The sequence below is a fragment of the Rhinopithecus roxellana genome, chromosome 13 (assembly GCF_007565055.1).
Source record: "Rhinopithecus roxellana isolate Shanxi Qingling chromosome 13, ASM756505v1, whole genome shotgun sequence".
Classification (NCBI taxonomy): Eukaryota; Metazoa; Chordata; class Mammalia; order Primates; family Cercopithecidae; genus Rhinopithecus; species Rhinopithecus roxellana.
The window spans coordinates 1,850,696-1,920,455 of NC_044561.1; the positions used below are offsets into that span (position 1 = coordinate 1,850,696).

At 54.0% G+C, this 69,760-nt stretch overlaps 1 protein-coding gene and 1 long non-coding RNA gene across 3 annotated transcripts; one reads left to right on the forward strand and one right to left on the reverse strand.

Annotated features, from left to right (window-relative positions):
• Nucleotides 1-30,497: 30,497 nt before the first annotated feature.
• On the reverse strand, nt 30,498-31,648 carry LOC115892921. The gene is made up of 3 exons (XR_004052851.1): nt 31,611-31,648; nt 31,032-31,217; nt 30,498-30,649 (listed from the first exon to the last, which is right to left on the reverse strand). It is a non-coding gene; the product is annotated as an uncharacterized LOC115892921 (long non-coding RNA).
• Nucleotides 31,649-33,345: 1,697 nt separating this feature from the next.
• Nucleotides 33,346-54,472, forward strand: PDGFB (platelet derived growth factor subunit B). Of its 2 annotated transcripts, XM_010389276.2 has the most exons (7): nt 33,346-34,484; nt 42,392-42,488; nt 44,726-44,815; nt 46,419-46,624; nt 48,010-48,154; nt 52,294-52,444; nt 52,824-54,472. In XM_010389276.2, the coding sequence occupies exons 1-6, from the start codon at nt 34,422-34,424 to the stop codon at nt 52,416-52,418; spliced, it is 726 nt and encodes a 241-aa protein (XP_010387578.1). In that variant the 5' UTR covers nt 33,346-34,421; the 3' UTR covers nt 52,419-52,444; nt 52,824-54,472. The 2 variants fall into 2 exon arrangements, with proteins under 2 accessions (XP_010387578.1, XP_030771539.1); XM_030915679.1 differs by lacking the exon at nt 44,726-44,815 and having other exon boundaries at nt 34,353-34,484.
• The last annotated feature ends 15,288 nt before the right edge of the window (nt 54,473-69,760 follow it).

Sequence of the window (69,760 nt, forward strand, 5' to 3'; positions counted from 1 at the left end):
GGACATCCTCTCTTCAGGATGGTTGCAATCTCTTCTTGGCCCCAGGGTGCCTTGGAGCACAGTTTGAAAACCACTGATGGAGCCCTTTTGCTAGATGGGAAAACAAAGGCAGGAAAACAGAGGCCTGGAGTGGGGAGGGGTAGGAGGGTCAGAGGCCTGGGGACCTTAGAGTCCCCCCTCCCCAAGTCTATGACAGAACCCCGGCATGTGAAATTGAAGCTCACTGAGCCCCCAGCCAGCCTCCCTGGAAGGCTGCCCCTCACCCTGCTCTTGTCTGTCCGGAAGGCCAGGGAAGCATTGGGGCTCCTCCTCCTCTAAAAGTCGAATTGCCTCCTCTGCCAAGTGCCCACCTTACAGGGTGGTTGTGTGGAGTCAAAGAGATGAGAGAGGGCAGATAGCAAGATTAAGAACAACAGTAGCTCCTGCCTCCTGGGCTTGAACCGCAGGCTGTCCAGCCTGGACTTGGACAAGACCATTTTTACAGCGCTTTCTTGGGAGATAATTTACATACCCTAAAATTTACCCACCTAAAGTATATGAGTCAATGGTTTTGAGTATATTTACAGAGTTGTACAACCATGACCACAATCTAATTTTAGAACATTTACATCATCCCCCAAAGAAACCCAACACCCATCAGCAGCCACTCCCTGTTCCCCTCCTCCAGCCCCTGCAACACTCCTCTGTTTTCTCTCTCAAGTCCTCTGCTCTGAACATTTCATATAAATGGAATCATACAATGTGTAGCCTTTTGTGACTGGCTTCTTTCAGTGAGCATCGTGTTGTGGCATGTGTCACTCTTCCATTTCTTATTGTTCGTTGTTATTTCTTCCACTAGAGCAGCCGGAAGGAACATTCCTTTTCATGGCCAAGTAATATTCCATTGTAAGGACATACCACAGTTTGTTTGTCCACTTATCTGTTGATGTACATTTGGGCTGTTTTCACCTTTTGACTATTAAAAATAATATTTCTGTGAGCATTCTCGTACGTATCTTTGTGTGGACATATGTTTTCATTTCTCCTTTGTAAAATATCTCAGAGGAAAATTGCTGGGTCATGTGGCAGCTCCATGTTTAACATTTTGAGGAACTGCCAAACTGATTTCCAGAGCAGCTGAATCGTTTTGCATTCCCACCAGCAACCTGGGAGGACTCCAGTTTCTCCACATCCTCACCAACGCTGGCTCCTGTCTTTTCGATCGTAGCCATGCTAGTGGGTGTGACGTGGTCCCACCACTGAAGGCACGGGTTTCCATTTTCATTTATGTAATCAGCAGTCATGTTGGGTATCTTTTCATGGGCTTATTAGCCATTCATAGATCTCTTTTGGAGAAATGTCTATGCAAATGACAGCTTGCTATTAAAACCTCACAGCCACGCAGTTGGAGGAAACTGGAACTATGGTCAGCCACACTGACAATGAGGAAACTGGGGTTCTGAGGAACTCTTGAGAGATAGTGGGGACAGGAGCCCCGTGGTGGGACACCGCGCCCAGGGGGAGGGGGTGTGGGTGATGGGGGAAACAAGGAGGTATGAGAACCCCCTCAGCACTGCAGGCTGGAAGAACTGAACCCTGATTCCTATTACTCTCTGCCTCCGTCTCACTCTGGGACCTTGGGCAAGACACTTCCTACCCTAAGCCTCAGTTTCCTCACCTAAAAATGCCTTCATTCTGCCGTGGGAATCAGATTTGGTGCTACACATGAATGTACTGAAGGCCAGAGCAGGGTCCTGGTGGTTCCAGACCTGGGAATCACTCACCCTCCAGTCGCTGGCTCTCCAGAGCTGGCTGTGGGCGAGGTCTCTGCTCTGGGTCTCAGGCCAGCCTGCACTCTTGGCCACCAAGCACTAAGAGTTCTGGGCCTGCAAGGAAGGCTTGTTCAGGCTGGGGCTGGGCAGAGAGCACGCAGGCAGTGTCTCGGCTGCTAGTCTGTGGGAAACAGCACATTTGTCCCTGAGCGAGAGCCTCCTCTGCACTGGCCACCTGCAGCCCTGGCCACCTGTTGCTTCTACCTGGGACCAGGGCGGGTGCGGGGCATAGAGCTATCAAAGGAGCAGAGGCAGGGGAGGAAGCTAGGCTGAGAGTCCCTCCACTGGGGAGAAACTGGGCAGATGGATTCATTCACTCATTCATTCGCTCACTCACTCATTCATTCATCCAGCCGTGTGTGCTGGCCTCTCATGGCCGCCCGTATTTCCTGATGGAAGCGCTCACTGCAACGCAGCCATTCCTCAGGAAACTTGCTGCAGGAGTGGACACCATGAGCGTGGGACCTGTGTTGAGAGCTGAATACCTCCAGCCCCTGCCTTCACGACATTCTCAGCAGAGGAGGAGGGACAGATGGAGTAACCACAGTAGCACCTTAGAGTCTCTGCTAGGGACCAGCCCCTCCCCCAAGTCCGTTGGTCAAATTAAGTCGTTTAATCCACTATGCAGCTCTTGTGGTAAAACCATTCTTGTTTTTTGTTTTTGTTTTTTGAGACAGAGTCTCGCTCTGTCGCCCAGACTGGAGTGCAGTGGCGCAATCTTGGCTCACTGCAACATCCCCTCCTGGGTTCAAGTGATTCTCCTGCCTCAGCCTCCCGAGTAGCTGGGACTACAGGCACGCACCACCACACCTGGCTAATTTTTGTATTTTTAGTAGAGACGGGGTTTCACCATATTGGCCAGGCTGGTCTCAAACTGCCTGCCTTGGCCTCCCAAAGTGCTGGGATTACAGGCGTGAGCCACTGAGCCCGGTGATAAAACTGTTCTTATCTTCTTTTTATATATTGGGAAACCGAGGCTCAGCAAGGAGCAGAGACTGGGTCAAGGTGTCCCGGTGGGTTAGTTGCAGAGCTGGAGGCAGAAACCTGGTGTCTGGTTCCCAGCTCCAGACTCCTCGACATGATTCTGGCTCTTTCTGTCCACTCCCCAACCCACCCTCTGGAGTTTAGACGTGGTGCTTTCCAGCTCCCTGCCCCCTTCTCTTAATATTTGACCTGTATTTGAGAACAGAAGTCTGGTGTGCTCCCTGCAGCAGCCAGGAGATGTGGGTTCAAGTCCTCCCTCAGCCATCAAAATGCTGTGTGACTTGGGCAAGATCTCCAACCTCTCTGTTTTCAGCTTCTTCATTGGTCAGCGAGAGGGCTGGACTGGGCGCTTTTGAAGGCAGCTAGGCAAAGGCCATGTCTTAGGATGGCTCTGGGGAGCATGGAGCGGGTGATGGTGGGCTTCCTGGGGCAGGTTTGGGTGGCACCAGGTTTGGGGAAGGGACAGTTGCAGCCTGCAGGCCTTTTTCTTCCAGGGGACGCTGAGTGGCCAGGCTTATCACCTGCCTGTCTTGGGCCACTCTTCCGAGCGGCTCCTCCGGTTTCAGCCTGGAGTCTGCGATAGCAGGGACTGTGGGAGACCTGGGGGGCAGGTGGGTGGCCCTGTTGCTCACAGGGCTCCGGGCACCCCGTCTCCTCCAGGTTATCTCTGCTCTGGGACAGACTGGGAAAGTGAGAAGCTGCGCTATCTCCTTCACTTCCCCCCAGAGATAGAGCTGCCTCAAAGCCCTCTTGTTCTGTCCCTATAGTCCCCTCACATCCACTGGCTCCAGAGGAAGGGGGGCACAGCCTGTAGTGCTGAGGTGCCATTCCCTCATGGGAGCTGCAGTGGGGAGCACAGAGTGAGGCTGAGGAGTCACTTTTCCAGCCCGCTGTGCCCGCTGTGGACCAGAACAGGGGACAGCATTTCCCATCCAGCAGGGCTGATGCTGACCAATTGGGAAGTCTGGGGAGCCCCTGCTGCCATAAGCAGTGACCACTAGTTACTGGCTCATGAGGCTCAGAGCTTGGGGGCTCTGGAGGGTCCAGGCAGTGTGAGGGGCATTTGGAGGCCTGAAGCAGAGACTAGTTACTGTCGGTTCAGGTGTATTTGAGGATTTCTTTTTTTTTTTTTTTTTTTGAGATAGGTTCTCACTCTGTTGCCCAGGCTAGAGTGCAGTGGCGTCATCTTGTCTCACTGCAGCCTCCGTTTCCCTGGTTTAAGCGATTCTCGTGCCTCAGCCTCCTGAGTATCTGGGACTACAGGCGCCCGCCACCATGCCTGGCTAAGTTTTGTATTTTTAGTAGAGAAGGGGTTTCACCAGTTGACCAGGCTGCTCTTGAACTCCTGACCTCAGGTGATCAACCCGCCTCAGCCTCGCAAAGTGCTGGGATTACAGGCATGAGCCACCACGCCTGGCCTGTATACAGCAAATCCTGAAATGGCTTCCTGATGACTCCCACCTAAGGGCAGGGACACCTATGTGCAAATGTAGGTGTGGCTGTGGGGACTTCATTCACTTCTCCCAGTCTTAGTTTCTTGTCTGTAAAGGGGGTTTGAGGGTGGCTTGTTCTGCACAGACTGTTGTTCAGGGGGAGCGAGGTCCTCTGGGTAAGCTTCGGCATGGTGCGCCCCGTGCAACTTAGGGTGGACCCGATGAAATGGAGATTTGACCATTTTTCACAAGAATGGCTGTTTCCCATGCCCAGGTTAGAGTAAGTGCTAATGCGTGTCGGAATTCGGGTGTCTCAGGACTTGTTCTAGGCACTGGGGACATAGCAGGGATGGAGGCTGGCCTAGCCCTGCCCTTGGGGACCCCAGATCCAACGGGGACACAGGTGACTCTGGGCGTGAGGTGGCTGATGGCTTGAAGGAAGGTAGACAGAATAACAGCCCCCTAAAGACACCCATGTCCCAATTCCCAGAACGGGTGACTTTGCCATCTCACATGGCAAAAGCAATTCTGCAGATGTGACTCAGGCGCGGACCCTGGAGATGGGGATTATCCAGGTAGGCCTGCTGTGATCACAAGATCTTTCTAAGAGGAAAGCAAACTGAATTGTACACTTAAAAATGGTAAAATAGGCCGGGTGTGGTAGCTCACGCCTGTAATCCCAGCGCTTTAGGAGGCTGAGGCGGGTGGACCACTTGAGGTCAGGAGTTTCTGACCAGCCTGGCCAACATGGTGAAACCCGTCTCTCCCAAAGATACAAAAATTAGTCAGGCGTAGTGGCAGGCACCTGTAATCCCAGCAACTTCGGAGGCAGAGGCAGGAGGATCACTTGAACCTGGGAGGTGGACGTTGCAGTGAGCCGAGATCACGCCATTGCACTCCAGCCCGGGCAACAAGAGTGAAACTCCATCTCAAGAAAAAAAAAAAGGTAAAATAATAAGGTTTACATTACATATACTTTACCATAATTTAACAGGTTAATAATGTAATAAACCAAACCCACTGAACTGTACACTTTAAATGGATAAATTACGTGGTATTATGAGTTATATCTCAATAAAGCTGTTTTTTAAAAATCCAAAAGGGGCTGGATGTAGTGGCTCATGCCTGTAGTCCCAGCACTTTGGGAGGCCGAGGTGGGCAGACCACCTGAGGTCAAGAGTTGGAGGCCAGCCTGGCCAACACGGCAGAACCCCATCTCCACTAAAAATACAAAAATTAGCTGGACATGGTGGCGTGCGCTTGTGGTCCCAGCTGTCCAGCTATTCAGGAGGTTGAGGCATGAGAATTGCTTGAACCTGGGAGGTGGAGGTTACAGTGAGCTGAGCCTAGTGCCACTACACTCTAGTTTGGGCGACAGAGTGAGACTCTGTATAAAAAAAAAAGAAAAAATCCAAAAGGAGGGACTTTCTGCCAAATACCCAGCCACCAACCACTACTCCTGAAAGTGTCAGGATCAGGAGAGACTGAGGAGCCATCACACTTGGGAGGGGACTAAAGAGACTTGATGACCTGATGCCATGTGGGATCCTGGCCAATCCCGGATCAGGCACAGGACATTAGTGGGGAAGCTGGTGATGTCTGAATACAGTCTCTAGATTACAGGGTCGTCTCAATGCTAACTCCTTCACTTTGATAAAGGCACCACAGTTATGTAAGATGTTAACATGAGAGGAAACTGGCAGGCAGGTATATGAGAAATTTCTTTTTTTTTTTTTTTTTTTTTTTTGTTGAGACGGAGTCTTGCTGTGTCGCCCGGGCTGGAGTGCAGTGGCCGGATCTCAGCTCACTGCAAGCTCCGCCTCCCGGGTTTACGCCATTCTCCTGGCTCAGCCTCCTGAGTAGCTGGGACTACAGGCGCCCGCCACCTCGCCCGGCTAGTTTTTTGTATTTTTTAGTAGAGACGGGGTTTCACCGTGTTAGCCAGGATGGTCTCGATCTCCTGACCTCGTGATCCGCCCGTCTCGGCCTCCCAAAGTGCTGGGATTACAGGCTTGAGCCACCACGCCCGGCCGATAAATTTCTGAATTATCGTCACAACTCTTCTATAAATCTAAGTTGATTTCAAAATGAAAAATTAAAAAAAAAAAATAGAAGGTAGCTGGGCGCAGTGGCTCACACCTGTAATCCCAGCACTTTGGGAGGCCGAGGTGGGTGGATCACCTGAGGTCAGGAGTTTGAGACCAGCCTGACCAGCATGGTAAAACCCCATCTCTACTAAAAATACAAAAATTAGTCAGGCATGGTGGTGAGTGCCTATAATCCCAGCTACTCAGGAGGCTGAGGCAGGAGGATTGCTTGAACTGGGAAGTGGAAGTGGCAGTGAGCTGAGATTGCGCCAGTGTACTCCAGCCTGGGTGACAGAGCGAGACTTCGTCTCAAAACAAGAAAAAATAGAAGGAGGGGAGACAGTCAAAGTCAGAGAGGAAATGTGGCAGAAGGAGAGATCAGATGAGAGTTTGCAGACGCTACGCTGCTGGCTTTGAAGACAGAGGAAGGGGCCACAAGCCAAGGAATGCAGACGGCCTCTAGAAGCCGGAGAAGGCAAGGAAACGGTTCTCCCCTGGAGCCTGCAAAAGAACTCAGCCCTGCCGAGACCTTGGCCTCCAGATCTGTGAGATAAAAAGTTTGTGTTGTTGTAAGTCACCATGTGAGTGGTAACTAGTTACAGCAGCAATGAGAAGCTTGCCGAAGGCAAGGAGGCGATACTAATGATGATGGCCACAGTGATGGGCACTTTGAGTGCTTAGGAAGGGCCCAGCCATGTTCTCCAAGCACTTTACATAGCTTAAGTCAGTTAATTTTCAGACACTGTTCTGTGGGATGATTATTATCCCTGTTTTATAGACAAGGACACAAAAGCACAGAGAGGCGAAGTAACTTACCCAAAGCCACACAGCTGCAAACACAGAGGGGGATTCTCACCCAGGCAGGTGGTGGATGAGTATGTGCCTGTGACCACTGCCCCCAATGCCTGGCAGCAGCATGTGTGTGAACTCTGACCCCGCTTGCTCAGGGCTAGGCCCTTTACAGAAATGATTTGGTTTAATGTTACGACCGTCCTATGGGGTAGACGTTCCTGTCATTCTCCATTTTACAGTTGGGGAAACTGAGGCTCAGCAAGATGGAGCCCCTTGCTCAGGGTCACAAGGCCAGAGACTGTTCCCCAATGCTGCTGCCTCCTTGCTGGGGCTGGAGGCAGGGACTCATGTTACCTGCAGGGTGTTCCCACTCTGCGGCCCCCTTGCACCCTGCCCTCTCCAGCCCCCATCTCCACATTCCCTGTGCTCCCTGATTGGGAATGACGTCCAGTCAGATGTCCCTACACTACTGCATGCCAGAGGCTACAGGAGGCTTCATGCCTCTTGGCCCCATTGTTTAGGCCAGGAAGTCACCCCTCCCTCCTTGGCCAGAGGAGACAGTCTCTGGGGAGAAGGTTCCTTCCCAGAGAAGCCAATGGCCAGGAAGCAGGCCCTGGCTGGGCCCAGGGCAGAGATACATGCTGGTCCTTTAAGGGGAAGGGCCGGGCTGGGGGCTGCATCACTGGGTCCCTTCTTTCGTTGTTGTTGGTTTTTTGTTTTGTTTTGTTTTTTGAGATGGTCTTGCTCTGTTGGTCTGGCTGGAGTGCAGTGGCGCTATCTCAGCTCACTTCAACCTCCACCTCCTGGGTTAAAGCAATGATCCGGCCTCAGCCTCCAGAGTAGCTGGGATTACAGGTGTGCACCACCACACCCGGCTACGTTTTGTATTTTTAGTAGAGACAGGGAGGGGGGGTTCTCACCACGTTGGCCAGGCTGGTCTTGAATTCCTGACCTCTAGTAATCCGCCCCCGCTCGGCCTTCCGAAGTGCTGGGATTACAGGCGAGAGCCACTGCGCCTGGCCCTGGGTCCCTTCTTATCAGGAATCCTTCGACGGGGTGGACCAGGGCCAAGGGCAGCTGGCGGCAGCAATTGGAGTTAGGGTCAGGGGCTCCCTCTGGAGTTAGGGTCAGGGGCTCTTGCTGAAGCCACTGCCTCCTCCCTCGCTGGGTTAGTTTCCTCAGCTATAAAACAAGACAGTGGGGCTGGGGTCTCTAGGCTCCCCGCATTCTGTGAGCCCATGACCCGGGGGTGGGTCCTCCCCTGTTCATTAATAATAAGATGACCACTTACTGGGGTGTCCACCGGGGGCTGTTCCCGTGAAGCCTCACAGTGACCAGGGGAGGATCTCCACTATAGTCTGCTTTAGAGGTGAGGAAGCCGAGGCTCAGGGTGGGTGGGGAATGCCTCAGGTCATGAAGCCAGTGTAGGGTGAAGCTGGGGTTTTCTGGGCCACCCTAGGCCACCAGTCACCCTACTGTCCTGAAGTCACTGCTGTTTCTTCTTTTCTCTCCTAATCCACGTGGAGCTGAGGGGTGGGAGGTGGCTGGGGTTTGGAGTGTGAGCGGGGGGGTCTCCCATGGGGGGCAGTGGGAACTCAGGAATGTACAAGTCACTGGTGCTGTAGTCTCTCCTCCCCAGTCAGGGCCGCACCTCCCTCTGGGCTGGACCAGGGCTCTGAAGCCAGCTGTAAACCCTCCCTGGGGTCAGGGAGGGCTCTCTGGAGGAGGTGGCGTCTCAGCTGAGCCAGAGAAAGCATTAAGCAGGTAAAGGCAGGAGTAGAGGGCGTTCTGGGCAGAGGGAGGCTCTCCTCAAATAGGAAAGCTCCAACCAGACTTTTGAGCTCTGACTCCCGGGCCCATGTCCGCAGTGCTGCGTCTTAGACCTCTGCTGCCCTGGGGACCCTCTGAGCTGCCCCTGGCTGCGGTGGGGCAGTCTGTCCCTCTGCCAGGCTCTCCCAGTACCTGACAGTTTTCCCACTGGACTGTCAGGCAGGTGTGGCCAAAAGCCTGGACTCAGGATCCGGGCTGCTCCAGTTCAAATCCTACCCCTGTCCCTTGTAGCTCTGTCACCTCAGCCAAGTGACTTCATCTTCTTGTGACTTGTCTCTGGATTACAATCATTAACATCCCTCCAGCCGAGTCAGGAATGGTCGCGGACTGAATGAATGTGTGCATAAAGGACGGCCAAGAAGCTGAGTGTGCTGTGTGTCAAGATAGCCAGGTCGGGCCTGGGTGGAGGGGGTGCCACCACTGAGCTCCAAACCCTGGGGGCCCTCTGGAACCTGGGCCCAGCGTGGCCAGGCCTACAGAAGAAGCCAGAAATCCAGACTCTTGTGAAATCTCCCAAGTTTTAAGGGAAGGCCAAATGTTAGAAAACAACTCGGGGCTGAGGAAAACCAGGACCCTGCCCTCGGAGCTGTTAGATGTCACCCTCTGCTGGCCCACCTGTCCCCAGGTGGAATGCAAATGAAAGGCCATGCAAACGAACACCTCACATTGCATATAACCGAATGCGGAGGTGGGTGAGGATGTGCCCTTCTTCCCATCATGCCTTGTGGTAGAAATACCTGCAGGGCATAGGCTTTGACTGTCCACCGCGGAGTCTCTGGAGCCCAGACCTGCGCCTGGCACACAGTGGGTTCACCTTCTCTGTTGAATCAAATGAATGAATGAAAATGATTAGAGGGAAGCATGATGACGGAGGTAGACGAGGGATGGAGGAAGGAGAGTGGGCACGGTTGAGCAACTGAGCGGCCATGAGCAGTGTACGTCACCTCCTGGGGCTTCTCTGCTTCTCCGTAGACCAGGCATGGCTCAGGTCCTTAGACAATCAACTGGGTTGAGTCAGAAGCATACCACACACGGCTTGCTGATCCAGGAATTCCATGCCAGCCAAGGAGCAACCCCTAAATATGGAAAAAGGAAAGCTATCTGTAGAAAGACATCAATCGGAATATATTATTTATAGCTTCGAAAAACTGGAAATAACTGAGATTTCCAACAATGAGGGAATGGCAAAATAAACCATGGAATATGGTTTGACAAAATATTAGGCAGCCAATAAAAACGAGGTTCAGAGAAGAGGAAAAAGAAACGAGATTACAGAGAGTAAAAGAACTAGAAAAGTGCCCATGATATAATGGCAGGTCAAAAAGGCAGGATACCACCGTTGTTTTTTTTTTTTCTTTTAATATACAGTATGACCTCAGTCCCATTTTTTTTTTTTTTTAAGTCCTCAAACAAAACACTATGGAAGGAAATACATCAAACCTTAACAATGATTGTCTCTGGGTGGTGGGGCTGTGGGTGGTGATTTTTCTTCCTTATTTTGACTTTTCTGCAATTTTTAGATTTTCATAAATGAACATGTATTGTTGCTTTTATGGTAAAGACATTAAAAATGACTTTTTTTTTGGACGGAGTCTTGCTCTGTCGCCCAGGCTGGAGTGCAGTGGCAAGATCTTGGCTCAGTACAAGCTCCGCCTCCCGGGTTTAAGTGATTCTCCTTCCTCAGCCTCCTGAGTAGCTGGGACTATAGGCGTCCACCACCACTCCTGGCTAATTTTTTTTTTGTATTTTTAGTAGAGACGGGGTTTCACCATATTGGCCAGGCTGGTCTCGAACTCCTGACCTTGTGATCTGCCCATCTCGGCCTCCCAAAGTGCTGGGATTACAGGCATGAGCCACCGTGCCCAGCCAAGACATTAAAAATGAAAAAAAAAAAAAAAAAATCAAAGGAATTCGGGATGGGGATGGGGTGGATGCTATCTGAGTTCTGCCCAGGTATTCGAGTCTCTGAAAGGGAGTTGGCATCAGGGAAGGTTCTGCGCTTGGAGGCGGTAGCCAGGTGTCAGGGGCTGTCTGTGTGATCCTGGGCAGATCCCTTTAGGCCTCAGTGGCACATCCTGTCAAATGGGGCCTGGTCACCTCCTTTTTATTTTTTATTTTTTTGGAGACAGAGTCTCATTCCTGTTGCCCAGACTGCTGTGCAGTGGTACACCATCATGGCTCACTGCACTCTTCACTTCCTGGGCTCAGGTGATCCTCCCACCTCAGCCTCCTGAGTTGCTGGGACTACACGTTTGCGCCACCACGTCTGGCTAATTTTTCGTATTTTTAGTAGAGACAGGATTTCACCATGTTGCCCAAGCTGGTCTTGAACTGGCCTCAAGTGATCCACCCACCAGCCTCCCAGAGTGCTGGGATTACTGACGTGAGCCACCGCACCCGGGCCTCTGGCCACCTATTTGACAGAGAATGTATCAAGAACAGGAAGGGAATGTGGCCGAAAACAGTATTGTTGTTAGTTCTTAGGAAGGCCAGTTCTGTTTTCAGACACCCGGAAAGATGTCAGCATTCTTACTAGGGTGTCCCTGGGAGTATTTTCAGTCCCGGAGGTACAGATGTTCTTGACTCATTTTGGAAAGTAGAACTGGGGTGATTTCTAGACACGCATCACTCTGTGGGGGAGGGGCATGGCCAGAAAGCCAGAGTCCTGGGTTCTAGGGCTGGCTCTTCCTATATTGCTGTGTGATCTTAGACAAGTCACTCAGCCTTCCTGGGCCTCAGCTTCCTGTGTGCAATGGGCTCTGGACACAGAGATCACTAAGATGACTAAACTCTCTCTGTTTAAATGAGGCCTTCTCCCCCAGGCCCTAAGTGGCAGGAGCCCAGGAGTCTGTGAGTGAACTCCTTACCGGCTGTGGTCCCCAGAAACTTTTTTTTTTTTTTTTTTTTTCTTGAGATGGAGTTCTGCTGTTGTTACTGCAGGCTGGATGGAGTGCAGTGGTGCAATCTTGGCTCACTGCAACCTCTGCCTCCTGGGTTCAAGCGATTCTCCTGCCTCAGCCTCCCCAGTAGCTGGGACTACAGGTGCTTGCCACCACGCCCGGCTAATTTTTGTATTTTATTAGAGATGGGGTTTCACCATGTTGGCCAGGATGGTCTCGATCTCTTGACCTCCTGATATGCCCGCCTCGGCCTCCCAAAATGCTGGGATCACAGGCATGAGCCACCGCGCTCAGCCTCCCAGAATCTTCCTATGTGTCCTGTGACCTCATTTCCAGCCACCCTTCCCTAGGGGAATATGTATGTGTGTGAGGGTGTGTGGGGGTCTCTATGGAAACTCAGTTCACCATGATGGGATCACCCTGTTTCCGTGGACCTCAGTGATATTCCACTGCCCGGAGGGTCCAGTGGTAGGGGAGGGTGGAGGCTGCCTCAGAGCAGGTGGTGTGTCCAGGAAGAGAGTGCCTGTGAGGAACTGGACACCCGTCCTTGTGCTGTGCACACACATCCCCCAGCTTGCACGAGCAGGGAGCTGTGATGGGGCCCAGCGAGTTTCCAGCTGCCCTTGTCCTTGGTGCCATGAGGAACCTCAGAACCTCAGTCCTGAGCACTCCCAGGCTTCCACTCTGACACACGTAGTAGATGTGTGCGACAAGCACCTTGCATCCCTGTAGATGCAGATCAAAACCTAATCACGGTGCATGCACTTTCTGTGCTTTCTACAGGCCTTGCTTTCCACAAAACCGGCGCCAGGAATCTTCAGAACGATTCTGTGAGACAGGCACTGATTCTCTTCAGCATTTACTGATGGGGAAACAGAGGCTCAGAGAAGTTAAGACACTCACCCGAGGTCACACAGCAGCAAGCGGCAGGGCAGGATTCGAACTCAGGCTGTCTGCATCAGGCCCACACTGTGACTCACGCATAGACTCTTCCAGCTGCTGATCTGGCAGATAAGGAGAAGCCCAGCAGAGATCGGTGGCTTCCCACGGTCCCATCACAGGTTAAGGCAGAGCCCAGGCCCTCTCCAGGCCCCTGGATTTGGTTCATGGGTTCTTTGCCCATGAACGTGAGTGGCGCCATCTCTCAGAGTCCTGGTTTCTGTGCCCAGCACGGGGCCAGGCAAGCAGGCCAGTAGAGAATGTGTCGATTGGACCTGAATAGCTTCCCTGTTCACTCATTTATCACCAGTCTGTCCACTAAGATCCTTCTTGGTGCCAAGCCCTGCACCAGGCCCTGGGGTACAGAGACGAGCAAGACTTATTTTCTGCTCATAATCCAGGGACTTCCAGGAGAAGGTGACGTTGAGATTTGTTCAGATAGAGGAGGGCAGACGGGCGTTCCAGGCTGGGGAAATGTCTGATGCATCTGGGGAATCTCCATGGTTTCTGGGAGGGCTGGGGAAAGGAAGGAAGGGAGGTTTCGAGGGTCTGACGCTGCTGGAGGCAGGCGGGTGGGTCAGGTAGAGGGGACAGCTGCTGAGTCCACTGAGGCTCTGGAAGTTTTAGGCCCACCTTGGGGAGGGAGACGTAGTCTAGGGAAGGACATGCCCCCCACTTCTGGGTCACAGCTGGAAGGGGAAGTGGGGGCTGGGCACAGGGTCAGAGGTCACAAGGCGGGGACAGGGAGGTGGTAGAGCAGCACCCCTCAGAGGTGGTCCCTCAGAGGTGGGGAGGGGAGAGGGAAGCAGACCCAGCACCTGGATTTTCTGACCACAGCTCCTGCGGCGCCTCCTCCCTCACTTCCCCAATGCGACAAGCTCGTCCCCGTCACAGGGCCTTTGGACCTGCTGTTCCTCCTGCCTGAAACGGCTTTCTCCTTTCAGCCACTCGCCTCCCCAGAGCAGGCTCCAATTTGCTCATTTGTTCATTGTCTGTTCCCCTCTTGGGACATGAGCTCCACGAGGGCGGGCTTGGTCTGTCTTTGCCACTGACTCCCAGCTCCAAGCACCACGCCCAGCACGCAGTGGGCCCTCAACAACATAGCACCGAGTACTTGCCATGTGGCAGGCACGCCTCATGGGCAGTAACTCATTTAATTCTCAAAACAACCCTCTGGGCAGGGCACTAGGGGCCTGAAGCTGAGTCAGTCTCGAGATCTTCTTCCAAGAAAACACATGATTGTGGGGATGAGGGAGGCAGGGTGCCTCAGAAGGGGCCGTGAACATGAGGGGTGCTGGAGCTTAGGAGTCAGGAGCCAAAGGCAAATCTGCCCCTGCTTGTGGGGTAGGGGGTAGGCCCATGGTAGATGTGAGGAAACTGAGGCACAGAGAGATTAAGTAAGTTGCCCCTTTGGCTTGCAAGTGGCAGCCCTGGGATTTGAACCCAGGAGGTCTGGGTTCAAAGACCCCAGAAGATTTGGATGCTACATATAGCTTTAACTCAATCAATATTTGTTGACTATGTAAGTGACTGGTTAGGCCTTGACAGATGATTTGCCTTCTCCAAGCCTCAGTTTCTGCATCTGAAGCATGGGCTGTACCTTAAACAGGCAGGAGAGCAACCCATCCTGAGAGGCTCAATGCCCCTTCTCTTACTCTCTCACCCACTGGATGCTATGGTTTGAATATTTGTTCCGTTCAACACTCACGTTTTAAGGAAACTTAATCCCCAGTGTGGCAATATTGAGAGGTGGGCCCTTTAAGAGGTGATGGGGTCAGGAGGGCTCCGTTCTCATGGATAGATTAATCCATTTGTGGACTAATGGGATAATGGGTTATCATGGCAGGGGAACTCTTCTAGAAGAAGAGAAAGAGAGGCCTGAGCATGTTAGCCCACTCAGCTCCCTCACCATGGGATGCCTTGCACCATCTTGAGACCCTGCAGAGAGTCCCCACCAGCAAGAAGTCCCTCACCAGCTGTGGCCCCTCAACCTTCGACCGCTCAGACTTCACAGCTGTAGGAAATAAATTCCTTTTCTTTATAAAGTACCCAGTTTCAAGGCCGGGCGCAGTGGCTCACGCCTGTAATCCTAACACTTTGGGAGGCCGAAGCAGGTGGATCACGAGGTCAAGCGATTGAGACCATCCTGGTTAACATGGTAAAACCCGTCTTTACTAAAAACACAAAAATTAGCTGGGGGTGGTGGCTCACGCCTGTAGTCCCAGCTACTCAGGAGGCTGAGGCAGGAGAATCGTTTGAACGTGAGAGGCAGAGGCTGCTGTGAGTCGAGATTGCATCACTGTATACCAGCCTGGCAACAGAGAGATTCCGTTTCCAAAAAATAATAAATAAATAAAGTATCCAGTTTCAGGTATTCTGTTATAAGCAACAGAAAGCAGACTAAACAAGGGTTTCAACTGGGCAGAAAGGTTCTGGTGTCCTTCATTCATTCAACAGACATTGGAAGGTCTATTTTGTGCAGGGCCTGCTCTAGGCACTGAGGATAAAGTAGTAAAAACAAAGTCCATGTTGGCAAGGGTTCATATAATGATGAGAAGAGGTAGACAACAGACAATTGAGATCTAACTTATCACCACCATGAGGAGATGGGGCATTCAACAGAGACAAATCAAGCAGAGGCCAGGGAGTTTGGTGGAGGGGAAGCGGGGGTGGGGAGGCCTCCCCAGGGAGGTGATGTTTTAGCTGAGAGCTGAAGGGCTGAGGGACGGAGCCAGCCAGACACCTGGGGGAAAAGAACTAGGTAGAGGGAACAGTGCTGTCAATGGCTCTGAGGAAGGGAAATGCTTGGTGAGTTTGGGGACACAGCCAAGAGGCCTGAGGGACTGCAGCAGAGAGAGGTGGGGCAAGTGGGCCAAACTGAGGTCAGATAGGTTGTGGGGCAGGTCTTGTTGGGCCTGTGGGTCACTGTCAGGACTTGAGTGCCATGGGAGCCACTGGAGGGCTCTCTGAGCAGGGTCATCTCTGTCCTGCAGCCCCACTTGGGCTGCTGTGCAGGGGACAGACTGCAGGGTTGGGGCAGAAGTCAGGAGATCACCACACCATCCAGGCAGGAGGTGATGGTGCTGGATTTGCGTAGTGGGTGGAGATGTGAGATGGGTTGGCTTCTGGGTTATTCAGATCTTCAGTCCAACAGGATTTGCCATGGGTCATGATCTAACTGGCTACTACTGCATAACAAACCGACCCCAAATGTAGTAGCTTAAAACAACAAGAATCACTGGATCATTTCTCGTAGTTTCTGTGGGTCAGGAATTTGGGAAGGGCTTAGCTGGGTGAACTTGCTTGGGGTCTCCATGCAGTTGAGGTTGTAGTTGGTGGCTGGACCAGGTGCAGTGGGCACTGGCCGGGCCTCTCTCTCCTCCCCTTGTACTCTCTGGGCCCCTCTGTTGGGTCTCTCCGTGCGGGCTGATTGAGCTTCCTCACAGCATGGCAGCTCAGGGCTCCTGAGGCAAGTGTCCCAGGAAAACCAAGCAGAAACAATACTGCTTTTGATGACCCAGACTCAGAGGCCACAGAGCTTTGGTTCTGTGGATTGCAGTTTATCTGGATTCAAGGAAAAGGAATGCAGACCCCACCTCTCCACAGGAGAAACATCAATGTGGCATTGCAAGAGGAGTGTGTGGGATGTGAGGCATTGTTGTGGTCCCTGCTGGAAAATGCAGCCTGCCAGAGATTGACAATGCTGTATTTTTATCTTGTCACTGTGTGTCCATGGGCAAGTTGCTCAGCCCCTTGATGGCTCTGTTTCCTCATTTGTAAAAGAGAGCAGAGACTAGTCGCCTCCTCAGATTGGGATTCCATATGGGCCATGACTCTCATGGGGATGAGCTCAGACAGGCTCGGCCATGAGCTGCCATGATGTGAGGAAGCTCAACCAGCCCACACGGAGAGACACGACAGAGTGGCCCCCAGAGTACAAGGGGAGTAGAGAGAGGCCTGGACAGTGCCCACTGCACCTAAGAAAGGCCTGGACAGTGCCCACTGCACCTGCTATAGCTACCGAGTGCAACTGCAATTGCAACTGCACGGAGACCCCAAGCCAGCCCACCCAGCTTAGCCCTTCCGAAATTCCTGGCCCACGGAAACAATGATCCAGTGATTCTTGTGAACTTCCCATCCCTACTTCCTGCCATCCACACCTGCTTCACCCTGTGTAGTCTGAAGGTCCTCCACAGGGAAGGTGGAAACAAGTGGGCGTGGACTGGCTGTGCCTTGTGGCAGCATCAACTCTGCACCATCTGCCTGGGTCTGGACTGCTTGCTCCATGAGTGCTTGTGCGTGCCTGTGCATGCACAGGTGTGAGCACACTCGTGTGCTCATGGGCCTGTGAGTGCATCTCTCTCTTGCCCACACCAGAAGCTTCTCCGGTCCTCTTCTCTGGGAGGCACGCCTTAGGCGCTGGACAACAGCCCTGGCAGGCAGCCCCCATTAATCCTCACCCGGGCCTGAGGGCTCCTCCTGGATCATTTTTGATGCGGTCCCTCCTTTCCCTTCCTGGACCAGGCTCACCACGGTCACCTGTCCCCTGTGACCTCACCCTGAAGGGTTCCTCGCTCCTCCTTGGCCTTCCCCACCAGGGCCCTATCGGAGGTCCACTCGGCAGCCACAGCAGCCTATGCACATGCAGGTATGAGAGCATCACTCTCCTACTTATGTGAAATTCTAGAAAAGGGAAAATTCAGGCCAGGGTTGGTGGCTCACACCTGTAATCCCAGCACTTTGGGAGGCCAAGGCCGGGGTGGATCACTGGAGACCAGGAGTTCGAGACCAGCCTGGCCAACGTGGTGAAACTCTGTCTCTACTAAAAATACAAAAATTAGCTGGGCCTGGTGGTGGGGCCCTGCAATCCCAGTTACTCAGGAGGGAGAAGTGGGAGAATCACTTGAACCCAGGAGGCAGAGGTTGCAGTGAGCCAAGATCATGCCTCTGCACTCCAGCCTGGGTGACAGAGCGGGGGGGTGGGCAGGGGCAGGAAAGGCAGAATTCTAGCGCTGGAAGGCAGGTCAGTGGTACCCAGGGCAATGGGGAGGGGAAGGACCTGCCTGGAAAGGAGCAGAGGGGACCTGGAGTGGTGGTCACGTGCTCTAAAGGTTCTCCATTCTGACTGAGGTGGTGGCTACTCAACTGTGTCCCAGAGTTTGGACAATGGGTGAGTTGTATTGTGTGGAAATTACACCTCACAAAGCTGACAACAACAAATCCCTCCCAGGCTCCTCATTCATTCCAGGGCCTGTTAAATGTCTCCTGTGTGCCTGGCCTTGTTCCAGGCTCCGGGGTGCAGTGTAGACAAAACAGACAGAACCTCTGTTTTCACAGGCCGGGGAGTCAGCCAAGAATATAATGACATGGGACATTACAGCAGGGATGTTAAGGATGCCAAGGGGACAATTAGACCAGCCCAGGAGACAGGAGAGACCCAGCCCCAAGGCCTTTGACCACTCGAACCCTCTCCATGCACCCACCCTGAAGTCTCCCTTTGAGGCTGGGTCCCTCAGTGGTCTGGAGTGGGCCAGGCTGTGGGAGAGAAGGGGCCCTGGTGACCTGTGCCCGCCATCCAGCAGGAGGAGATGCCAGCAAGGTGGAGACACAAGGACATACTCCTGCCGGGCGTGGTGGCTCACGCCTATAATCCCAGCACTTTGGGAGGCTGAGGCGGGTGGATCACCTGAAGTCAGGAGTTGGAGACCAGCTTGGCCAACATGGTGAAACCCTGTCTCTACTAAAAATACAAATATTAGCCGGGCATCGTGGCGCATGCCTGTAATCCCAGCTACTTGGGAGACTGAGGCAGGAGACTCGTTTGGACCCAGGAGGTAGAGGTTGCAGTGAGCGGAGATTGCACCCCTGCACTCCAGCCTGCGCGACAGAGAGAGACTCCATCTCAAACAACAACAACAACAACAACAACAAAAACCCCAAACAACAATGACAAAAAATACATACTCCCACTCCCTGATAAATGGCAGGGGTGAGAGGACAAGCTGCCTCAGGTCCTGTGTGCGTCTCCCGGGCACTCACACAATGTCAGTGGTATGCACTTACCAGGCCTGGCACACATGTCTCACTTGGACACTGGTGCACAAACACCTGGGTTGGGCCCATGAGCAAATCCACGCCACTGATTTGGTGTCTGATCTCTTTCATGCACATCCAGTGGCTTCCACACCCTGGGAGCACCACACAGGCTGGTGCACACGCACACGTACCCACATGCATACTTGTGCACATGGGAAGAACTCCTGTTTATTGAGCACTTACTCTACGTATTTTATTTCTTATTTATTTATTCATTTTTGAGACAGGGTCTTGCTCTGTTGCCCAGGCTGGAGGGCAGTGGCAGGATCATAGCTCACTGAAGACTTGAATGCCTGGGCTCAAGGGATCCTCTCGCCTCAACCTTCCAAGTACCTGGGATTCATAGTGCCCCACCACACCCAGGTAAGTTTTTGATTTGTGAAGATGGGGTCTTGCTTTACTGTCCAGGCTTTTACCTATTTCATCTCAATCTTCCCAACAGTCCTGTGAGGCAGGTACTATCTTAGCCCATTTTACAGATGAGGAAACCAAGCCACTGAGGGTTTATCTTGCTCAGAGTCTGAGACTGATAGTGGCAGAGATAGGATGAGAAGGCAGACTTTCTGGCTCCGGGCTCTGGTGTTTGTGGCTGTCTGTAGAGACCATCAGGTGTCGGGGAAACCCATGTCCAGTGTCTCCTGCCCTGCCCCATCAGAAGCCCTGTGCCCCACACGAGCACGGCACCTCACAGCTTGCAGAGCCTCCTCCCACCCTGTGATGCAGGGTGGGGGGTTTAATAATCCCCGTTGTTCAGAAGCAGAAGCCAAGGGATAAAGGACAGTTGCTCAAGGTTGCTTAGGGGTTGATGGCAGAACCAGGACGAGATCCCATTTACTTCCTGGCTGCTTGTCCATGGCTCTGGCTCTGCTCTTGGGGAGGGATTGTGGCCTCAGGGACCTCCAGGTGCACTGCCCTCCTGCTGCATAGACTCAGGAATGTTCTAGAGAGCTGGAGCAAGTGGAGTCTGGAGAGGGGATGGTGCAGCCCACGCTGGGTTGGCAAGGCCTTCCAGAGAGGCAGGATGTCCAGCCTGGTCTTGGAGGGGCTGTGAGGGATGGAGGGGGTCTGAGCCAGCCCCTCTGAGGGGCCCCATCAGCCACTCTTGAGACTGGCCCCTGGGTGCCTGAGCACAGCACGTGTGTCTCATCTATGTCTGATGTGGCCTGTCCCAGCCAGGGGACAGGGACTACTGAGGATTCTAGAATCTGGACCCTCTGAGGTAGAGAAGGGTTGAGGCTGGGGGCGAGAGGAATCTGAGCAGGCTCTGTGCCTCTGTCAGACAGAGGGTAGAGCACTTGGCACCTGTCTGGGGGCGAGGAATGCTGGCCTAGGAAGTGTGGGGCCCCTCCTCTCCCAGCTCTCCATCCTCTGCTCTGTGGTAAGGCTGTGCCCGGCCAGGCATTGTTCGAGGCTTTGAAAATAAAGGCTTCTGGCCGGGCGCGGTGGCTCACGCCTGTAATCCCAGCACTTTGGGAGGCCGAGGCGGGCGGATCACAAGGTCAGGAGATCGAGACCACGGTGAAACCCCGTCTCTACTAAAAATACAAAAAATTAGCCGGGCGTGGTGGGGGGCGCCTGTAGTCCCAGCTACTCAGGAGGCTGAGGCAGGAGAATGGCAGGAACCCGGGAGGCGGAGCTTGCATTGAGCCGAGATCGCACCACTGCACTCCAGCCTGGGGGACAGAGCAAGGCTCCATCTCAAAAAAAAAAAAAAAAAAAGGCTTCTTGGCCTGGCCCTGCTGGCAGAGGGGAGGGGACAGCTCTGGCCCAGGTCTGAAGGATAACAGGCTGCAAACGGAGGTCCCACCCAGCTCCACCTCCAGTACGGCTGGGAATGTTGGGGTCCTCGGAGCGTCCTGGCACCCTGGCTTCTGCTGCCTGGTGAGTCTGGTTCTGGGGACTTCTCCTCCTCCAGGGGCTCAAGCTGCCCCTCCCCAGCCAGAAGCTTCCAACCATCTGGGGCTGGTGGGGGACAGGTGCTCCCCCCATGCCTTCTTTCACTTACCAACAGATAACTTAACAGTAATGATGCCCCCATTACCCCGGTGGGGTAGGCGCCACTGTTATTACTGTTAGAAACGTGAGGAAACCAAGGCTCAGAGAGGTTGAGTAACTTGCCCAAGGCCACACAGCTGGCCAGCAGAGGAGCCATGGCTCAAGCAGAAGTCTGCCAGGCTCCTGGTCAGAGCCTAGCCATGTACCCCACCACCCCTTGCCTCCCCACTGTTCCACCTCCCCTGGGCTCCCCTTCCAGGCCCTCCCTCTGGCCAGCAGAGCAAAGAAGCTTTCTGCTTCCTCTGAGTGGCCAGGGCTTGGGGATACCACATAGGGTGTTGGAGGAGGGATGGATCCAACCAATAGGGAAGGGCTTGCAGTGGGGTGTCCTTGTCACCTTGTTAAATTTTCACACCCAGCCCTCACGCAGGAGCGCTGTCTAGATGAGCAAACTGAGGCCCAGAGAGGCAGTCATTTTCGAGATGGGATTTGAACCTAGATCCGTTTCTGTCCAAAGCCTTTCCTCACACTCAGTGTCTGAAGGGCTAATAGGAATCCCCACCACAGAACACTACCCAGCCTCTACAGGGTTCATGTGTGAACCAAGAGGCACCAAAGGGTGGGCTAGGGGCACTGTTGCTCGGGCACAGGACGGACGGCAGGTAGAAGGAGCAGGTCAGCAGCCAAGGAGCCCAGGCAGCTCCGACACCGGGACGCCCCCAGCCGACTCAGCAGGCAGGGCCCTGCCTTCCTCTGGTGGCACACGGCTGCCAGCCTCCCCTTCCAGATGAGATCCGGTGATCCCCCGTCCGCCCCCGGGGCCTCTGCTGAGGCTGGCACGCTGGTGCTGGCACCGGAAGGCGACATTCCAGAGTCCCCCCACAACTCCCTGCCAAACCTGGATTCTTGGCAGAGCAGGAGAGCAGGGGCTTCTGGGAGATGCTCAGGGCAGGAGTGTGGGGAGAGGGCTGTGGCTGGGGAGGACTGTGGGTGGGACCAGAGCGAACACACCTGCCCGTGGGACGTGGGAGGGACCAGGGAGGGGACAGGGCAGACCCCCCCACCCCCCAGGAACTGGGCATCTCTGGGCTGCTTCATCCCCACCCCAAAAGAAGCCTGGATGGGGTGACAGCACAGCCTCCAGACGCGGGGGGAGCTAGGCTGAGGACAGCATCTCAGACGTGGCGTTCCTAAAAAGATGCATCCTTCTCAGGTGGCCAGGTACCCCTCACTCCCTCCTGTAGAAGGTTTTCCAGGCAGAGCTCTGACTTGCTGTGTGACCTTGGGCAAGACACATGCCCTCGCTGGGCCTCAGAGACTCATGACAGGGCTGAAACAGGCAAATCTTGAAGGTGCCTTCGAGCAAATGACTTAGGACACTTGGTTTTTATTGTTCCAAGATCTCCTGACTTTAGCCTCCTCCCTGGCCTATCTCTACACAGCAGCAATGGATCCTTGTAAACCTGATGGGGGCTCCCCTGCTCAGCACCCTGGGGGAGGGAGTGCCACTGGCTTCATCCCCCTGCCCCTGTGCCTGCCCTGTCCCCTCCCTCCAGCGCACTGGCCCCTCCTGGACAACTTTCTTCTCTCCGGGTGCGTCTGCCACTCACCCCTTCTCTGGCCCCACCCAGATCTTTCAATAGTTCTTTCTGGTCATCCAAGGCTCAGCTCAAATGTCAGAGAGGCCTTCCCTGACCCGTTTCTTAAACTTGTACCCTTCACCCGCCCAGAGTTTGTGATCACATTTCTCTGATTTATTTGCTTTATAACATTTTCTCGCAACTGGGGTCTTCTTGTTCATTTACTGTTTACTTGCCGATTGTCCTTCTTGCCTCTGGACTGTCAACTCTGAGCGGGCAGGGACGCGTCTCTGGTTCCCAGCGCTCGGAAGGCTCTCTCAGTCTCCTTTCTGAATGAGTGACTCTGAGACCGTGTGTTGCTCAGAACAAGCCCAAGCTCCTAGTTCTTCAGCTGGAGATTCCTCCCTGGGGGCTCACTGCTCCCTCCCTCCGTGGCCTCCCCCACCCCAGGCTGGTGGCAATGTGCCTGGGTCCTCAGCTCTGGGATGAGGTTGCCTCAAGCCCTGGCTATGGGGCTCAGCAGCCCAGGGGCCTGGCAAGGGAGGGCAGGGTGGGGAGGAGGGAAGGCCCATGTCCCCTGGTCCCCATGAAACCCTGTTCCCCAAGAGCAGGAGAGGAGTCCTGGGCCTGGAAACCCCCTGGGTCTGGCTGCTGGGGCAGGCGGTTCCGGGGTGACCTCATCGCCTTGAAAGGAGGGCAGCAGGGGCAGGAAACGGAGGACGCATCAGAGGGACTAAATTTAGAGCATTAGATTCAGCCCGGGCGGGACAATATTCCTGGAGTCCCCATTGTTTGTGAGGGGCCAGAGGGCAGGCTGCCCGTTGAATGCTGGGTCTGAGCCATGCCAAGCTGTCTGGGCATGCAGGGATCGGGGGTGGTGGGTGCGGTAAACCCCCCACCTGGAGAGAAAGCTGGGCCAAGGGTCAGGGCAGATGAGGTGGGGTGCAAGCTCCGGGGTGCTGCCCTTCTGATAAGGCCAAAGGTGGAAAGGGGGATGCCTCATAGAGGAAGAGGGGTTTTTGCTCTCCTGATAACACGCCCTCCGCAGGGCACCCCTCATAATAGCCAGGATAGCCATTATCCTCCCCCTCCTCTGCCATTGTCCAGGCAGGGGTCTGAGGCTCAGCTGGGAGACTACGTTGCTGAAGGCCACGTGGGGGATAATGCCCCAGCTCCCAGCCCAGGTCAGCAGCACCTGCTGTGCCCTCTCACCCTTTGTCCTCTGACCAGGACAGGCCCTGCCCCCCACATCACCCCCCACCAGGCCTAGCAGCTGTGGGTGGACAGGAGTGGGTGACTTGGCCTGCAGAGACTCCAGAACCCGTTGCCATGGCAACCTGGGGTCCAGGCTTGTGATGCTCTGGAGACAAGCCTGGAGCCGAGGACGAGGGTGAGGATGCAGGGGTGCTGGCTTCTGCCCCCTGGCCTGCGAGCACCAGAGATGGGCCAGCAGCCCGGCCAAGCTGCCTGGGCTGGTCACACTGGCTTGGCCGGAGGTCTTCCAGGGTGTCCTGTTTCTGTGCCCATGCTTCAGGCCACACTGCAGCGGGTGCCAGAGGAGGCTGGGGATTGTCCTGGATTCAGGGCCACCCTGGTAGGTGAAGGCTCTGCAGTCCCTGTGCTCAGGACCCTCCTGTTCCTGTCCAAGCCCCCTTCCTCCCTTCCCACAATTCGCACTGAGGCTCAGGGAACCTCTTGGGCCATCTGCCCTGGAAATGGGGAGAGGGGACCGGAAGTTCCAGTGGGCTGGCTCTGTCCACCACTGTGTGTCAGGCACAGGGAAAGGCCCCAGGGATGTTCAGAGCTCACCCCCGCCCTCCTTTCCTCTCTCCAGCTGCAGGAGGACCTGGGGAAGGAAGACAGCCCCCCGCATATGCCAGATGAGTAAACTGAGGGTCTGAGCTGGAAAAAGGCCTGTCTTGGACCAGGCATAGGGCAACAGCTTCACCCATCAGCCTGGGCCCTGCCTGCTGCAGTCCTGGGCCCCTCACGGTCGCTCCCTGCAGCCCACTGCCCTGCCGGGGCGGCGGCCTGGGCGCTCGCTGCTCCTGTTGATTTCACGTCATGACTCATGTTATCATGTTCTCAGGAGCTGAGTAACCACCTGGGTTATTTATACCCTGGCTTGGCAGGCTTCCTTCCCTCCTCCCAGAACTCGGGCAGGGAGGACGGGGTGGGGGTGGGGAGGAACCTGGGAGAGGGACGTGGACTGGAAGAAGGCGGCTGAGCACCCCCACGTCCCCTCCCCTGGGGCACCACCCCCGTAAGGCACCCCAAAATAACCGTGCCTATTCCAGCATAACAGGATGGGCCTGCCTCGATGGCATGGACCTATAGGTGTTATGATGGTCTGGGGAGGGGGGAATTCCTTTCCCGAGCGAGTCACCCGTCTGGAAAAATAAAGAAGGAAAAAGCTGAAAAATTTTCCTTCCATCAAAACAGGAAGGAGCTGGGGAGGGGGATGGACAGGGAGATGAGGCTTGGAGGCTGAGGTGCATCCTCCCCTCACCCACTGGTGGTCTTCAGGGAAGGGAAGCCCCGGCGCCTGGGGTCTCTAGCCCGCTCGGCTGTGGCCGGCATCCCGGGTGTCTCCCGAGCAGGACATTGCTGGCTGCCAGGGGGTGTTTTCGTGCTCCCTTCCTCTTGGGCCTGTGGACATTGGTTTACACCCACAATGCCTGTGTGCACGCAGGCCCCCCAGTCGCCCTTCACACCACGTCACACAGGCACACTCACCCTCCCTGCATGCGCCCACCAGATCCCACATGGGAAAATAGCTCACTCACACTGGTGGGTGAGATGGGGGGATCTGTCTTTCTGGCTGAATCCATTCTTCCCTCCCTTTGAGCACTTCCCTGGGAGTGCTGTAACTTAAGTTCAAACCCAGCTCCACCTCTAACCAACAGGGTGATGTTGGAGAAGTCACTTTCCCTCTCTGAGCCTCAGTCTTCCCATCTGTAAGAGGGGTATGATCCTTCCCATGCCTCTTGCTTCCCTCTGAGGCAATTGTGCGACTGAATGAGGTTTGTCCCTCACATGCCTCAGCCAAGTGGGAGGAATGGTAACCATGGCTCCCGTGTATGGAGTGCTCCGTTTGTGCCAAGCCCCTTCATTCATTTGCTAGATTAACCCCATCCCCAAATGGGGCAGGTTCCAGAATCACACTCACCCAGGGTCCCACAGCTGGGAGGGGCGTGGGGAAGCACTGTTGGCATCCAAGGAAGAACAGGGAGGTCCCCAGGCGCCCCAAGGGGGAAGGGGCAGAGGAAGGCCCATCCTTCCTGGAACACCCCTCCCACCTGGGACCATCGATGATAACTCTGTGGCCTCAGCAGGGACGTGCCTCATGGCCTGAGCGCATCTGTGCCCGGGGAGCATGTACTATGCCCAAGGCTGCGGTGGTTCCTATTAAGACTCTTAGTCGGGCCGGGCGCGGTGGCTCAAGCCTGTAATCCCAGCACTTTGGGAGGCCGAGATGGGCGGATCACGAGGTCAGGAGATCGAGACCATCCTGGCTAACACAGTGAAACCCCGTCTCTACTAAAAAATACAAAAAAACTAGCCGGGCGTGGTGGCGGGCGCCTGTAGTCCCAGCTACTCAGGAGGCTGAGGCAGGAGAATGGCGTAAACGCGGGAGGCGGAGCTTGCAGTGAGCTAAGATGCGGCCACTGCACTCCAGCCTGGGTGACAGAGCGAGACTCCGTCTCAAAAAAAAAAAAAAAAAAAAAAAAAAAAAGACTCTTAGTCACTCCCGTCAGCTGCCCTCTGTTTGCTTACTGACTTATATAACCGTGGCCCCAGGGTGTCTGTATAGTCATCTGGGTCTTTCTGTCTGTCTACCTGCCTGCCTGCTTTGGCCTGTAAGCCCCACTAGGGCAGGGGGCTCCAGAGAGGTGAGCTGGTGGTGGAACGGCCAATGCTTCCTGAGGATAACCCCAGAGGCATGCCATGCATGTCCTCACACACTCCCCACAATCAGCTTATGTCTGAACGTCCATTCTACAGACGAGGACACTGAGGCTGCGGACATCGTTCCTCCAGGCCCAGGACTCAATTTTCATGCCTGTAAAATGGGGATAACATATTTTCCTCTCCCTGGATTGTTGGGTGGTTCAGTGAGTTGATGTATGAGTTTGAAACATATAAAATCACAATGTTTAACTTTTTTAAAAAGTACTTTTTTTTTTTTTTTTTTTTTTTTTTTTTTTTTTTAGTGCAGTTTTCAGTTCACGGCAACAGTGACAGAAAGGCACAGAGATAGCCCGTGGGAATCTGTGAGTGAGTGAGGGTGAGGCCTCAGTGAACCGGGCAGGTGTGTTTTCATCTTTGCCTGCCTGGCAGATGGGTAGAGAAGTGCAGGGCAGCGATGTTGGCACTGAGTTGAGTTGCCTGGGTTCAAGTCCCGGCTCTGCCCTCAGCCATCCCTGACTTTGGCAGAGCTGTTGTGGACCTTGGTTTCCCCATTGTGAAATGGGAGTGGTGAGAGCTCCTCTCGTGCCTATGTGTCGTGCAGTTCAAATGAGTTATTGCACTTATAAGCATAGAGCCGGCTGCCCAACTGCACAGCCAGGGTTACATGGAGTTTGCTCTTATGAATACTCGTGGAAAGTTTGTGACTTTTTTTTTTTTTTTGAAGCAGAGTCTCACTCTGTTGCCCAGACTGGAGTGCAGTGGTGTGATCATGGCTCACTGCATCCTCGACCTCCTTGGCTCAGGTGATCCTCCCGGCTCAGCCTCCTGAGTAGCTGGGACTACAGGTGCACACTACCACACCTGATTTTTGTATTATTACTGTTTTTGTAGAGATGGGGTTTTGCCATGTTGCCCACGCTGGACTCCAACTCCTGGGCTCAAGTGATCCTCCTGCTTTGGTCCCCCAAAGTGCTGGGATTATAGATGTCAGCCACTGCTCCTGCGTACGTTTGTGACTTTTATACCATGGCTGGCTTCCCATTCTTTTGATAGGCCCACCATGCTTCCCGCAGTTACGAGCAGTCCCCTCTAACAAGCTGGGATCCCCACCAAGAGGGGTGCCTGCTCACTGCCTGTCCCTCTCTCCTTCCCACCTCCATCCCTTCCAGAATCTCCAGTCAAACCCTTAGAAAGCGACTGAAAGGATGCCCTGATTCGGAAGGGGCTGGCTAACCCATACCTATTCCATTGTTTCCCACCTATGGGCCCACCACAAGCAAATGGCTTCTGTCTCTGGGGTGGGGGTGGACCTGGGGTCCCCCTGGTCCCCCTTGGTCCCACTGCCTCCAGCCCTGCATAGCCTCTCCATGTAGTCCGTATAATTTTGTGTGTATACATCATGACATGAAGAAGGCTGGGTAGCTGCCTGGGAGGCATTGTGTGGCTGGGAGGTGGCAAAGGTGTGGGCTTCGGCATCAGAGCCTTGGATCAAATCCTTGCTGGTTATGCTTCTCGGAGCCTCAGTCTCCTCTCCTTCCCCGGATGAACAGATCAGAGCACCAGGAGCGGGTCAGGCTCAGCCAGCCTCCCTTTCCTTGCTGGTCAAATGGTAATCACTGTCCTGCCTCCTTCCTCAGGCTGTCAGCTCAAGAGCATGATTGGCCCGGGGCGAATGCTCTGCAAGGGAGGCTGTCCTGATGATGGCTCACTCCAGGCCTGGGGGCAGGCAGCAAAGGACGCTGTCAGGATGGGCCTTCTCTGGGGAGAGCCAGCCTTCAAGCGTCAAGGTAAGGGGCGGGCCCAGACCCCCGATGGGGTCATCTTCCAGCCCATCTGGCCCAGATCCCCTCACCCCAGGACGGTTTCACTCCAATTCCAGCCAGCTTTCAGGGCAGGTAGGTCTGAGCTGTCCCGTCCAAACATCCTCTTCCTAGTCTGGAGCCTGGAAGAGCTAAAAATGCATCGGCTTTGGGAAAACAAACACTGCGCTTCCCTGCCTTTGTATACAGGACAAGGCCCAAGGCCACAGGGTGGGCTCCTCCAGGCTGGCTTAGGCCTGGGGTCCGTCTGTCTGCCTTCCTGGGGGTCTCCTCTCCTGCCTCCCTGGCACTCACAGGCCAGTGGCCAGAGCCTCATTAGGGGGAGAAGGTCTGACAGAAGAGGTGGGGTTCTATATAAGAACAACCTCCACCCTCTTCAGGTGAAGGCCTGTGACCCCTCTTCTAGCCCTGGCTCTGGAGCTCAGGGGTGAAATTTGCAAGAGTGTGTACGTGTGTGCGCACGCGCACGCGTGCACAAAGCCCGCAGTAATAACAACCATCACTGTGATGACCAACAACTGCGGAGTGCTCACTCCAGGCTTTATCACTTCGGGTGCATTAACTCCTTTAACCCAGTGAGGTAGGGACTATTGTTACCCACATGTTACAGAGGAAGAACCATGTAACCCACATGTTACAGAGGCTCAGGAAGGTTAATAAATTTGCTTAAGGTCAGAGAGCTAGTAGATGGTAGGGCAGGGCTTTGAACCCAGGTGGTCTTTGACGGGCAGCCTAGTCCCTTACCCTCAGCCTCACTTTCTTCATCTGTACAATGGGCACATACAAGGGCAATGCCTTCTCCCTGGGCAACTGTGGGGGTGAGGCAGGCAGAGGGGAAGGAAGTACTCTGTGGACAGCAAAAGGCCCTGTAGACAGGGAGGCAGGGGATGGGGCAGCAAGGGGCATGGGGGAGCTAATGAGGGTCACATGGAGGGGTAGAGCTTGGAGTCTCAGATCATTTGTGCCATGGTCTTAGACAGTCCCCAGCTTAGAGCCCCACTTCCTCTCCATCAAGTACAGAGAAGCAGAGCTGCCTGGCCCAGGTGTTGCTGGTCCTTCTCAGTGGAGGGGAGACCGCAGGGATCACTGCTCTCACTTTTCTGGACTTGAGGGCGAGTCTGCCCCTAGGATGCAACCCACTCCTTCCTTGGTATTTCTCCATCCCAGCCAGTGTCCTGGACCCCCAGGATGTAACATGCTCTTCATGGATGAGGCTTGGATAGCTCTGAGCACAGTCTAAAAAGCCCCTAACCTTGGGCAGCACCCCCATCCCCCAGGGCTGTGGCCACTCTTTTTCCCTTTGGCTCCAATCTGTCCTGGAGTGCAGAGTGGAGAGTTACGGGGGTGTGGGCGCCCCCATCCCTGCTCTGCTGGAGAACCTTATTTCTCAGTGGCCTGAACGTGAAGGTGGGTGGGGGCTTCCCAGTTCTTCCATTCAAGTGCTCCTCGGACCCGACTCGCTGAAGTTCCGAGGTCAGATGAGACCACGTGCATTCAGGGTGGTGTGGCTTCAGATCCTTCCCAGCTCTGATACCTCAAGAGGGGGTGCCCCTCAGGGGCCCTGTGCTTCCAAGCTTAGAGGCTCATGCTACAAGCCCCCTCCCCAACTCTTTCCACCCTTCAGGAAGGGCCTGGCATCTCTGCAATAACTGGTCAGGACTCAGAAAGAGAAACGGGCAGGGTTTTAATCATTTATTCATTCCTTCAACGAGCAGGTACTTCCTGAGCAGCCACTGTATGCTAGGAGCTGGCAGGAGGCCCTTGAACACTGTGGACTCAGTCTAGTGCTAGATTGATGATTGGGCCATGACGATGCCAGGGGTGCATGCTGTGGGAGCCTGGAGCAAGTGCCAAGCCTGGTGGGCCTTCTGGAGGAGGTGCCTGCTACGCCCAGCCTTGCAGGAGGCAGAGTAGTAGGTGTTCTTTATTTAAAAAAATTTTTTAGGCTGGTTGCAGTGGCTCACGCCTGTAATCCCAGAACTTTGGGAGGCTGAGGGGGGCAGATCACTTGAGGTCAGGAGATCAAGACCACCCTGGCCAACATGGTGAAACCATCTCTACCAAAAATACAAAAATTAGCCAGGCGTGGTGGTGGATGCCTGTAGTCTCAGCTACTCAGGAGGCTGAGGCAGGAGAATCGCTTGAACCTGGGAGGCAGAGGTTGTAGTGAGAAGAGATTGCACCACAGCACTCCAGCCTCGGCAACATCTCTGAGATGGCTCACTGCAGTCTTGAACTCCTGGGCTCAGGGGATTCTCCCTCCTGACTCAGCCTCCTGAGTAGCTGGGGCCACACTCAGCTTTTTTTTTTTTTTTGGTAATTTATTTTAAGAGATGAGGTCTCGCTATGTTGCTGAGGCTGGTCTTGAACTCCTGGCTGCAAGTGATCCTCTGTCCTCAGCCTCCCGAATCGCTGGGAATACAGGCGTGAGTCACCACGGCTGGGGAGGTGTTCTTTACAGACTGTTCCTCTGCAAGGAGAGGGTACAAGAAAGGGGCCCTTAGCACAGCATTCAGGCCCAGGTGCCATGCAGGGGTCATGCAGCATTCAGGCCCAGGTGTTTGCTGGCCCTTCTTCTGTCACTTCGAACTCATGTACTGGCACCTGCACTGTAATGATTTGTGTCTATCTCACTGAGAGCGTGGGAAGTCCCTGAGTGCCGAGACTGGGACTCCTTCCTCATTCCGTTTCTCAGCGTTTCACACAGGGTCTGCAAACAGTAGGCATTCCACAATTCTGCTCCCAGTAGCCTTTCCTCTCCCCCAACTTGTACCTAAGTCAGAGTTCATATGGGTCCAGCACTTTTTAGCTGGCAGAGCAGGTTCCCATATATTAATGCATGTGGTGCTCACCAAAGCCCTGTGTCAAAAGTGTCATCACTGTCATCAGCATCACCTGCCAGAAAACTGCACAGCACGGTGGTTTCAGCATGTGGGCTCTGTAGCTGGACTGCTCAGATTCAAGTCCTGTCCTTACCACTTACGGGCTGTGTGGCCTTGAACAAGTGTCTTGGCCTCTCTGTGCTTCCATTTCCCCATCTGTAAGATAGGAATAACACATCTCACAGGAGCATGGAGAGGCTACAGGTAGAGTAAGAAAAATACTACCTACCACATAGCTCACTAATCATGGCAGTTACCATTCTATTTACAGAGGACACAGAAGGTCAAGGTCAAGATGACCCAGCTGTCCGGTGGAACAGGATTTTTATCTCTGAGTCATTAGACTTCACATCTAGTGTTGGGGGGTTTAGACTTCACATCTAGTGTTGGGGGGTTTAGACTTCACATCTAGTGTTGGGGGGTTATCTCCTCGTCCCCCTGCCCCATCTCCCTTGTCACCCTGTCTTCTAATTTATCTGTTTATACATCTGGGTGTCCTTCTCAGTGGGGCTCTTCAAAGGCAGGGGCCTGTGTTAGGCTGGTTCACACCTGTCTCTCCAGTGCCTGGAGCAGTGCGGGGCCACCAGTGAACTCGAAGGCTGCATGGAAGGATCCACATACTTACTTCCTGCTAAGGTGTTCTGCTGAGCACCTTCACATGGAGGACCTCATGGGAGCCTCCAGACCACTCTAGGAGGAAGGTAAAAATTCTCTACAACTGCACTGAGGTACAATAAACTACACACATTTTGTTCTGATGTACGTATACACCCATAAGCCCATCACCACAATTAAAAATGACAAACATTTCCATCACCCCTAAAATTTTGCCATGCCTCTCTCTGTTATCCCTCGCTCCTTCCCATTATAGATTTATTTTTATTTCTTTAGAGATAGGGTTTTGCTCTGTTGCCCAGGCCAGAGTGCAGTGGCACAGTCATAGCTCACTGCAGCCTCCAACTCCTGGGCTCAAGGCCATCCTCAGCCTCCTGAGTAGCTGGGACTACAGGTGCGTGTCACCACACCCAGCTCCAGTTTATAGATTCATCTCCAGTTTATAAAGGAGGAAACCGAGGTACTGAGAGGTTAAAAAACCTTCCCAGATACACTTGTCCAGCAAGTGGCCACTCCAGGATTTGGACCAAGGTGATGTGTCTTCAGGCTGCCTCTCTGCCACTGTGCCATGCGGCTGAGTGGCAGTCAGCAGTGAGTGGGTGCCTGCAGTGGTCTGTAAAGACCACCTGAGATGTCCTTCCTCCTCTGTTCCACCCTGTCCAGGTCCAAGAAGACAGTTTATGAAGACAGAGCAGGTGTGACTCTCTCAGCGTGCTCCTGTGTGAGAAGCAGGCTGACGACCCAAAGGGAAGGGTGGATATCAGAGACAGTGCAAGCAGAGGACATACGGGTGCCTCAAAGCCCGGAGGCTGGGTGATGTAGGAGCCTGCGTGTCCCGAGGGGGGTGCTGGGCCCAGTGTGAGTACGTGTGACCTGTGACTGAGACAGTGTGACTGCTGAAGGCAGGGACATAGCAGCTCCCTGACTGGGGGCGGAAGGCGTTAACTGTGTGAAGGCTGGTTGTGGGTGGGTGGGCTCTGGGCCTCGAACCCCGGGGGCTGAGGGAGATAGTAAACAGCAGGGTGACTGACGGGAGGATCATGTTGGTAGCCCTGCGAAGATGCTGCAGGGCTGTGGGGGTTTGTGTGACTTTGCAGTTCAACAAATTCAAATTCAGCCAACGCTGGCAGGGCCTGTTGTGCCAGGCAACCAGCTAGGAGGAGGAGACTCAGACCCAGCTTGCAGCTGAAGGGCGCTGGCTGCCGGATTCACCTTGTGGTGCCTTCCCTTGCTGGCATTGAGTCCTTACAATAGTCCCATCCCCAGGTTGAGGCTAGATGAAGTGGCACAGAGGGAAGTGACTTGCCCAAGGTGACCCAAGCTCCTGAGTGCCAGGGCAGGATCTGAATTCAGACTCTCAGGCTGCAGAGCCTCAGTCCCTCCCCACCACGCCTGTGCCAGGGTGGAAATGTCTGGTCCTGGAGGGGAGCTTGGACTCCTGGCCTTGGCTCTGGAGACATCCCCCTAGACCACGTGGGCTCCTAACCTGTCCATGGTCACTGTGCTGAGGGGCGGGACGGTGGGTCGCCCCTAGTTCTTCTTTCCCCGGGGCCAGATTCATGGACTGAGGGGTTGCTCGGCTCTCAGAGACCCCCTAAGCGCCCCGCCCTGGCCCCAAGCCCTCCCCCAGCTCCCGCCCCCCCCTCCTGGCGCTGACTCCGGGCCAGAAGAGGAAAGGCTGTCTCCACCCACCTCTCGCACTCTCCCTTCTCCTTTATAAAGGCCGGAACAGCTGAAAGGGTGGCAACTTCTCCTCCTGCAGCCGGGAGCGGCCCGCCTGCCTCCCCGCGTGCCCGCAGCCTCCCCCGCTGCCTCCCTAGGGCTCCCCTCCGGCCGCCAGCGCCCATTTTTCATTCCTCAGATAGAGATACTTTGCGCGCACACACATACATACACGCGCAAAAAGGAAAAAAAAAAAAAAGCCCACCCTCCAGCCTCGCTGCAAAGAGAAAACCGGAGCAGCCACAGCTTGCAGCTCGCAGCCCGCAGAGGACGCCCAGAGACGCGAGCGGGCGGGCAGACGGACCGACGGACTCGCGCCGCGTCCACCTGTCGGCCGGGCCCGGCCGAGCGCGCAGCGGGCACGCCGCGCGCGCGGAGCAGTCGTGCCCGCCGCCCGGGCCCCGCGCCAGGGCGCACACGCTCCCGCCCCCCCACCCGGCCCGGGCGGGAGTTTGCACCTCTCCCTGCCCGGGTGCTCGAGCCGCCGTTGCAAAGCCAACTTTGGAAAAAGTTTTTTGGGGGAGACTTGGGCCTTGAGGTGCCCAGCTCTGCGCTTTCCGATTTTTGGGGCCTTTCCAGAAAATGTTGCAAAAAAGCTAAACCGGCGGGCAGAGGAAAACGCCTTTAGCCGGCGAGTGAAGACGAACCATCGACTGCCGTGTTCCTTTTCCTCTTGGAGGTTGGAGTCCCCTGGGCGCCCCCACACGGCTAGACGCCTCGGCTGGTTCGCGACGCAGCCCCCCGGCCGTGGATGCTCACTCGGGCTCAGGATCCGCCCAGGTAGCGGCCTCGGACCCAGGTCCTGCGCCCAGGTCCTCCCCTGCCCCCCAGCGACGGAGCCGGGGCCGGGAGCGGCGGCGCCCGGGGGCCATGCGGGTGAGCCGCGGCTGCAGAGGCCTGAGCGCCTGATCGCCGCGGACCCGAGCCGAGCCCACCCCCCTCCCCAGCCCCCCACCCTGGCCGCGGGGGCGGCGCGCTCGGTCTACGCGTCTGGGGCCCCGCGGGGCCGGGCCCGGAGTCGGCATGAATCGCTGCTGGGCGCTCTTCCTGTCTCTCTGCTGCTACCTGCGTCTGGTCAGCGCCGAGGTGAGTTGCCACGGCGGCTGGGGCTGGTTCTTCATTCATTACCTTCGCCCCCACCTTCTGACCGCCCCCTCCTCTCCCTGCAGTGAACTTTGGACCCCTGCAGCCCGCGAGCCTGACGCCGGGCGCTGGGTGACCTCCTCGGGCTGGGAGCGAGGTCCGGGGGTGACAGGCTCTAAGGAAAGGCAACAGCGGTGGCTTTCTTTCCAACCGCCCGGCGAACCTGGCTCCCTAAGCCGTTCCGTGTCGGGGGAGGATGTGTGTGGCCCTGTCCCCCACCCTTTGGGAACCCGAGAACAAGCCCCTTCCCAGCCGGGGAAGAGGGGGTGGGGTGGCGCCCAGGGTGCAGAAGGCAGCGCGTCCTCCCGAGCCCACTTCGGCGCCAGTCTCGGCTTAGGCTCTGTCCTGCCATCGGCGTGCCCAGGAGGTGCAAGCTTGAGCACCGGTGCCATCCACGCCGACCTTTGGCGGGACTCGGGTCCCACCCTGGCTCCCGGTCGGGGTCCGGGTGGACGCCCTCCGTCATGCGCAGGGCATGCCCGGCCCCAGAGCACTGTCTGGAAGCAGCTTGTGTCTCGGGCGCGGGGGTTGGGGTGGGAGTAACAGGGAGAGAGACAGAGAGAGGGAGAGAGAGAGAGAGAGATAGGGACGCAGGTAGGTTAGGGGCACTCGGGTAGGGGGAGGACTGGGGGCTCTGAAGGAATCCAGCCCCCGGGGTGGTGTGTGCCTGAGGCCTTGCCGTACCTGTGCCCGCGCCCTGCGAGAGGAAGCACCTCTCTCCCCCGCATGCAGGGTGCGGAGCGCGCCGCCTGCAGAAGCCTAGCTGCACGGGAGATGGGGTATAAAAACATCTGCGGGAGCGCTGGGGTCGGAGCCGTCCCCATCCCTCCCAGCCTCACGTAGCCGTGAGTTGGCAAGTCTACCCGGAATCCAGGTGGGAAAGGGGGCGGGGCGGGAGGACGCGCGCAGTGGAGAGGAGGAGAGGGCAGCGTGCCTGGGTCCCGTCCCACCTCCGCCCGGCTGCGGCCGGGAGTCCGCACCTCGCCCGCACCTTGCCGGCTCCCGGGGAGGGTCGGCCCCTGCGGCTTCCAGCCAGGCGCAGGAAGGAGGCAGCGGCGGCGAAGGGGTTAAGTCGGAGGGCTCCGAAGCCGCGGCCCGGCCTTGGGCCGCCGCCAGCGCAGGTTGTTTTGACCACGGAGGAGCCGTCGCCGTCTCCTTTTGTTCTCGGGACTCCTCGAGGGCCGCAGACCGCCCGCCCAGGGGCCCCGCCCTTCCGCGGCCGCCCCCCGCGGTCCGCACCCGGGAGGGAGGACGCGGGGCTCGGCCGGGCCGCCTGCAGGCCCCTCCCGACGCCCCCTCCCCGCCTCTCCCGCAGCCCCCCGGGCCGCGGCCAGCTGTTGGGGAGGGGGTGGCCGGCCGGCCCCAGCTGCTACCTCGCCTCGCCTTGGGACCTGGGGGCTGGGCCCGGTGTCAGGGCGTCCTGGGAACGGCGGCGCCCCGTGGCTGCTCTCCGCAGCCCACCCCGCCCGGGCCCCCGACTCGCTCACTCACCCCACGCATGCACACTCCTGGCCGGAGGCGATGCTGCGCTCCGGCGGGCGGGCGCGCAGAGCGACGGGCACGCACTACCGCGGCCGGGTCGCGCGCCCGCCGCCGCCACGCCTGTGCACACGCGGGACACACGAGCGCGCACCGCACACGAACGCACGCACGGCCCCTGCACGCGCGGCCTGAGCACACGTGCGCGCACACCCACGCACGTACACAGGCACGCACGGGCCCCCGTGCACCCAGCGCCTGGTGCTCGCCCCCGCGCAACAGGTGGGCCCTCCGTGGGCCCTCCGTGGGCCCTGGCACCTTACCACCTCTGTAACGGCCCCATTTCCTTCCTGGTGTCCTGTGAGGGAGGGAGAACCTCCCATCAGCTCCACAGCACCCACTTTTTTTTGCCTTGTCAGGTCAGCCTGACGCCCCTCAAATCTTACCCATCTGTGACTACTTTTCTTCAACCACCTCCGCGTGGTGGAAAATGGTGGTGATGTGACTCTGAGGGGCACTGAGGTGTCCAAACCGATTTCGCCTTCCCATAAGCCTTCATTTGAACCTGCAAGACTGGAGGGACCTGGCGTGTGCAGCCGCGGAGGGGGCTTCCACCCCTGGCTGTTGCATTCTCTTGGCTGATCCCAGCGTGCCCCAGAGAGGCTGACAGCTGGAGTTCCCCCAGCCTCCCCTTACCATTTCCAGCTTCGTCCAGCACCTCCTCCTCCTTTCCCACAGCTCCACGGGCTCGTGTATCTGGGGTGGAGGCTGTGGCACAGAAACTGCCTTTCTCCTCACTTTAGTCACAGCGTTCTTGAACACATGGCCACAGGCGCTGTGTATGTGGCACTTTGCAGTTTATGAAGCACTTTGCTGCTAAGCCTGAGTGAGCCTCAGGCTGGTCCTGGGGGAGGGGACCTGCATGGGGATGGGACCACAGTGGGGGGTCAGTCCAGGAAGGAGCTGTAATGGCCAGTGCTGGGAGAGTCAGGGCAGGCCTGCTGGTGGAGGTGGCCTTGGAATTGGCCACGTCCTGGTCGTGCTTGGACTAAGCTTTCAGCAGAGGGCAGGCAGCCCTGAGGCAGGGCTGGGCGGAGGGCCTGCTGAGGCCTCTGAGGTGCCATCTCCACCAGCTGAGCTGGCTTCCAGGAGGGCGAGTCCCACTGTCACGTGACGCATCTGGCCTCAGCACCCTTCTTCCGGGAAAGAGTGAAGGGCCCCACAACCCTTTGCCGTCTAGCTTCCTCTGGGTTTGCTAATGACCCTAGGGAGCAGGGGACCAACTGCTGGAATCCCAGAACCCTGGAGGTGTGCAAGGGCAGGTCAAACAGAATTTGAAGGATCTGGCGCAAGAGCCAGGAAGAGAGAGAGAGAGAGAGAGAGAGAGAGTGTGTGTGTGTGTGTGTGTGTGTGTGTGTGTGTGTGTGTGTCTGTCAGAGAGGAAGAGAGACTGAGCAGGAATGGTGAATGTTTACCACGGGCCTTATAAGTGCCTCTTCACGTCTTGTCTTCCCCTCCCCGCAATGAGGAGCCTCTTCTGTGACAACTCTTCCTATGTTCTGGTTTATTTCATTGTTTATTACCTGCTTTCTCCACTGGAGTGTCAACCCCATTAGAGAGCTTTCCTCCTGGTCCCCACTGTTAGAACAGTGCCCAGAGCCCTGTGGACAATCGGTAACTATTTGTGCAAAGAACAGTGAGTGTTGGGTTGGTGCGGAGGGCAGGACATGGCCCCCTAGTTGCTCCATGGCCCCACTGACTCCTCGGTTCGCTCTGCGCTGAGGGCAGCCCTCCTTTTCAGCCCTCCGGTATGCATCAGTCTTTCAAGGCCCCCCATCTTGAGAGAGAAGCCTGTCTGTCTCTCCTCTATCTTGGGACTTGGGCTACCAGGATTAGACAGGACAGAGAAGAAACAGGAAGAAAATCAGACTGCAAAGGTTCTATGCATTATAAATGGCCGGACTGGTTCCTTTCTTCCTGCTTTAATTTTCCTCTGCTCCTGCAAGAGGTGGGGAGGCCAGGGTGCTGGACCCATGTGAAGGAGCAGAGGCTGAGCGGGAGGGTCCCAGGAGCAATAAGGAAGGGGAATGCTAGGTGGGAAACACTGGTTCTAATGGCTTCTGTGGTTTGCCCCGACAGGGCTTCTTCAAAGGGGTTGGTTGGCTTTGGCATTCGATCTAAATAAGGCCTGCGACTCTCAGGCAGGCAGGCTCTGGGAGGCCTCATCAGCTTCTTCCTCTGCCAGCCACAGACAACGCCTCTGGTTGCTTGGACCTGTGTGTCCCTTGGTGGGAACGGCAGGCAGGCCAGGGAGTGTGTATCTGTGTGTGTATGCTGGGCCCACGAGGAGGGTGGGGTTCAAGCCCCTTTGATCTGCCAGCCTGGTTGGGAGCAGATCACTCACCTGGCCTCACGCTCGCTCGTGCCCTTCCTACCTGCTGCAGCTGGCGCTGGGGGCGGGGTCGGAGGAGGCTGTTTACCTTGGCTCCCATGGCTGGCTTTGCCCCAGCTCCCTCCTTGCCACGCCCTCTCTCTGCCAGAAACCCCGGGCCTGAGGTCTGGGGCAGCTTCTTCAGGGTGCCAGGCCTCCTTTGCCATCTCTGAAGTGAGCTGCCTACATGGAGGCCTGCAGAACCTGTGCCCAGGAAAACCAGGCTCCAGACAGCTCACTTTCCCATACCAAGAAGAGCCTGTGACTCCGAACCTGTGCTCATGCTCGTCATCCTCAGAGCATTGCATCCTGGAGCTGAGCACATGCTGAGTGTCCCCCCACCCTCACCCACCCCCAGCCCCGGAAGGGCCCTGCCAGCCCACACAGCCCCAGGCTCTGCCAGTGTGGAGGTAGGGTACCATTTCCTGTGGCCCAGCACAGGGGATAATGCAAAGTCACGCACTCTTTCATTGGCGGGCAGCTCTCCACCCACTCCTTGTCATCCTCAAAAATGTCCTGTGCTGCTGGCCCTGAGCACGTGTGTTACTTGCTGCTGCCCACAAAGGAGCCATCCGGAAAGAATTAATGATGATGACAGTGACAACTCATTAAGCACCCATTATCTGCTGCCAGCTCTGCTCTGTGCAATTATGCTTCCCAGTAACCCTGGGCGAGGTATTATTAGCCCCATTTAAAAGATGAAGAAGCCGAGGTTTTAGATTGTGACAAGATTCCAAGAATCCAGGTTGCCTGGCATCTGGAGCCCTTGCTCTTTCCTCTGCTACAGGGTTTTTTAGCCTCTGCCCTCCTGACATTTGGGAAGGCTGTCCTGTGCCTTGAAGGTTGGTGAGCGGCATTCCGGCCTCCACCCACTTAGAGGCAGTGCACACCCCAAGTTGTGGCCACCAGCAGTGCCTTCATACATTGCCACTGTCCCATGGGGGCCCAGTCGGCTCTGGTTGAGAGCCTCTGACGTGGGACATGCTGCAGAGTAAAGAACCAACACCAACCTTGTGTGATGCTGAGGGCCAGCAGCCTCAGAGCACAGGAGAGAGAGGCTGAGATGCCCCATGGTGGGCTGGAACGGGTGGGCATTCTGGAGCCTGGGAACGACCCAGCTCTGCCACTTGCTGATTGTCTGGACCTGTTGCTGCTTGTTTAATTTTTTCTAAGCCTCATTGTTCTCCTCTGGAGGATGGGGATGCAAATACTGTCAGCCTCTTAGGATTGGTAGTTTATACGGTGCTTTTCTCAGCGTGTGGCTTGTAGCTGGCATTCATAGATGTTAGTTGTGGTATTATTACCAAATCCGGGGGCTTATGGGAGTTCTGGGCATCTAGTGGCCACATTACCAGAAGCATCTGCAGGGATGGCCTCCCTGCTCAGATTAAAAGGGACTCTAGGAGCTCATTTGCCTAGGGTCGGGGAAGAATACCCAGGTGGCTCTCCTGGTAGAGGAGGTGGAAGAATCATACTGGACAGAGCCTGGAGAAGGGTAGATTCCTTCATGCATTTGACCAGTATTTACTGAGGACCTACTATGTGCCCCTCCCTCCTCCTCAGACCCTATCCTGGGCTCTTTCGCACTCAGCCTTGGAGGATCTGTTTGTTTCTGTAAAGATGTCATCTCCTATGCGTCATGTGCCTGGGTCTGTTCAGGGGTCCGCCTCCTCTGCTGTGGCTGGCAGCTGCAGCCGGCTCTCCAGTGGGCAGGGAGAGCTTGGCACAAGCACTAAGTGCCATTTGCTACTAGGCCTTTGGGCCCCACCCCTGGGAGGTGAATTGAATCTTTACCCCACAAACACTTCTTGTTTTCCTTCTGCCAGTGATCCAGGGAGGCCTGGCTGGGCACCCGGCTTTGGTGTTTTCTCTGCCCCTTCTAACACCTCCTGGCTGAATTAGAACTGAATCGAATGTTCTTCAAGTCCCTCGATTCACAGATGAGAGCCAGGACCATAGGGGCAGTGACCAGCCGAGGTCACACAGCAGTTGGTCCGTAGGCGTGGGATCTGGCTCTCTGGCCTGCCAGTTCTGGGTTTGACAGAACTCTCAGGGGAAGCGGCTCTCCCTGGTGTTCACTGGAGACCAAGCCCTCTGTTCTGTGGGTTGGATACTTTGTCAACATTTGGAGAGCACCAGAGGCGTGGTCTCTCTTTTGAGGTGGAAGGAATGAACTTGCTTGAGGGCGGGAGGAGGCAGAGCCCGGAGGATATGGGGGCTGAAAGTGAGGGACAGTGGCGCCCATGCCCTCCTCTGTCTCGCGTGTGCAGCCCCTGGCTGCCCGGAAATGGAAGGAAAGACCGTAGTTCTCAGCCAAGCCTTGCAACCTTTTTTTCCTGTAGTTGCCCAGCAGCCCTTAGGCATTGGGCGGGGTTGCAACTCCATGTTCAAACAAAGACATGGAGACTCAGGGGTTTCAGGGAATGATGTAGCTTTAAAAGTGGTCACCCCCACCCCCGCCACCCTAGTCTTTTAGCTCCTGGATCATGTGGGTGGCCAGAGTTGGTCATGGCTGAACCCCTGGAGGTGTTCCTAGACTTCATGATGAGCTGGAGGAAACAGAGTTTTTGGGGAGAGCCCCTTGAGGCTGGCCATAGGGCTGAGACGACCTCTTCTCCTTTCCTTCACTCCCCCTCCGCCATCAGGCAATGAGAAAGCAGCATTCCTTTTGTGAAGGTAGCCTGCACCGAGCCTCTCCGAGCTCCCCGACCTTCGGCTCCAGGAGTGTGGAGTGAACCAAGAAGGGCCGGAAGTCCTCCCTTCTTAATCCAGGGAAACTGAGGCAGAGAGTGGTTTAACCCAAGGTTCTATAGTAGTATGCCAAACCTATTGGCGCCCTCTCCAGAGCTGTCTGTCCAGACCTTGCAGCCCGAGTGCCTGTGCCTGCACGTGTGTCTTTGCACGCCTGGAAGTCCGGTCCCAGCCTTTGAACATGCAGTGACATCTTAGGAATTTTCTTTGCTTCTCAGTGGCTGGTGGTCTGGATTGTGATTCTCAGTCTCCTATCTGCCCTCGCCTCTTTCTTGAGATCTCTGGCATCAGCCCCCTGGGTCTCCTGGAACTGTGGGGGACGTGGCTGTGACCTTCCTACGGGGCTGCTCTTGTGTCATTGTGGGACCTGTGGTTTCCCTGGAGGAAACCCGGCTCCGAATGAGGCCTGTTGAAGTGCTTATCAAGTTTCGAGTGTGTTTGGCAACAGGCCAAAGGGGCTCTAAAAATAGGGTTTGGTTGGGCACAGGGCACGGGTAAGCTTTCAGGTTTCCCGGCCGTATCTGAGGATTCCCTTCTTGCCTCTTTCGAGTGAGAGACTTCGTAGATACGGCTAGGACCTGGGGCCTCCTGAGACCATCACACTCGGCATGCATTTATTAAGCACCTCTTGGACCCAGGAGCCTGGGAGTACAGGCTCTGTCATCCCAAAGGCATGGGTTCGAATGCAGCTTTTGCCAATAATTGAGCCTCTCTTTGAGCCTTTGTTTTCCCCTCTGTAAAATGGGGGTTAGATTGGCCATGGGAAATGCTGGCTGTCTTCAACTGTCAGATGTGGAGCGAGACTCAGAGAGAAATCAGATTTTGGTGTCTTCCCAGAACTTGTAGTTTGGTGGGGGAGACAGACATAGACAAGCAGGTCCAACTCAAAGCAAGCTGGGGTTCCTGTTGGGGGTTGAGGGTGCAGGGAGTGAGCTTGGTCTCAGAGGCTTCGGCAGGCCCCGGTATATTGAAGGGAAGACCCTAGTTCTCAGCCAAGCCCTGTAACCGTTATTTACAGGCCCCGAGGCCTTTGTGCTCCTGATCATCAGGCCTGGATCCTGCTTGTCCATCTCCCTGTGACCTCAGAGCTTTCTGCAGGAGAAAGCGAGAAAGCATGTGGTGGGGGAGATAGCCATGCTGGAAAGCCCCCACTCCCAGCTCACTCAGCCTTTTGCTGTCTGCCCGGCAGGGGGACCCCATTCCCGAGGAGCTCTATGAGATGCTGAGTGACCACTCGATCCGCTCCTTCGATGATCTCCAGCGCCTGCTGCACGGAGACCCCGGAGGTAAATGGAATCCTCGCCCCGCACTCCGGCCCTCCAAGGAGACTCTAAGGGAGCTGGGAGGGGCAGGACAGGAGGCATCCCTCTTCCCTGACGTCTGGGGAACTGGAGGCCCATGGCAGCCCAGAGAGAGCCCGGCCACACCCATCTAGGGTAGGGCCGAGTCAGCAGGCGGGTTGGTACCTGGGACTGGGGGTGTGGCAGGAGAAGCACCCACGTGTGGCTCCAGCTTGGTGCCGAGGGTGGGGTGTTGGGAAGAGAGAGGGCGGGGAGAAGGTGCCCAGGTCATCTGCCGAGTATGTCTCCAGGTATGGGCCCAGCCAGGGAGGATGGCACTGGAGGAATCATCTCCCCGCCCCTCTGGCTAGAGGCCTGGTCTGTGATGTCCCCTGGGGACACCTGGCCTCGACCAGCAGGCAGCCCTGCCCGTGCCCCAGAGCTCACTCAGCAAATGGGCACGTGCTCGGTGGCACACACGTGGCAGGGCTGGCGGGCTGGATTGACAATGTATTTATAAACGCTGTCTTCAGAGCAAATTCCATTCTATTCTAACCTCTGGCCTGTTCCCTGGAGCCCTGGTCAGCGGCCCCCCTGCACCCCCAGGTCCCCTTCCCTCTGGGGTTCTGTCTCTTTGTCACTTTGTAATCCTTGCCCAGACGCTATCTACGGGGGAACAGCATTTCCTGCCTTTGTTTCCTCTCCCCGTTGGGCCCCTGGCTCCCTCTCAAAAGCATTCCCAGGCCCTTTCAATCCTGCCTGTGCTGGGGGGCGGCGAGGCAGGCAGGAGGGGGACCCAGCTGGGCCCACCTATTGTTCGCCAGGGCCCCCACCCTACGTCTCCCACAACCCCCACCCTATGCCCGACTGGCCGCCCCTGGCCACACACAATGGGGCAACTTCCAAATTTAGCCTTTCTACCATTTATTTCCAAGCCTTTATGCCCCCACCCTCAGACGGCCCCTCCACACCCCTGGTGGGGGTCGGGATCTTGGAGATGAGGCTTTCAATAGCAGGCCTGTTTCAAGGCAACCATGTGGCTATTTTTTCCTAATCAACTTAACCTTTCCACAAAGCGCATCTTTTCCCCATCTCCTCCCCACCAGGGACATTCCAGAGATGGCAGGGAGAAAGGAAAGGAGCCAGAGGGACAGATAGGCTCGTTGACGTAGGGGCTGTCAGGCTGGATGGAAGCGGACTAGTCATCAGACTCCCTGCAGTACCCGGGACGGACAGGCGGCAGGCGCCTTTGTCTTGGATGGGGCCAGTGGGTCGGGTCCAGAACTGGAGCCATGGGGTGCTGTGTGGAGGTGGCAGGAGCGTGTTCCCAATGCCTGTTAGTTTATTTGTGGCTCGTCACCCATGAAATGGACAGAAGAGTCTGTCCACGCTTTAACATCCAGCTCAGAGGCCTCCCTCAGCCCTCACTTTCCAGCAGCCAACCTCTGGCCATGGGCTCTGGAAAGGACCGATGTCTCTAAAGAGTGCTGATGGGACTGAGATGGTGCCCAGCCCGGAAAAGGGAGCTGTCATTTGTTACCAGAAGAATCAACAGACGGTTGGGGGCAGAGGTGGGGCAATAGGTTAGAGACGGGGAGGGAGACAGATGCAGATACGGGTGAGGGGCCCGGAGCTAGAGAGACCAGGCCCTAGAAGGGTGTGTGGCAGGGACTCCCCACCACCAGCAGGCCCAACTCCCACCCCTCTTCTCCTCTCCTCTATCTTCAGCTCCCACCCCCGTCCCTCTCCCTCCCTCCCTTGCTCCCGCCTGCCCAGCACCGCCATTGTCCAGGGCTCCAGAGGGGCTGTGTTCAGGGCATGCGGTCCCCCTGGGGCTTCTGGGAATTTCTCCATTCAGCACTTCCTATGGGAACGCTGGGTGGAGGGGCACTGGAAACTGGCCTTCAGTGCCCCAGGTCCTAGCCCCGCCCTGGAGGCCGAGGAGGGTTCACTTACAGTAGCAAAGGGGAAGGGTTATTTTTAACTCCATTGACATGGGTTCTGGCCAAAAATGTGGCTAAAGAGCCAGGGATGCAATCAGGGTCCTGGGCCTGCGGCTGTCCTGGGGGCTGCTTGGAGGGTCCGTGCTCAGGGCCAGGACCCATGCATCTATGGGGGCTGGAAGGAGGGACTGTTCTCTGGAGTAGGGGGAGGCAAACCTCCTGTCTGCCCAGAGACCCCGGCGGAGGGAGCCCCTGCCTGAGGTGGCGCCGCCTTGTGTCTGACTGCGCCTTCTCCTGCAGAGGAGGATGGGGCCGAGTTGGACCTGAACATGACCCGCTCCCACTCTGGAGGCGAGCTGGAGAGCCTGGCTCGTGGAAGAAGGAGCTTGGGTAAGACTGAGGCATGCAACAAGGGTCCTTCAAATTAGGATGGGGGCCAGGGAAAGAGAATGGGGGCGGGCAGCCAGTCGGAGGGCTCTGAGGGTCCTCTTACAACTCCCTTTCCCCCCACATTCAGGACTGAGTGAACTGAGAGAGTAAAACCATCCTTAAATGCCTGTGTTGAGTCATCACACCCCTTCGCCCCCACACTATCTGTTTTCTAAATATAGTGCCGCAAAGCTCATTCGTTCCTTATTTCAATCCTGGAGGTAGATATTATTAACCCCATTTCACAGAATTGGAAACTGGGGCCCAGAGAGGGTAAAAAAGTAGGCGAGGTCACACCGCTAGGAAGTGGTAGGGCTGAGATCCCAACCTGCTGCCGTCACTTGAGCCCAGCGTGGTCCCTGATGGGCTATGGGACTCACCTGTGGTGAAGGGCAGCGGCCTAGGCTGGTAGAACTTGAGCAAAGCCTGGAACTGCATCGTGCTCCCTTGCAGAGATATAAAGGAGACTGTAGATCATTAGGTCCCAGAGAAACCCTCCTAGGTGAGGCAAATGTCCGCTCAAACCCCTTCTCCTCTTTGACACCTGGAGTCCCCAAAACACTGCAGTTAGAGGCTGGGGGAACCTATGGATAAGAGTCAGGTGGCCTGGGCCGCGCACGTTGCCTTACACCTGTAATCCCAGCACTTTGGGAGGCCAAGGCGGGCGGATCACGAGTTCAAGAGATCGAGACCATCCTGACCAACATGGTGAAACCCCATCTCTACTAAAAATACAAAAATTAGCTGGGCGTGGTGGCGTGTGCCTGTAGTCCCTGCTACTTGGGAGGCTGAAGCAGGAGAATTTCTTGAACCCGGGAGATGGAGGTTGCAGTGAGCCAAGACTGCGCCACTGCACTGCAGCCTGGCGACAGAGCAAGACTCTGTCTCACACACACAAAAAAGAAAAAAGTCAGGTGGCCTGAGTTCTACCCCCAATCTATGAATGTGGGCGGGATATTCAGCTCTCAGAGCCACCTGTCCTCTGTATGTGGATAGCGGCCGGTAGCCTCAGTGCTTGCTGTAGGCCAGGCTTACTCACTTTACACCTTAGATCCACATGGGAGGGAGGCGCTGTTCTTATCCCACTTCATAGAGGAGGAAGCTGAGGCTTTGAAAGCAGTGGTGATAAAAGAATCCATGACACCGTAAGACAGCAGTGCACGCGTGGTTTCAAGATAATATAGTACCCGCATAACGACCACAAGCCCATAAATGTGTAAAATCATAAAGAAGAATAAAATAATTACGTTCCAGCAGAGGGAAGCGGACATTTACTAAGCATTTACAACATGCCCCACACTCTGAATTTTCCCACTTGAAACCTACAGTGGTTCTTGGGTGTAGATCTCATTGTCCCATTTTGCAGATGGGGAAACGGAGGCTTAGAGCGGCTCGGCCACCTGCCCAAGTCCCATGGCTAATAACAGCCAGGACTTGAAACCTGAACCCTGGGGTTGAAAGACATGAGAAACAGCAGTCCCAGGGGCACCGGCTGAGCTCCCCTGCCAGGCGGGGGGACTCTGGGCAGGCCCACGCTCCTGACCCAGGTTCCCTCTCCTCCCAGGTTCCCTGACCGTTGCTGAGCCAGCCATGATCGCCGAGTGCAAGACTCGCACCGAGGTGTTTGAGATCTCCCGGCGCCTCATAGACCGCACCAATGCCAACTTCCTGGTGTGGCCACCCTGCGTGGAGGTGCAGCGCTGCTCCGGCTGCTGCAACAACCGCAACGTGCAGTGCCGCGCCACCCAGGTGCAGCTGCGGCCCGTCCAGGTGCGTAGGCTCCGCAGGCCCCCGAGGCTGGTCCTGGTGGTGGGTGGAGGCCACCTGTCTGGGACTCATACCTGACCAGGCTTCCTTGACTGGGCAGAGTGGTGTGTCGAAGGACATTCCTGATTTGTCCCTGGGCTCTGTCTACAGGGGCCCACTCTTGGGAAGCTCTTCCTGGGCAGGTGGACTAAGGCCGACCATGAATCCTCTAAGGTGGCCCAGGCCACTGTAGCCAAAAGCCACAGACAGACACCCCAGGCTGGGCGAGGTGTGGAGCCAACTTGAAATAAGGATGTCACCTCCTTTACAAGGACAAAATTGCAAAACATCCCTTGAAGAGACGTATCCGCAAATATTTGTCTGACATTCAGAGTGTTCTGGGCAGCTGCTCAGGCTCCCCCAAAGCTCTCCCTATTCAGGGCTCTCTTGAGAAAGGCTCGGTGGGTGCCCCTGCATCTTTGACACCTGCTTGTCTCTCTTTGACAAGCTGTGTCTTTAATAAGGAGGGTGCAGAGAGGCCCACCAGGTGATAGACACTGCAGAGCTGGGACAGGTCCCCCTACAACAGTGGAATGCTGACCCTGGCTTTCTTCGGAGGGGTGGGGGATACATACACTGGACTCAGGGAAAATTCTAGAGTAGAGGCTATCTCAGGGAGCACCCTGGTCTCACCCTGGTGAGGGCAGAATCAGAGAAGCCGCGGCTTCTGCTTCTTGTGGAAAGATTCCTGCACGCTCCAGGCCAGCCTCGCCCGCAGGCTGGGCAGTGTGCACTTCCCTAGCTCAGCACTGGCCCTTGCCTGATGCTCTGCCTGCTTAGCCACACTTCCTTCTCCTGCCACCAGCCCGTGGCCTCTCCTCCTGCCCACCTTCCCTCCCTGGCTTGGGCCCCGCGCCTGAGACTACGAATGTCACTCCACCCCACTGGCCACTCTCGTGGTATCTCCTGTCCTCAATGCTTCCAGCTCTATGGATGGACACCTGACATCTGACCTCCCCGTTCCCACCTCCCTCCTAGATGAAGCCTCCCCCCACTTCCTTCCAGACAACCATCTCCTGCCTCTGGCGCAGCCCTGACCTTGGCTGGCGCTCCGGGAGTGAGTAGACTGCAGGCCCTAGCTCAACCCGGAAATGCCTTTCTGGCTCTCCCTCTCTGGGGGCACTGAGGGGGGCCCCAGGTCAGGAGGGCTTGTTTTGATGGAAAAGCTACGAGAAGGGCAGAGGTCAAGGTCCTGCTATTGTTTGGGCCAAAGCGTTTGCCCCACAGCCTGCTCTCCGGGCTTTCGAGGAAAGATTGCTGCAGGGGACACTGGGGTGGGAAGCGCAGGCTGTTCCCGGGCTCCTGGCTGTGTGGCCTCTACAGAGGCATTCTGTGGCTCTGTCCTCCAGGTGAGAAAGATCGAGATTGTGCGGAAGAAGCCAATCTTTAAGAAGGCCACGGTGACGCTGGAGGACCACCTGGCATGCAAGTGTGAGACAGTGGCGGCTGCACGGCCTGTGACCCGAAGCCCGGGGGGTTCCCAGGAGCAGCGAGGTAACCACCTTTCCAGGTTCAGCCCTCAGCCCCCTTCCCCTGCAGCAGCTGGGAGCAGGGGCCGGTCTTAAAAATGGAGATGGGATCAGGCCCACCCCCGGTTAAATTCATGGGAGGCTTTCTTTCCATCTTGCTGAGAACAAGCCAGATTCCTCCCTGGCCTGAGAGCCCTACATGAGGATTAGCCCCTGGCTGCCCTCTGGTCTCTGCCAACCAGTACCCTTCACCTGTGCCACCCTCACCGGGCAGGCCTCTTTCAGTAACCAAATGAGTTTCTGCCTCAGGGCTTTAGCACACACTGCTGTGGCTGAAGGACACTTCTCCCAGCTCTCCACAAGCCTAGCTCCTTCTCTTCATTAGAGTCTCAACTCAGAAGTCACCTCCTCCTAGAAGTCTGCCCTGACCACCCCATCCAGAGTAGCCCCATTTCCAGTCTTGCTACCACAGCCCCCTGCTTTGTTGGATGTGGGGATGGGATGGTGGAAGGAATCTGGGCCTGGATGAGAGAAAGCTCCATGCCCATCAACTTCAGATACTGGGCAGCTTGTCCTGGGGATGAGAAATAAAGCCAATTTCTCGTACCCTTGAGCAGGGGAGCCAGGACCAGTGGGGAGAAGCCACTGGAGAGAGATTTTAGCTCCATATGCAGAAAAGCTAGCTGGTGATCAGTCAGGGGTACGAGATGGCGTTGGCAGCATTGTGAGGCAGTGAAACCCCATCTCTACAAAAAATGCAAAAACTAGCCAGGCATAGTGGCACACGCCTGTAGTCCCAGCTACTTAGGAGGCTGAGGTGGGAGGATCGCTTGAGGCTAGGATGTCGAGGCTACAGTGAGCCGTGATGGCACCACTGTACTCCAGCCTGGGCAACAGAGCAAGACCCTGCCTTTAAAAAAAAAATGATGAATATGATTAGATGAGCATTAAAAAATCATGTGAGTGATAGTTCTTTTTCAGTAACTTTCTATTGTTTGGGACAGGACAATCTTTTCATTCTCATTTCTTATTAACAAGACCCTGAAGACAGAGCTGTTTCTTGACCTCTGGGTCTTATTCCCAGAGCTGAGCTGAGTCGCTGGATGCCCTGGAAAGGCTGATCATATGACAGCTTCAGACTGACATGTTATAAATTATTGAGTTAACGTGGAGGATGATTTCTCTATTAAGGGAAAATTATATATATATATATATATATATATATATACACTTTTTTTTTTTTTTTTTGAGACAGTCTCACCCTGTTGCCCAGGCTGAAGCACAGTGGTGCAATCTTGGCTCACTGCAACCTCTACCTCCTGGGTTCAAGCAGTTCTCCTGCCTTAGCCTCCCGAGTAGCTGGAATTACAGGCACCTGCCACTACACCCAGCTAATTTTTGTATTTTTAGTAGAAACGGGATTTCCCCATGTTGGCCAGGCTGGTCTGGAACTCCTGACCTCAAGTGATCCACCTGCCTCGGCCTCCCAAAGTGCTGGGATTACAGGCGTGAGCCACCATGCCCAGCCTCTTTCTTTCTTTTTTAAGAGACAGGATCTCTCTCCATCACCTAGCCTGCAGTGCAATGGCATGATCATAGCTCACTGCAGCCTTGAACTCCTTCCTGGGCTCAAGCAAGCCTCCCTCCTCAGCCTCCCAAGTAGCTGGGATTACAGGCACGTGCCACCACGTCCAGCTAATATTTTAAATTTTTGTAGAGATGGGGTCTTGATTTGTTGCTCAGGCTGGTCTCTAACTCCTGGGTTCAAGTGATCCTCCCACCTCAGCCTCCCAAGGTGCTGGGATTACAGGCATTGAGCCACCACGCCTGGCCTTCTTTATGTTTAGAATGAGTTACTTCATGTATTTGTTTCACATAATTTTCTAAACCAGTTTCTTGGGAGGCGCATTATGTCAGTGAAACGTAGATGACGTCAAGTCCCATCATTTTAGTTCCGGTATTTTGGTTGAGTATGATGGTGTTTCTGTCACCTGTCCATGGGCCTGGCTAAGGCTTGGTGGCTCTCTGTGATACTGTGGTCAGTGTCAGACCTCCTGGGCTCAGATCTGCATGCTGTCACTCGAGCTGTGTGGTGACCTTGTGCTTGCCTGGCCTTGGTATAGCCCAGTGTCCTGCTGATGGCCCAGGCTCTGGGGAAGAAACTCCCTGGGCCCTTCAGTGGCCCTCCTGGTGTCTTCTGTCTGAGGGGATCTGAAGCCCATCCAAGTCCCTGAACTGCTAGAAAATCTGCCCATTTGCAGAGATGGGATAGCTGCCTCGTGGGACCTGGTGTCTGTAAGGTGGGAGGTCAGGTGTCAGATCCCGGCAGGCTGGGAGAGCTCAAAAGGCTCCCAGGAAAAGGCTGGCCTTGAGCTCAGCAGACACAGCTGTCCCTGCCAAGACAGCCACCTGGGAACCCAGGAGGGAGATAAGTGTATAAGAGCTCCCCTTGGCTGAAGCTCACAGACATTGTCGTTTGTGCTGAGTGGTTGGAGGTATACACTCTAGAGGCAGATCCCTGAGTTCAAATCCCAGTCTCTCTGCTTCAGTTTCCTCATCTGTAAAGTGTGGGTAACAGCACCTGCTGGTAACAGCACCTGCCGTAAAGGGAAATGAGCATAGAGCAGCACCAGGTGCATGGTAAACACTAGCTGGGGAGTTTCTGGCCATTTCCATGTATTGTCTCCTAACGCTAGGAGACCAGGGCTGCTGTCTTCTCTGCTTTAAAGATGTGGAAATCGGCAGGGCACGGTGGCTCACGCCTGTAATCCCAGCACTCTGGGAGGCGAAGGCAGGTGGATTACTTGAGGTCAGGAGTTCAAGACCAGCCTGGCCGACATGGTGAAACCCCATCTCTACTAAAAATACAAAAATTAACTGGGTGTCATGGCGCGTGCCTGTAATCCCAGCTACTCGGGAGGCTGAGGCAGGATAATTACTTGAACCTGGGAGGTGGAGGTTGCAGTGAGCTGAGATTGCGCCACTGCACTCCAACCTGGGCAACAGAGTGAGACTCTGTCTTAAAAAGAAAGAAATAAAGATGTGAAAATCAAGGCACAGGGTGTTTAAGTGACTTGCTCCAATGTCCACAATACATGGGAAAGCTCAGGTTTGAGCCCTGGTGAGTCAGATCTGCAGCCTGAGTTGTGGTCCATCCATCCCACTCTACTGCTTCTCAGAGTGGCAAGGGGCAGGTAGGTGACAGGCACAACTGACCTGAAGGCCCAGCTTCATGGTGGGAGTGTGATTCTGGCCCAGAGCCCAGTGACCTCCCTACCACATGACCGGATGAGGCTGAGAGGTTGGGAGGAAACCTCAATAGTAGGTCAAGCTAAGGAAAATAAGAAAAAAAGTGAATTGTAGCAGCTGCCATGTGCTGATCACTTCATACTCGGAGCTTTTTATTATCCCTCCCAGGTCTGGGGGTTGACTGGGCTCAGTTGGGTGGTTCTGTTGGCCCGTCTACTGGTTGCAGTCAGCTGGTGGCCTGGGCTGTGGTCATCTGGAGGCTCAACAGGAACAGCTGGGCCTATTTTCCTCTCTCTGTAGTCCAGGGCCTCTGGCTCTGTGGGGAGAGCCAGTCCCTACCTGGCCTCTCCATGTGGCCTCTCCAGCAGGGTAGCCAGACCTGTTATGTGGCGGCCCAGGGCCCCCCAAAGCATGAAGGTGAGAGCTGCCGGGCCTTCTTAAGGCCTCTGCCCGGAACTGGCACGGCACCACTTCTGCCTCTTGTTGGTTAAATAGCTCCAACTCCAGGCGAGATTCAAGGGGCAGGGAAACAAACTCTTCTGGTCAGTGGACAGTGACAAAGAACTTGAAGCCATATTTAATCTACCCAGCTCTGTGTCCGGCACTGTGCAAAGAGCTTTGCCAGCATACTATCATTTATTCCTCCCACCAGTCCTGTGAGGTGGGCAGTCTTATTACCCCCATTCCACAGATGGAGGCGCCGAGGCTCAGAGAGGTTCAGTCATTGTTCCCAAGGCACATACAGCTGGTGAGCCATGGAGTTGGGATCCAAACCCAGGACCCTGGCCCAGATTCCCCTCTTGTCCCTTTCCTGAGCCCAGAAGACCTCAGGAGGTCCATGGCAGGTCTTGGTCAGTGGGGAGAGACCGCCCCAGTGGTCCACATGCTCACGAGGTCTTTCTTTTTCTTGTGCAGCCAAAACGCCCCAAACTCGGGTGACCATTCGGACGGTGCGAGTCCGCCGGCCCCCCAAGGGCAAGCACCGGAAATTCAAGCACACGCATGACAAGACGGCACTGAAGGAGACCCTCGGAGCCTAGGAGCATCGGCAGGAGAGTGTGGGCAGGTGAGGGCCGGGCGGGGAAACGGAGGCCCAGAACCCTGTGTTTCCTTCTCTGTGGCCTGTGGGTGGGGTCAGGGGAAAGGATTTTTCCATCCAAAATCCAGCCTCTGAGCCTTGGTCCTCTCTGCTCAGTTATCAGCTGGGGCAGGGTGGGTGGTGGGCTTTGGAGACCCCAGCCCAGCTGTGTCCCAGCATGCCCTAAGAGAATGGGAGGTCTAAATCTCAATCTTCCCAGCCCCTCAACGCCCCAGCCCTGAGCACTGCTGGAAATCAGGGGTGGCTAGTTGTCCCCAGCTCCCTGCCCCTGGCATGGGGGACATATGAACGTGGGATGGACCCTCTAGGTTGTCTCTGACCCCCTGTCTCTCTGCTTGGCCTGCAGGGTTATTTAATATGGTATTTGCTGTATTGCCCCCATGGGGTCCTTGGAGTGATAATATTGTTTTCCCTCGTCCGTCTGTCTCGATGCCTGATTCGGACGGCCAATGGTGCTTTCCCCCACCCCTCCACGTGTCCGTCCACCCTTCCATCAGCGGGTCTCCTCCCAGTGGCCTCTGGCGTCTTGCCCAGCAGCTCAAGAAGAAAAAGAAGGACTGAACTCCATCGCTGTCTTCTTCCCCTGACTCCAAGAACTTGGGATAAGAGTGTGAGAGAGACTGATGGAGTCACTGTTTGGGGGAAACGGGCTCCTTCCCCTGCACCTGGCCTGGGCCACACCCAAGCACTGTGGACTGGCCCGAGGAGCCCTGCACATGGCCCTGAGGACCTCTCAGCGTAGCCTGCCTGGTCCCTGGACCCCTGGCCAGCTCGAGGGGAGACACTTCCAGGGAGGCCAGGCTACCTCGGACTCCGTGGCTAAGACCACAGACGGGCACACAGACTGGAGAAAACCCCTCCCACAGTGGCCAAACACCAGTCACCTTGTCTCCCTGGTGCCTCTGTACGCAGTGGCTTCTTTTCGTTTTCGTTTTGAAGACGTGGACTCCTCTAGGTGGCTGTGGCCACACACCAAGTGGCTGGGTGCCCTCTCAGGTGGGTTAGAGACGGAGTTTGCGGTTGAGGTGGCTGTAGATGGTGACCTGGGCATCCCCTGCCTCCTGCCACCTGCTCCTCCCTGCACTCCACTCTGATTCACCTCTTCCTCTGGTTCCTTTCATCTCTCTACCTCCACCCTACATCTTCCTCTTGTCCTGGCCCTTTAGTCTACTCCACCAAGGGGCTCTTGAACCCCTGATTAAGGACCCAGATGATCCCAGTCACTCCTCTCTAGGGCAGAAGACTAGAGGCCAGGGCAGCAAGGGACCTGCTCATCATTTTCTACCCCAGCTAAGACTGCCATGTAAGGTTGTGCAGGGTATGCACTGCACAAAGACATTGTATGCAGGGAGCACTGTTCACATCATAGATAAAGCTGATTTGTATATTTATTATGACAATTTCTGGCAGATGTAGGTAAAGAGGAAAAGGATCCTTTTCCTAATTCACACAAAGACTCCTTGTGGACTGGCCGTGCCCGTGATGCAGCCTGTGGCTTGGAGTGGCCAAATAGGAGGGAGACTGTGGTAGGGGCAGGGAGGCAACACTGCTGTCCACATGACCTCCATTTCCCAGAGTCCTCTGCTCCAGCAACTGCCCTTCCAGGTGGGTGTGGGACACCCGGGAGAAGGTCTCCAAGGAAGGGTGCAGCCCTCTTGCCCGCACCCCTCCCTGCTTGCACACTTCCCCATCTTCGATCCTTCTAAGCTCCGCCTCTGGTGGCTCCTCCTAGGAAACCAGCTTGTGGGCTGGGAATGGGGGAGAGAAGGGAAAAGATCCCCAAGATCCCCTAGGGGTGGGGTCTGAGCTCCCACCTCCCTTCCCACCTACTGCACTTTCTCCCTTCCCACCTTCCAAAACCTGCTTCCTTCAGTTTGTAAAGTTGGTGATTATATTTTTGGGGGCTTTCCTTTTATTTTTTAAATGTAAAATTTATTTATATTCCGTATTTAAAGTTGTAAAAAAAAAAATAACCACAAAACAAAACCAAATGAATCCGCCGGAGGTCTGTCTGTTGGCGTCGTGTGTGACAATTAACCTTTCTGCCTTGGCAGGATGTGCCGACAGCTTGCGGCGTGTTCCTCTCACTCTGGGAGCCTCAGGCGCGATCGCACACACTGGCGCGTGCGCTCACACACACACACATACATGCTCACACATGCGTGCACATACACGCAGGCCCGCGGCTTGGGGGAGGCCTCAGTCTAGTGGGAGGGAAGAGACACACAGGCCACTCTGTCGGTCTTGGTCCTGACGCAGTCCTGACACGTGGACTTGTGCCTGCCTCTGGCAGTGACGAGAGATGGGTTTCTGCAGCCTGAGGTTTCCATAGAGGAAGTGGATCCTCAGCATCGTGGAGTGGGCTGGCTGTGGGGAGGGAACAGCCACTGTGGGGAACACTGGAGGAAGTCCCAGAGGGGATGTGGGATTTAGAAGGAAACAGTGGAAAGCCGGGTCTGGGGTCTGGTCTCGGCTTAGCCCTTAGCCAGCTGTGTGGCCTTGGGCAAGTCACAGACTCACTCCAGCCAGAGAGGATGAGGAGAGGTGCGTGGGCTCCAAGCTCCTGTGTTCTGCGCTTTCTCTTGCTTATGAAGACCTGGGTACCAGCTCATAAAAAAGAGGCTAAATGTAGTCTAGGTCCCACCTGCAGCGTGGACTGGGGCTGAGAGGGATGCAGAGACTAAAGATCTGGGTGCTCATAAGGGCAGTCTAAAACTAAAACCATTTTGCCCCGCCGAGGTAGTGAGCGCTGTGTCACTGGATGTGTGTAAGCGAAAACTGGGGAACAATGTGGCTGAGGTTAGACTGAATAACATTTGGGCTCCCAGCAATTGATTGATCAATGGACTGATTTATTCCTTCACTCACTCACTTTCTTGAACCTCTGACATGTGCCTGTTACGGCCAGGAGCTTTTATAGTCATTTGATTTGAATTCATCCTGGGGTTCCTAGCCCAGCCCTTGAGGAAGTAGAGTCCACCCGTGGTGGTAGTGGGCCGTGCAGATCTGAGGGATCTGTTTACCTGGCAGCTCCTACCCCTGCCTGCCCAATCCTGACTGGGGCCCTCCCTTCTCCCCTAAATGCCCAGTGTTCTCAGTTTCCGGGACATAAGAGAAGGATCTGGCTGGGAGGAGGAAGAGGCAGCTTCACCAGGAGACGGACATCAGAGGTCAGCTGGAGAGCCCAGTGCGTGCAGCATCCTGGCAGCTACCAACAGCTGGTCTGTGCCATGGATTGCTGCGGGCACTTCCCAGACAGAGCTGTCTGAATCTTTCCCCATTTCCCCATTCCCATGCAGCAGCCCAGCAGAGTCTGTGGGCCTTCCAGGGGCCTGGTGGGCCTTCTCAAGGTCGTAAAGTTACCAGGCTAAAATGGCATTCTTCCAGAAATCCCTTTGCTGGAGACAAAGCATTCTTTTCTTCATGCCTTTCCACTGCACTGTTGGCTGTAATACAGATGTGATGTCTGGTGCTCAAGCAGCCATCTTGAGCCATGAGGTGAAAGCCAAATGCTGAGGATTGTGGGGCAAGATGAAGGGCAGCGTCCCCAATGCCTAGGCTGCCTCGTTCAGGAGCTTTCATGGAAGAAAGAAAGAAACTTCTTTCTGTTTGAGCTACTCTGGTTTTGGGTTTTCTATCCCTTGCAACTGAACCTAATCCTAATAGATAGCCCTGTTTACTTTGGGAGAGAGAGGACATGGCTGCTGGTTTGGTCCTTTTCTCTCCTACCCTCCTTAGGCGCTCAGTTTCACCTCGTGAACTCTTAGGAACTCTCCTCTGTTCACTCAGATCCTCATTTCCCCAAGGTGTCTTCTTGGTCCCAGCCTGCAGCCTTCAACCAGAGCGTGGAACCGTAGCTTTCTTTGGACAGCATTTGCTGCTTTTGTAAAATAATAAAATATGAAACATTTACTGCTAATAAAGTAAACTATCTGTGAACTCCTAGTACACATAAGACTGTTTTTGAGGCATGAAGGAGATAACAGGACAGTGACAGCATGCAGGCTTAGGGAGGGCACGCAGCTGCTGGTGGCTGGGTCCAAGCTCCACCCTCTCCTCCTCTGCTGACACCATGTCTGGTGTGTTTCCAGTATTTTTAAGTGTCAGCCCAGGAACCCCAGAACTCCAACACCTGTCCACGTAACTCGGTGACAGCCTTGACCCAGCCACATTATTACTGCATGATCCTGGGGAAGTCCTTGCTTCTCCCCAATCTCAGAGGAGCTGTGACTCACCCCTATGCTGCCTTCAGGTATCCATGCAAGTGACACCCATCCTGTCCAACCTGCCCCTGCCCCTAGCCTCGCTTTCTCGCTCTTCTCTGTTGATCTCCGTAGCATCTGGCCTCATCTGGCTCACTCCACGTGTACATCTCTCCACATCCCCTTCTTCACTCCCCATGGAAACTCCACCTGGAGTTACCTTGTCCACTACTCTGTCCTCAGAGTCTAGAACAGTGCCTGGCACCTACTAGGCACTCAAAGCCTGTCAAATGAAGGAACAAACAAATCTGTTATGGAGCAATCAAGTATGTTGGCTCCAAGTCACAGCCTGCCTGGCTGGTCTTCATCACACGCACTATGGTGTGACTGGAAAATGCAGACTCTGAGTGTGTCACTAATTACAGATAAAATATTTTAACTTCTTGGCAAGCTAAACACCCTCTTCCTTCATTGGAAAATCCTGGAGGGTCGGGATCATGTTTAATTCACCTTCTAAGTCTATCTAGCCATTATGTCTCTCCATGTCTATACTTCTTCATCTACCCACCTGTCCATTCACCTACCTGCCCACCCACCCATCTGCCCATCCACCCATCCACCCACCCACCCATCTGTCCATCCATCCATCCATCCATCCACCTGTCCATCCATCCATCCATCCCCCACCCACCCATCCACCCACCCATCTACCTATCCATCCCTCCGTCCATCCATCCACCTGTCCACCTGTCCATCAATTCATCCATCCATCCATCCATCTACCTGTCCACCTGTCCATCCATCCATCCATCCGTCCATCCGTCCATCCGTCCACCTGTCCACCTGTCCATCCATCCATCCATCCATCCATCCATCCATCCATCTATCCGTCCATCCATCTACCTGTCCATCTGTCCATCCATCCATCCATCCATCCATCCATCCATCCATCCATCCACCCACCTACCCACCCATCCATCCACCCATCTACCTGTCCATCCATCCATCCATCCATCCATCCATCCATCCATCCATCCATCCTCCTTCTTCCTCCCTTCTCTATTTTTCACCCTAACCTACTCCCAGGCTCTGTTGTTGTCACCTTGTTCTATTACCTCTGAGGAGCTTGGTGCCACAGAGGAGACAACACATCAGACCCCCATTGCTCTTTCCTGTGTGACCTTACAAAACTGTTGCACAGGTTAGAGACATGAGGATTGAGCACTGCCCGTGGCACATATTTGGTCTTTGGTTAATGGTAGGAGTTGTCATCTTTTTCCTCTCAGCATCCTTAAACTGGCTGATCACAGCATAGTGGACTAAAGATGGAAACAATGGAAAGAATGAACACAAAATCACAGACGGATTAAGAGCTCAGCTGCGGTCAATGTGTGCGTGCATACTCAGGCACTGTCCCGTTATTCTACTCAATTAACCTTATGATACTTGTGATGTGGGGCAAGTGAGCCCCAAATTGGGGCTTACCCCAGGAAGGTTCTTGGCCTTGCTCGGGAAAGAATCCAAGAGTGAGCTGATGGGGGAAGAAAATATCTCTATTGAAGTGGCAGTGTTACAGCTCCAAGACTGCTCCTGCAGAGTAGGGCTACTCCACAGTCAGCATGCTGAAGGCAGCAGCTCAGGACCAATTATGCAGTCATATTTATACCCATTTAATTATATGCAAATTAAGGGACAAATTATGCAGAAAATTCTAGAAAACGAACAGTAACTTCCGGGTCATGGATCATTGCCATGGAAAGGGGTGGTAATGTCTGGGTGTTGCCATGGCAATGGTAAATTGACAAGGCACACTGGTGGGTGTGTCTTATGGAGAGGTGCTTTTGCCTCTTCCCTGTTTTAGCTAGTCCTCAATCTGGTCCAGTGTTCCAGATCTGCCTCTGGAGTCGAGTCCTGCCTCCTGCTTCACTTCCAGTCCTCCTGTTACAGATGAAGAAACAAGGGCTCAGCAAGGTTCACCCCCACCACCGACTTCCTGGTACTCAGTTATTTCTTCTGAAAATGTGGTAAACCACCAAGTACACAGTCCCCCTGTGAGGAGATTCATGGCACAGACTCCAGGTGTAACGTCAAGTCCCCCTTCATTGAGGGAGGTCTGGGTTTGCAAATTAACTCAGGTCTGGGACTGGGGGAGGAACTGTGTGCCTCTGTCCGGGGAACAGCGGGGGAGGGAGTCTCAAGTCAGACCCCTGTTTACCAAACCCAAGCCTTTCTGGTTGTAAAAGCTGCAGGTCTTTGTAGGGTCTGATCCATTTTTGCCCTGGGGAACTTGTGATCCATTAGCTCCAACAATCCCTGTTGGTCAGGCTGTTGGGATAGCGACATGGTCCTCTGCCTGTTTTTTTTTTTTTTTTTTTTTTTTTTTAATTATTATTATTATTATTTTTTACTATACTTTAAGTTCGAGGGTACATGTACACAACGTGCAGGTTTGTTACATAGGTACACATGTGCCATGTTGGTTTGCTGCACCCATCAACTTGTCATTTACATTAGGTATTTCTCCTAATGCTATCCCTCCCCCAGTCCCCCACCCCATGGCAGGCCCTAGTGTGTGATGTTCCCCACCCTGTGTCCAAGTGTTCTCATTGTTCAATTCCCACCTATGAGTGAGAACATGTAGTGTTTGGTTTTCTGTCCTTGTGATAGTTTGCTGAGAATGATGGTTTTCAGCTTCATCCATGTCCTTGCAAAGTACATGAACTCATCCTTTTTATGGCTGCATAGTATTCCATGGAATATATGTGCCACATTTTCTTAATCCAGTCTGACATTGATGGGTATTTCTGTCCTTGTGATAGTTTGCTGAGAATGATGGTTTCCAGCTTCATCCTTGTCCCTGCAAAGGACATGAACTCATAACTTTTTTATGGCTGCATAGTATTCCATGGTATATATGTGCCACATTTTCTTAATCCAGTCTAACGTTGATGGACATTTGGGGTGGTTCCAAGTCTTTGCTATTGTGAATAGTGCTGCAATAAACATATGTGTGCATGTGTCTTTACAGTAGCATGATTTATAATCCTTTGGGTATATACCCAGTGATGGGATGGCTGGGTCAAATGGTATTTCTAGTTCTAGATCCTTGAGGAATCGCCACACTGTCTTCCACAACGGTTGAACTAATTTACATTCCCACCAATGGTGTAAAAGTGTTCCTATTTCTCCACATCCTCTCCAGCATCTGTTGTTTCCTGACTTTTTAATGATTGCCATTCTAACTGGTGTGAGATGGTATCTCATTGTGGTTTTGATTTGCATTTCTCTGATGACCAGTGATGATGAGCATTTTTTCATGTGTCTGTTGGCTGCATAAATGTCTTCTTTTGAGATGTGTCTGTTCATATCCTTTGCCCACTTTTTGATGGAGTCGTTTGTTTTTTTCTTGTAAATTTGCTTAAGTTCTTTGTAGATTCCGGATATTAGCCCTTTGTCAGATGGTTAGATTGCAAAAATTTTCTCCCATTCTGTAGGTTGCCTGTTCACTCTGATGGTAGTTTCTTTTGCTGTGCAGAAGCTCTTTGGTTAAATTAGATCCCATTTGTCTATTTTGGCTTTTGTTGCCGTTATTTTTGGTGTTTTAGTTGTGAAGTCCTTGCCAATGCTTATGTCCTGAGTGGTATTGCCTAGGTTTTCTTTTAGGGTTTTTATGGTTTTAGGTCTAACATTTAAGACTTTAATCCATCTTGAATTAATTTTTGTATAAGGTGTAAGGAAGGGATCCAGTTCCAGCTTTCTACATATGGCTAGCCAGTTTTCCCAGCACCATTTATGAAATAGGGAATCCTTTCCCCATTTCTTGTTTTTGTCAGGTTTGTCAAATATCAGATGCTTGTAGATGTGTGGTGTTGTTTCTGAGGCCTCTGTTCTGTTCCATTGGTCTATATCTCTGTTTTGGTACCAGTACCATACTGTTTTGTTTACTGTAGCCTTGTAGTATAGTTTGAAGTCAGGTAGCGTGATGCCTCCAGCTTTATTCTTTTTGCTTAGGATTGTCTTGGCAATGCAGGCTCTTTTTTGGTTCCATATGAACTTTAAAGTAGTTTTTTCCAATACTGTGAAGAAAGTCATTTGTAGCTTGATGGGGATGGCATTGAATCTATAAATTATCTATGACCATTTTCACGATATTTATTCTTACAATCCATGAGCATGGAATGTTCTTCCATTTGTTTGTGTCCTCTTTTATTTCATTGAGCAGTGCTTTGTAGTTCTCCTTGAAGAGGTCCTTCACATCCCTTGTAAGTTGGATTCCTAGATATTTTATTCTCTTTGTAGCAATTGTGAATGGGAGTTCACTCATGATTTGGCTCTCTGTTGGTCTGTTATTGGTATATAAGAATGCTTATGATTTTTGCACATTGATTTTGTATCCTGAGACTTTGCTGAAGTTGCTTATGAGCTTAAGGAGATTTTGGGCTGAGATGATGGGGTTTTCTAAATATACAATCATGTCATCTGCAAACAGGGACGATTTGACTTCCTCTTTTCCTAATTGAATGCCCTTTATTTCTTTCTCCTGCCTGATTGCCCTGGCCAGAACTTCCAACACTATGTTGAATAGGAGTGGTGAGAGAGGGCATCCCTATCTTGTGCCAGTTTTCAAAGGGAATGCTTCCAGTTTTTGCCCATTCAGTATGATATTGGTTGTGGGTTTGTCATAAATAGCTCTTACTATTTATTATTTATAGTTTTATTATTTATATTTCACCAATCCCTGTTGGTCAGGCTGTTGGGACAGCAACCTAGTCCTGTGCCTGTTTTTTTTTTTTTTTTTTTTTTTTTTTTTTTTTAATTTTTATTTTTTTAGAGAGAGTTCCACTCTTGTCACCTAGGCTGGAGTGCAATGGCACAATCTCAGCTCACTGCAACCTCCGCCTCCTGGGTTCAAGCAATTCTCCTGCCTCAGCCTCCTGTAGTAGCTGGCGCCTGCCACCATGCCCAGTTAAATTTTTTGTATTTTTAGTTGAGACAGGACTTCACCATGTTGGCCAGGCTAGTCTCGAACTCCTGACCTCAGGTGATCCACCCGCCTCAGCCTCCCAAAGTGCTGGGATTAGAGGCGTGAGCCACCGTGCCTGGCCCTGTGTCTGTGACAGTGATGTACCCACACCACCCCTGGCAATCACTGCCACCTCTGGGCTTCTGCCATCTCAGGTCTTGGTTTCCACTCCAGGAATCCAGAGGTGGACCACTGACTGGACACCTTCCCTGGACACTAAGACATTCCGAAGGGTGTTGGGCCCTCCGCAAAGTGGCTCGCTGTGTGCGTGTAGGGCTGGTACTTTGGGCCCTTGGGCATCATGGTAAAGGGCCGTCCATGCTCAGTCCACTCCTCTGGCTCTGTCATGCCTTGGCATCTCTGTCATCTCCAGGTGAGGGGGCCACCTCTGCGTTGGCCTTCACCTCACCTGCCAGCCGACAAAGCAGCTGTAGAAACAATCAGGGCCATCCCCTGCTGATGAGGTTGGCACCTTGCATGTAGGACCCCCTGTTGGTGGAACAGCATGGATAAATTCAGCCCCATCTGAGGCTGCATTCTCTCCTCCTTGGCGTGCGTCCTCAGAACCCACTCAATGTCTCCCCCAGATGTCTGATGATATGGAATGACATTCTACACAGGTTTCGGTTTGAGATTGCTATTTAATCTTGCCCCTCAAGGCCTCCTGCCAGCTGACTCCAGCTGAAGACTCTGAGGATGGGGGCCATATGAGGGTGGTGACAGGGTCCCTGCTCTGGCAGGACCAGCCCCATCAGACAGTAAAGAGAGGCTGCTCAGCTGGCAAGGGGACTGGGTGGGGAGTGGGGGTTCAGGGCATTCCAATCAGCCAGAGTCCTCCCTAGAGCTGGTGAGGCCATGGCATCAATCATGATGTAATTCGCCATTCTGTAGGGTCCAGTTTTGAGTTTCATTTTTGGCTACCTCAGTCTTATGACAGTGAGAATTGGGAAACATTTTTGCTGTAGTCATAGAAGTCCTTCGTTTTCTTTTTTCCCTTAGTTTTTAATTTTTTTGTTTTTAAGACAGGTTCTTGCTCTCACTCAGGCTGGAGTGCAGTGGTGTGGTCACAGCTCACTGCAGCCTCAATTTCCTGGACTCAAGCCATCCTTCTGCCTCAGCCTCCCAAGTAGCTAGGACTACAGGTGTACACACCATGCCTGGTTGATACATATATAAGCTTTTTAGTAGAAAAACGTAAAAACGGGGTCTTTACTTAGTAGAGATGGGGGTCTCACTATGTTGCCCAGGCTGGTCTTGAACTCCTGAGCAAAAGTGATCCTCCTGCCTCTGCCTCCCAAAGTGCTGGGATTACAGTCATGAGGTACTGCACCTGGCCCAGAAGTCCTCAGTGTTTGATCTGGGTCTTCAGCCAAGAATTTAGGAATTTAGGAGACAGGCTTCTGCATCTCTGATAGTCCAGTGCTGTGAGAACCCATTCAGTCTAATTCCTCATTCCTTTCATTCTTTTCTAAGGCAATGAATTCTCAATGAAGCTTTGTTTTTAATGGGCTCTTCCTTCCAGGTGATTCCAGGTGGCAAATGTGACATTCTGCTTCCCCTGCATGCCACGGTTTCCAGATCTGAGCTCTTTTGACGTGCTGAATTTTTACTGACTTCAGCCCCAAGCAGTTCAGATAACTAATTCCAGCTTCTCCAAGCTTCCTCCAACATCCACTGCCTGTAACCACTCCTGACACCAGCTTCTATATAAGGTAAGGTTCTTAGTTGCAGGCAACAGAAACCAGCCCCAGTTAACTTATGAAGAAAAGGATGTTCAAAGAATGGATATTGAAAAGGATATTCAAAGAATTCCAGGTGACTCATGCATTGCTGAGCAGGCTTGGAGACCTGGGTTTGTGGTATGCAAACAGAATCAGTCCTCTCTGATGCAGTCTGAGGTCAGTGCTCTGAACACCTGTTTGACACTGCAGCCCCTGTGACTGGCACCTTCCAACTAAATACCCAGCACTGGGCCCTGTTGCTCCACAACTCAGCCAGGGAGATGCTCTGCTTCTTTGCAGCACTAATTATGTTGTTCAGTCTTGAGTTGGTGTGCCTGATTGGCGAACCTCACAGACTTTAGCTGTGTCTGAGAAAGGGCATATCTGAGTGGGGATTTTTAGTTTCTAGGTGGGTGGAAGGGGTGTTGGGGGGTGGTCCCTGGGTCCACAGCCTACAAGGTACGGTTAAGACAGTGTGTGGTCAAAACAATGAAACAAAAGTGGAATGTCTGTTTCATTTTGTACCATGTTTCTTCCATCTCTTCCAGCTGAGCACAGGATGAGGCTGCCCTGACCAGAGAGCTGTCCCTTCTGACTTAGGATCTCTTTGGCTGTACATTTAAGGATGAAGAAGTGTGTAGCTGTTTTACCTATGACTGGATTCCCAGATCCTAACTCAGTTGCAGGCACACTATGGGCACTCAGTTCATGTTATGAGGTGATAGAACATGTCTTGTGAGGACAGAACTAAGGGTGAGACACCTGCCCCAGGTGCAAAGGTTAAAGGGGCACCAAAAATTCTCAGAGATCCAAATAAGTCATCATTTCATGGAATATGTATATATTTTTTTGAGGCAGAGTCGTGCTCTGTCACCCAGATTGGAATGCAGTAGTGTGATCTCAGCTCACTGCAACCTTCGCCTCTTGGGTTCAAGCGATTCTTGTGCCTCAGCTGCCTGTGTAGCTGGGACCACAGGCACATGCCACTGCACCTGGCTAATTTTTATATTTTTAGGAGGGATGGGGTTTCCCCATGTTGGCCAGGCTGGTCTCAAACTCCTGACCTCAAGTGATCCGCCTGCTTCAGCCTCCCGAAGTGCTGGAATTACAGGCATGAGCCACTGCACCCAGCCTCATGCAGTATTTTAAGAAATCAAAATTAATGCAAACAAGTTCACCACGAGCCGGACCGGCTGTGGTGGCTCATGCCTGTAATCCCAGCACTTTGGGAGGCCAAGGTGGGCAGGTACTTGAGGTCAGGAGTTTGAGACCAGCCTGGCCAACATGGTGAAACCCCGTCTCTACTAAGAACACAAAAATTAGCCAGACATGGTGGTGCATGCCTGTAATCCCAGCTACTTGAGAGGCTGAGGCAGGAGAGGCAGAGGTTGAAGTGAGGGAGGCAGAGGTTGCAGTGAGCGGAGACTGCACCACTGCACTCCAGCCTGGGTGACAGAGCGAGACTCCATCTAAAAAAAAAAAAAAAAACATTTTATTATGAGCCAAAATATCAAAATTTCATTTCAAGACAGGAGCTGACTGAACACTTACACAAAGCCTTGCTCACCTCACTCTAATCTTGGCTTTGTCAGATCCTGTCTTGTTTTAAAATGGTGCGCCCCGGGTGGGGGCCTGCCGCAGCCGGGGTCCTGCTGACCCAGCTCCATGTTCACTGTCCCTTCTTCTTCCTTCTGTGGCCTTAGTTTTGGGTCTTCACTCTCTCGACCCAACCATTGAGAAGCTCCTCCGGGGTTCCCTCTCCTCACCCCAGACTATCCCACCATGGACCACCTCACTCTCTGCTGCCTCCTTAGGCTTCTTGACGAAGAGAAGTCAAGCCACTCCCCTGCTCAAAACCTTCCATGGCTTCTGACCCCAGGCGAGGCTCACACTCACCAGCAAGGCATGCAAAACCCTCTGTGGTCAGCCTGGGGAGGCTCCTTACTCCCAAGCCTCCCCGCCTGTCACGTGCCCTCCTCCTTCATCTCCAGGCTGTGCCTTTCTCCACATCCACACTTCACTGACTGTCTTCAAAGTCAACCTCAAATTCACTAGAAAACCGCCCCTGGAGGAATGTAAAATGGTGCAGCCACTGTGGAAAAGAGCAGGGTGGTTCCCCAGAAACATTCACACAGAACTATGATATGAACCAGCAATCCCACTTCTGGGTAGATACCCCAAAGAACTTAAAACAGGGTCTCGAAGAAATATTGGCACACCCAGGTTCACAGTGGCATGATTCACAAGAGTCAAAAGCTCGAGGCATGGCCGGGTGCGGTGGCTCACACCTGCGATCCCAGCACTTTGGGAGGTTGAGGCAGGCGGATCACCTGAGGTCAGGAGTTCGAGACCCCCTGGCCAACAGGGTGAAACTCTGTCTCCACTAAAAATTACAAAAATTAGCCGGGCATGGTGGCGGGCGCCTGTTATTCCAGCTACTCGGGAGGCTAAGGCAGGAGAACCGCTTGAACCTGAACAATGGTAGGTTGCAGTGAGCCGAGATCGCGCCACTGCACTCCAGACTGGGAGACACAGTGAGACTCTGTGTCAAAAAAAAAAAAAAAAAAAAAAAAAAAAGGAAGCAACCTACTTGTCCACCGAGAAACACAATGTGGCATATATATGGGTACATATGTGTCACTCCATTTTTGTATTGCTAGAAAGAAATACCAGAGGCTGGGTAATTTATAAAGATGAGGTTTCATTGGCTCACAGTTCTTCAGGCTGTACCAGCATGGCGCCAGCGTCTGCTCCTGGTGAGGCCTTATGAACGTTACAATCACGGCGGAAGGCAAAGGCAGAGCAGGCACATCGCATGGTGAGAGCAGGAACACAAGAGAGAGTGGGGGACGGGTGCCACCGAATTTTTAATTTTTTTTCTTTTGAGACGGAGTCTTGCTCTGTCGCCCAGTCTCGCTCTGTCACCCAGGCTGGAGTGCAGTGGTGCGATCTCGGCTCACTGCAAGCTCCGCCTCCTGGGTTCACGCCATTCTCCTGCCTCAGCCTCCCGAGTAGCTGCGACTACAGGCACCTGCTACCATGCCTGGCTACTTTCTTGTATTTTTAGTAGAGACGGGGTTTCACCGTGTTAGCCAGGATGGTCTTGATCTGACCTCGTGATCTGCCTGCCTTGGCCTCCCAAAGTGCTGAGAGTACAGGCGTGAGCCCCTGTGCTCGGTGGTTGCCACAGACTTTTAAACAACCAAATCCTGTGCGAACTCGCTCATCACCAAGGGGATGGTACTAAACCATTCATGAGGGATCCGCCCCCATGACCCAAACACCTCCCACCAGACCCCCGCCTCCAACACTGGGGATTACATTTCTTTTTTTTTTTTTGAGACAAAGTCTCACTCTTGTTGCCCAGGCTGGAGTGCAATGGCGCGATCTCAGCTCACTGCAACCTCTGCATCCCAGGTTCAGGTTCAAGCAATTCTCCTTGCCTCAGCCTTCTAAGTAGCTGGGATTACAGGCACCTGCCACCATGCCCAGCTAATATTTGTATTTTTTAGTAGAGGTGGGGTTTCACCATGTTGGCCAGGCTGGTCTCAAACTCCTGACCTCAAGTGATCCACCTGTCTTGGCCTCCCAAAGTGCTGGGATTAAAGGCATGAGCCACCACGCCCAGCCTATATTTCCACATGATTTTGGAGGGGACAGACATCCAAACTATATCAACATACAATGGAATATTATTTAACCTTCAAAAGGAAGGAAATCCTGGGATATGCTGCAACATGGAAGAAGCTTGAGGACATTCTGCTAAGTGAAAGAAACCATTCACAAAAGGGCCAACGCTGTATGATTCCACTCGTGTGATATAATTAGAGTAGTCAAAATTATAGAGACAAAAAGTAGAATGGTGGTTGCCAGAGGCTGGGAGGGGGAAATGGGAAGTTAGCGTTTAATGGATACAAAGAGTTTCAGTTTTACAAAATGAAAATAGTTCTGGAGACAATGGGGGTGATGGTCACACAACGTTATGAATGTACTTAATACCGCGAACTGTACACTTAAAACGGTTACAATGGTAATTTTTGTTTTTATTTTTATTTTTTGAGAAAGAGTCTTGCTCTGTCACCCAGGCTGGAGTGCAGTGGCACAATCTTGGCTCACTGTAACCTCTGCCTCCCGGGTTCAAGCGATTCTCCTGCTCAGCCTCCTGAGTAGCTGGGACTACAGGTGCCCGCCACCACACCTGGCTAATGTTTGTATTTTTCATAGAGACAGGGTTTCACCATATTGGCTAGGATGGTCTCAAACTCCTGACCTTGTGATCTGCCCACCTCAGCCTCCCAAAGTGCTGGGATTATAGGCCTGAGCCACTGCGCCAGGCTTACAATGGTAAACAATGGTACATTTTATGTTATGTGTATTTTAACACAGTAAGTCCAGGCGCAGTGGCTCATGCCTGTAATCCCAGCACTTTGGGAGGCCGAGGCGGGAAGATCACTTGAGTTCAGGAGTTCGAGACCAGTCAGGGCAACGTGGTGAAACCCCGTCTCTACTCAAAATACAAAAATTAGCCGGGCGTGGTGGCACGCACCTGTAGTTCCAGCTACTCGGAATGCTGAGGCAGGAGAACCGCTTGAACCTGGGAGGTGGAGGTTACAGTGAGCCTAGATCATGCCACTGCACTCCAGCCTGGGCAGTAGAGTGAGACTCTGTCTCAAACAAACAAACAAATATACATATATGATAAAAAATTGGGGAAAGAAAAAAAAAAAACCTGCTCCTGCAGCTCTTCTGGCCGGAAGTGAAGTTTTTCTTCTCTGAATACATTCAAACATTCCACCCAAGATTTTCTTAAATTAGGAAGGCACTGGGTGCCAAAGTCTGTCTTTGAGGACAGGATCTGCGCCTGTGCCTCCTAAGGCCTGGCTTGGTGCCTGGGGTCTGCAGATGCTGGACGGATGAAGGAATAAGTGGCAGGGGCTCAGCCCATAGCTCTGGCCAAAGCTCTCCAGTGCTTAGCGGCCACATGGAGCTCCGCATGGTGCAGTCACCTGTCAGCACCTGGGCACTCAAGTATCCTGACCTGCGCACTCAGAGCCAAGAGACAGCAGGTGCAGGTGAGGCGGATGTAACTGACACCCGGCAGCAGCCCTGTGGGACAGTCTCCTGCCTTCCTGGCATTTGAGGCCTCTGGTGACCTGCAGGCGGCAGAGTGGTGAGAAACTCAGGTTTGGGTCTAAGTGCCAGCTCTGCTGTTTGCTGGCTTTGTCTCCCTGTCCACTAAATTGGCAGAGAATCGCCTCAGCTTTAAGGGATTGTGTGAGGATCAAATGGAACTATGCATGGGAACTGCCTCCTATGGCAATTTTTGGGATGGCAGACCCTGGCCAGCAGCCGTCCCTCTTTTTTTGTTTTTTCTTGCTGAACAGAGCCCTGGTCTGCTTATGGAACCAGCTGAAATGCTGCGATTTCAGTGCCAGAGGCTGGACTGCGATTGGTCTCATCAGTCCTGAGCATCTGATTCTCCTGGACCAATGGTGGGTCTGGGTGTGGTCATATAACGGCACCCTGGCTAATGAGACATGAGAGGAAGTCTGTGGGGTGTGCAGGGAGGGTGACAGTGGGGACTCATCCTCATAGGAAGACAGAGACTTCCTGGGAGACAGCCCTTTCCTCATCTCCCTTCTTCCTGCCCTGAATGCAGATGTGACAGTTGGCGGGTCAGCAGCCGCTGCAGTAATGAGATGATAAGATGATGAAGAGAAGATGATGTAATGAGATGAGATGATGTAATGAAGTAATGAGATGATAAGATGATGAAGAGAAGAGAAGATGATAAGATGATGAAGGGAAGAACAGGAATCCAGCCCTGCCATCATCAAGGCAAGAGTTACTACCTCCTGACTTCTTGTTATGGAAGAAAGATTAACCCCTATTTTTCTTCCGTAAGCCACTATAAATTGGATTTTTCTTTGACCTGCCACCAAACACATTCCGATAGAATTGACTGCCACACAGCCGAGTAAATGTCAGCTTTTACCTGGCTTTTACAACTCTCTGAGCTTCCCACCATCTAGAAGATGAAAGTAGGGTAGGCGAGGTGGCTCACGCCTGTAATCGCAGCACTGTGGGAGGCTGAGGCGGGTGGATCATTTCAGGCCAAGAGTTCAAGACCAGCCTGGGGCCAACATGGTGAAACTCCGTCTCTACTAAAAATACAAAAATTAGCCAGGTGTGGTGGCTCACGCTTGTAATCCCAGCTACTCAGGAGGCTGAGGCAGGGATTGAACCCAGGAGGCGGAGGTTGTACTGAGCCGAGATTGCACCACTGTAAGCCTATGGCAACAAAGTGAGACTCTGCCTCAAAAAAAAAAAAAAAAAA

Bases quoted from the DNA above. Each gene is read 5' to 3' on its own strand.
- PDGFB (XM_010389276.2), top strand. From the start codon at position 34,422: ATGAATCGCTGCTGGGCGCTCTTCCTGTCTCTCTGCTGCTACCTGCGT. The intron at 42,489-44,725 runs GTAAATGGAATC...CTTCTCCTGCAG, and splicing joins GCTGCACGGAGACCCCGGAG to AGGAGGATGGGGCCGAGTTG. The intron at 44,816-46,418 runs GTAAGACTGAGG...CTCTCCTCCCAG, and splicing joins TCGTGGAAGAAGGAGCTTGG to GTTCCCTGACCGTTGCTGAG.